General features: G+C 43.8%; 3 protein-coding genes and 1 long non-coding RNA gene across 4 annotated transcripts; 2 read left to right on the forward strand and 2 right to left on the reverse strand.

Annotated features, from left to right (window-relative positions):
- Positions 1–11727: 11727 nt before the first annotated feature.
- Positions 11728–13098, reverse strand: LOC120108118. The gene has a single exon (XM_039121678.1). It carries the CDS (start codon positions 13096–13098, stop codon positions 11728–11730), a length of 1371 nt encoding a protein of 456 aa, XP_038977606.1.
- A 17897-nt stretch (positions 13099–30995) lies between these two features.
- LOC113462108 (receptor-like protein 19) lies at positions 30996–33512 on the forward strand. The gene has a single exon (XM_026802029.2). It carries the CDS (start codon positions 30996–30998, stop codon positions 33510–33512), a length of 2517 nt encoding a protein of 838 aa, XP_026657830.2.
- A 244-nt stretch (positions 33513–33756) lies between these two features.
- Positions 33757–34584, reverse strand: LOC103714803 (2-keto-3-deoxy-L-rhamnonate aldolase-like). Its single transcript, XM_039121679.1, has one exon. The coding sequence runs from the start codon at positions 34582–34584 to the stop codon at positions 33757–33759; it is 828 nt and encodes a 275-aa protein (XP_038977607.1).
- Positions 34585–41442: 6858 nt separating this feature from the next.
- On the forward strand, positions 41443–43654 carry LOC120108120. The gene is made up of 2 exons (XR_005509600.1): positions 41443–41841; positions 42559–43654. It is a non-coding gene; the product is annotated as an uncharacterized LOC120108120 (long non-coding RNA).
- Positions 43655–72089: the final 28435 nt, after the last annotated feature.

Genomic DNA, 72089 nt, shown 5'->3' on the forward strand with positions numbered 1-72089 from the left:
GACCGGACATTAGTTTCCCCAAAAAAAAATTCATTCTGTATCATATTGATACAGTGCTAATGTGGCACCGGCACAGAATCCGGTATCAAAACGGCAGACCTTAAAATAGAGTAAGACAAACTACATGAACCGTGCAATTTATTCCTCCCTTTTGAGGATCAGAGAGGAACAACCCAAATACACATGTATAAAGTTATGACAAGCAACACAAAAAAGTTCTATCTATTGTAGATTTGACCTTCATGAAAGCGAAAATGCAGAAAGGATCATAGGCCAGCCCTCCTATGAAAGCTCCAACATAAATAACACAAAATTCAAAAAGCTTTATTGCTTACTACCTGTCATAATACGGGAAAAGAAACATTGGTCCCAGAAAATATATCACTTGGAGATAGAAAAACCTTCAGATATAACACTAAACAATTACAGATGCAGCAGAAATATACCAAGTTCCGTCAGCATCGTGCCATGTGTTTTGACATTTCTGGGTCATGAATAGGAATTTGATCATGAATAAATTAACTATATTATCATTATAAAAAAATTTGCCAATAAATCACAATTGGATGGTTTCACACACAAAAAACTACTAAGGGTGGGCATGTCGTATATAAGCACCGTTCTAATAGTTACTTGTCAAATATTGGGTGTATAGTGCCTTCTAAAGGTATAATGTACTATCACATGAACTTGTTAATATTTGGAAACTTTAGTATGTTCTGTCATTCATATCAAATAAACCTAGATATTTTTTGGCTGGGCCAGGTTCATTTCAGGTCATAGTGCAAGGTCAAGAGCCAAATAGTTGGCAGGAGCCTAAACTAGCTGACCTTGCACCTACTTTAATATAACCCAAATCCAGCCTGATTATTAAATAGTTAAACCATAGGCCTAAGGTAGGATGAGCCCTGCATGGCCTAACCCTAGTTTCAACACTCAAAGGCAACCTTCATTTCATGGCTGCCTTGAGAGAAATACGGGGGTTGAGGAGGGGGAGGGGCTAGGCCTATATGGGTAGAGGTGATGTTTGGGAAAGAGAAAGGGGGAAGGTTGGGGTTGTGGTTTAGTTTTGGGAAAGAGAGGAGTCATGGATCAACGATTAGGTACTGGATGGTGTAGTTGAGAGTGGTGTCGGGGAGTGGAGAGGAGAGCCATGAGATGGAGATTAAGGGATTAAGATGATAGAGAGGGGACACATCATACCTTAGGTGCAATGGTAGCCACTGACAAGTGGTGCGTCTATGGTGGCAGAGGAGGGAAGGGATGAAGGGATAGAGGAAAGAAAGGGAAAGCTGCCAAAGTGGGAGGAGAGGGGAAGTGGGTGAAGGAATAAAGGAAACAATTTTAGGGTTGAAACTAAGGACAATATTAGGAATTATTGATACATTTATCATATATAAACTGTTTGGGTAGGCAAGCCAAGCGAAAGATAAACTTATATCCAGCTCGTGCCTGACCCTGACCCAAAATCAACTCAGGCCTGAAATTTTGAGGCCAATAAAACTTGGCAGGCCGATATTCCTTGCGCAGACCTGCCGAAAATCTGGCCAGGTGGGTTGGACAAAAAATGCTAGATAAGTTAGATTATGCTCGGTAGATGTATTATTTGCGATTAGTTAATTAGATTTGATAAATGTATTATTTGTAGTTTTGAGAGCAAAATTATAAAATATTTAATGCAAGGGAGGCATTCTTGATTACAAAAGTCATAATGAGGTCAGGCCTTCCCTTTGAGTCCCAATTAAATGAATGCTAGATGCAATTAACTAAAATGAATACTGAAAGTACTTGATAAGTAACTAAACAACTGCAAGAAAGCAATTTGTTGAAACTGATGGCTTGAATATGATCATCATTTTTGGGAATATGAGATCAGATACTTTTTTATGCCTTGTAGCCATTTACATGTGTGAGCTTAGAGAGTTCTGTACTTTTAATGAGAAATTATTATCTAGGCTCCTGGAACTCTTGGAAGGTACAATGGGGTTGTCCATGCGCTTCAAGAAATAGCTAGGGAAGAAGGTATGCAAGGTCTTTACAGGTGAGTGTAATTTCATCATGTCTCTATCACGTAGTTACTTTAAATGAATCCATGTTTTTCCCCCAAAAAATCCATGCAATCATTCTTCCTCTGTTGACAATTGAACAGCCGATTCACTTATTCTCTAAGCCTGTAATTATGCTTGTAATCTTCAGTATTGAGATTACTTCACCTAAATTTTGCTATAAGCTGATATTTTCTCTTTGTCCGTGTTTAGGGGCTTGACTCCGAGGTTGGCTATGTATGTTTCTCAAGGAGCCATCTTTTTTGCATCATATGAGTTTCTCAAAGCAATTTTTGCTTTGGAAGTTCCACAACCACCTTCCGAAGTCACCGAGATCAAACAAAAGGCAGATGATCTTGCACCATCAAGAATGCACAAACTGCATTCATAATTGCAGTTTGAGCACATATTTGAAAGTTCATATGAAGTTTTTTCAATGAAAGAAAGTCAGATATACCAAGTTAAGAAAGAATCTACAGGAGAGCTGTCGGTTGGAAGAACAAAGCTCAAGTTAGATTCTGCAATTCTATTTATTTCCAACCAACATATTTTAATTTTCTTTGAAGTTTTTGAGGTTTTGTTCTGCTAATACTCCTTTTGTTTCTCTAGAATTCCTTTCATCACAAACTAAATATCTTGTTGACAATTCAGAGTTACAATCACACACTACAGGAAAAAGGACCTATCCCGACGCTTTTTTGGACCTTTAGCGACGCTTTTTAGCGTCGGCTAAAGTACCCCCGACGCATACAGAAGCGTCACCAAAGCGTCGACCATACCGGAGTGGAAAAAGTTTTTTCCGACGCTCTTGAGAAGCGTTGTAAAAGGTTGATTTTTAGCGACGCTTTTTAGGGACGCTTAAAAGCGTCGCTAAAAACCCCGAAGCTTGCCATCGAGGACGCTGCAGAAGACATGGGGAGGCACATCGTAACGGAGGAGCCCAACGCCGCCGCCGTCTCCAAGCTGCTCGAGATGCCCCTGCGGCAAGTACACCACCACTCTCCCCTTCCTCGGCAAGGATATCAGCGGCCCCGCGCAGGCATGCTAGAGCTCCAAGCACACCGGCAACTACTCCGCCCGACGCCGCAGCCGGCGGCGGAGGATGAGGGGGCTGCCGCCGGTGGTGGTGGTGGGTTTGCGGTGGCTGGAGTGAGGTCGGGTGCTCCGCCGCCTCCTCCTCCTCCTCCTCGATCATGTTTAGATCGATCCCCATCCTCTCCCTCCCAACACCCCATGCCAAAGAGTAGCAGAAAGAAGAACGGAGAAGCCCAAAGGTGCAGTAGATAAAGAAAAGGGGAGAACGGGTGGGGTCTCCGGTGTGGGATTAAAAGAAGAACTTCGGCGGATGGAGCGGCTGGGTGAAAAAGGAGGGATCGGGGGAGCGGCTGGGTGAAGAAGGAGGGATCGGGGGAGTTGGGCCCCTTTTTGGCCTCCGACGTCGCTTTAAAGCGTCGTCGTCTCTAAGATCGGGGGAGCGGCTGGGTGAAGAAGGAGGGATCGGGGGAGTTGGGCCCCTTTTGGCCTCCGACGACGCTTTAAAGCGTCGTCGTCTCTAAATTTCACCCGACACTATCAAAAAGCGTCGTCGAGTTTCGACCCCCGCTCGAAATTCGCCGACGCTTTTTGATAGCGTCGGCGGGGAAGAGTCGGCAAAACCATATTTTTTTGTAGTGACACTTCCACTGGATAAAGGCAGGATACTAGCCATCCCACCCCCCACAATAAAAAAAAATCCGGAAAGGGAAAACATTACATTCTCTTAGGGAAGATGAACAATTTTCTCCATTAATTTGGATTCTTGTATGTCCTCTTGTTTCTGTTTGTTTCTTCATGCTGAATGAACGCTACATGGGTATACTTCTGCAACCATGGATGCAAAACTGCCTCAAGCATCAGATCCAACAGCATTTCAAGCAGCATTCTAAACATCATGGAGCTTTCCATTCTTCCAAGATTTCAAGATTCTTATCAAGCAACAGAAAATGTCATCTGGATGTTATCTTTACATGATTGTATGTTTGCTTGATCTCCTTGTTAATTACCTTTTGGTTTTTTGCATACGTTACCAATACAGGTACCAGTTTATGTGTGCTTAGACATCTCAATAAAAACGGAATGTTGCATCTCCCTCCCTCCCTGAGCCAAGAAATATTTTCAATTAACACTATTCAAATGAAAAGTGGAAAGAATAGTTTGAATGGCTGGTGGCATATCTGAAGCTGCTTGGTCTTGTAATCGCAGCATCTTTTGGTCAGTATCAGATAACACAGACATGCAATGCAGGAGGAGAAGATTCTTGTTCTCTACAAGGCACTTTTTTTTAAAAAAAAAGAAGGAAAAAAAAGAAGGGAGAGGTTTCGGATAGCTTGACATTTTGGAGGCAGAGAAACAATCTCAGTGGTCGACGGTGGCGACGGCCAGGGAGGAGGATAGAGAGAGAGGAGCCCGAGTCTGCGGCGGTGGGATTGCTTTGGAGTGATGAAGGGGGTGGGGGACGGCTCTCGACGGAACTAACGGATTCCGTTGGTTCCCGTCCCCTCCCTCGCAACTGTGCGCTAGAAAATGTGAATGGGCTTACGCGGCGTGTTCCAGATCTTAACCCTTTTTTTTATAAAAAAAAGCAATTAGCTACTAAGTACTAAGATTATTTTAGTATTTTATTTTTTGTTTTCTAATGGAGATATGAGCAGCGAGAGACCATCGTAATGCAGACAACTATCAACGTCTTCCATGTATTTCGCATGATAATAAAAAGCCAGCATTCACAATATTCAAATATGTTTCATCCACAAGTATGGCGAACATGGATTATTTTAAACTTCAATTATTGAATTTAATTATTTTAAACATTTTTTAGTTATCAAACATCTCCTTACATGAATTGACACGGCTCCCTGAAAGCTATAGAATGCTAAATTGCCTAACCAGCATATGTAGGCCTAAAATGCAATAACATGTGTCTCAAAGCACATCCAAAAGATCATAGATGTACAATGCAAACTAAGTTTTGATATGTTAAGATTTATAACACATTAGTTATTTATACATCTCAAAAGTAAAACTTTCTTTGCAATTCTTGAATAAATGTAAGAGTTCGGAGATGGATCAAAGGTAGCGGCAGCTTAATTTGGAAATGCATGTATCTACATGTTCACCTAAAGAAAAGCCCTTCAACTAAGAGGTGTATAGGGGTCAGCTCTAGATGGCAAAGTTTCAGGCTACAATGTTGCATGCTTGATGTTATCGTAATTTTTTGAGAAGAAAAATAGGACAGACATGGTGAGAGTGAAATGGTTACAAAAATTATATGGCTGGTGATGAAACTGAATACCAGTTCAACAATTAGATGTTTAGTAATTAGCTTCTGTCACGCCTCGAATCCGGATCATGACACGGCCGTGCTATTGCAATCTTATGCACACAATAACACGAAGCCACTTAAAATTTCATAACAAAAATAAATAGTTTCATTTACTAATGTCATAATATTATTCATGAAGTTGGAACAGTACAGAGCTTCTAAAATTTGATTATTACATAACATTTTCAGTTACCCCAACCCTGAATAACACCAAGCTCCCTGCTCCTAGTAGTCTTATTCATCTGTAGGAAAAAAAATAGGAAAAAGATATGAGCTACACAGCTCAGTAAGTAACCAAGTACTATCTTATTGGATCAAGTACAATTATGCCAATGCAGTGATTAAAAAGCCAACAGTTGTAGCAAAAATAAAATATTTTATAGATGATAAACACAAATCAGGTCACTATAATCTCGTGACAGGGCCTGTTAATCTTAGTCGACTAATTCTGTTATTCGTTACTAACTTTAACCCGTTGGCAGAGGGCCTGTTATTCTTTGGATGCTAGCTCCAGGGTGTCGACTGGCCCCTATTTCTAGAGGTGGTCATAGCTATCTGAGAGTTCATAAATCATATTCTTTTTCTTTTATAAATCATAATCATCATAAATAGGTTGGAAAATGATAAATGGCATCATATAATTTAAAATGCATAAACATGTCTCAAATATCATTTTTCATGCAGTCTAACATAATCATAATTTCATAACTCCTACACCATCAAATATTCATGAAGAATGCTTTTTAATCAAATTCATGAATCACATGCAATCATATACTTGATCCTAATTTTGAGAAAAATATATCATAACCAATACATTTTCATAATTGTAAATAAACAGTAATTTAAAAACTTTAAGATCAGTACCAAGGTTACTTACAACAATTTGCTTTCCAATTTCTTACGTCCGGATGATGAATTCTTGATCACCTAAATTAATCACATAGGGATCACATTATTCTCTATTTATTTCATAATTTTTCTAATTTATCATAATATGAATTTACTTGCTTGAATCTCAAGTCCAATTTACTTAATTTAGAGCCCTTGGCCTCGATTTAGAACCAGATTGGGTTCACGTAGGTCAATTGGGTCTTTAATTAAAGAATTGGGCTCGGTTCCTGATTGGGTCTAGCCCTATCGGGTCAATTTGGTCTTCTGATTAGGTTATTGGGCTCAATTTCAAGTCCAGTTAGGTTTAATTTTGGTCCAGGGTCAATGTGGCTCATTTAAGCTTAAGTCAGGGTCAGCCCGAAGTCAATTTGGTCTCAATTTAGTTAAACTGGTTTTGAATTGGGCTTGATTCATATTCAATTTGGGTCTGTTGAGACTAACTCAGCTTAATTGGTTTGGGACCCAACTCAATTAGGCTTAATTTGATTCGGATCTAACCCAATTTATAGTTTGGGTTCGTCCGAACTTAGTCCAATCTGATTGGGCTGGGTTTTAGTTAAATTTGGCTAAACCTATTTTTCTTTTCTTTTATTTGGCCTAACAGGTTCGGACTCGAACTCGGATCCGACCCGTTAGGTCGGACCCGTTAAGGGTCTCTCTCTTTTTTTCTTTTTTTCTTTTTTTTCCTTTTCTTTTCTTTTTCTTTTCTTTTTCTTTTCTTTTTTTCTTTTTCTTTTCTTCCTTCTTCCTTCCCGAACGTTCTTCTCCCTTTCTTTCTTTTTTTTTTCTTTTCTTCTCTTCCTCTTCTCTTCTTCCGACTCCTCCTTCCCCCTTTCTTCTCATTTCTTCTCCTGTGGAGGGAGGAGGGTGAGCTCGGTGTCACGCCCCCGCCTGCGCGGAGCACGTGAGGCACCCAGTGCCCACGTGGGGGCCACATGAGGGGGACCGCGGGGCTCCCCTGCCAGATATTATCCGGTTCCGGGGCTTCACGCAAGCGTCCTTCACCCCTCTCCGGTTTTGTTTTCCTCCCAAAACGCGTCTGCAGGATTAGGAGACACCCGCCTCATATGCCCAGGCTCTGGAACGAGTCTTTCCGATGTGGGACTATTGGGCCTCACACCCTTCCCACCATCGGACAAGAGCCGTCCTCAGCTCTGATACCAAATGTCACGCCCCCGCCTGCGCGGAGCACGTGAGGCACCCAGTGCCCACATGGGGGCCACATGAGGAGGGACCGCGGGGCTCCCCTGCCAGATATTGTCCGGTTCCGGGGCTTCACGCAAGCGTCCTTCACCCCTCCCCGGTTTTGTTTTCCTCCCAAAACGCGTCTGCAGGATTAGGAGACACCCGCCTCATATGCCCAGGCTCTGGAACGAGTCTTTCCGATGTGGGACTGTTGGGCCTCACACTCGGGAGGAACGGGCAACGGCCGACGGCGCTCGGCGGCCGGCCTGCGGTGCCCATGGTCGCGCCCGCGGCCGTGCCTGCGGTCGTGCCCGTGGTCGTGCCTAAGGCCGCTTCGGTGACCCGCGTCCCGCTGCTGGCGACCTACGTCCCGCTGCCGGCGACCCGCGGCCCACGGCCGAGGCCGGCGCCCGCGGTTGCGGCTGCGGATCAACCACCGGTATGTTTTTTTTTTTCTATTCTTCCTCTTCCTCTCTTATTCTTTTTCTTCCTCCCCTTCTTTCTTCTCCCGTGGAGTGGAGATTGGACTCGGGGAGGGCCTGAGCCACAGCCGGCGGCGCTCCCCGGCTGGTCAGCGACATCGGCCGCGCCTGCGGCCACAACTGGTGCTCGCGGCCAACGGCCTGCGGCCGCTGTGGCCTATGGCCGACGCTGCTCGGCCACCCCGACCGACGCCCGCCTTTTCTTTTCTTTTGTTTTTTTTAATCTCTAAGCTAGATCTACAAAAATAAATTATGAAGAAGGGCTTTACCTGCTTTGAAGGGTCGTTCGTCTCCTACTCCGGCGATGCAGCCCTCTGCTCCGGCGACGTGGGACTAACACCGGGTCCTGCCAATCGGAGAGGATTGTGAGAGAGAGACAGTGGAGGAGGAGGAGAAAAGGGTGGTGAAATTGTCTAGCCGATCAGGGCTTCTTGTAGCCCCCGATCGCTAAGGGAGGCGGACGGTTGTCACCATCCCCTACCAGGCGTTACAAACGCCTGTACAGTGATGTAATGGCCTCCTTCCATTTCTTCTGAAACGGGGCGGTTATCACATTCTCCCCTCCTTAAAAGAATTTCGTCGTCGAAATTTATATACCTATATTCTCAAAGAGTTGCGGATGTCTTGCTCGCATATCCTCCTCAAGTTCCCATATGGCCTCTCTCTCCGAATGGTTGCTCCACTGAACTTTCACATAGGGGATGATACATCGCCTCAGGACCTGCTCCTTATGATCAATGATGCGTAAAGGATACTCTTCATAAATTAGGTCTCTATCAATCTGTAGGAGCTCGTGCTGTACTATATGGCTGGGATCAGGAATGTATCTCCGTAGAAGAGAAACGTGAAAGACATTATGCATATTGGATAACTCTGGTGGCAAAGCCAGTTTGTGAGCAACCTCCCCTACTCTGACAAGAATCTCAAAGGGTCCAATGTAGCGAGGATTCAGTTTACTATGTCTTCCAAATCTTGTAACACCTTTCGAGGGTGAAACTTTTAAGAATACAAAGTCCCCCTCCTGAAATTTCACTTCTCTTCTTTTCTTATCTGCCCAGCTTTTCTGTCTATCTTGAGCTACCTTGAGCCTTTTCCTGATCAGTAGAATCTTCTCCCTAGCACTCTGAACTAATTCAGGGCCCAACAACTTCTTCTCTCCAACATCATCCCAATGTAGAGGAGACCGACATTTTCTTCCATACAAGGCTTCATAAGGTGCCATCTGAATGCTAGAATGATAACTATTATTGTAAGCAAACTCCACTAGTGATATATGATCATCCCAGCAACCTTCCAGATCAACAATACTAGTCCGCAGCATATCCTCCAGGGTCTGGATCGTCCTCTCTGACTGACCATCAGTCTGAGGGTGATAAGCAGTGCTGAGTCTCAGATCAGTGCCCATAGCAGTCTGGAAGCTTCTCCAAAATCCAGATACAAAGCGGGGGTCCTGATCAGATACAATGCTTACTGGTACCCCATGTAAGCGCACAATATCATCAATATACCTCTGAGCCAGCCTATCAAGTGAAGTGCCAAACCAAAAGGGTAAAAAGTGAGCTGACTTCGTGAGGCGATCAACAATCACCCACACTGCATCATTCCTCCTTATTGTCATCGGAAGCCCAGTAACAAAATCCATAGTAATGTGCTCCCATTTCCACTCTGGAATCTCTAGTGGTTCTAGCAAACCAGCCGGCCTCTGATGCTCAGCCTTTACCTGCTGACATACCAAGCACCGAGCTACAAATCCTGCTATCTCTCTCTTCATGCCGTGCCACCAGAAATGTTCCCGTAAATCTCTATACATTTTAGAGCTGTCGGGATGAATAGAGAAACGAGACTGATGAGCTTCCTCCAGAATCTCTCTTTTTAGATCAGCATTCTTGGGCACACATAATCTACTGCCCAAACGCAGAGTACTATCCGGATGGATTCGGAGTTCGGGTTGTAACCCTCTCTCCACATCATTTCTAAGCTGACACAAATATGCATCTGTCTATTGAGCAGCCTTTATTCTTTCTATCAAGGTAGGTTGCACCAACAAACTAGTCAACATACTCCCAGCACCCTTGGTAATCACCTCGATCTGCATCATATCAAAATCTTTCAAAATCTGCTTCTGAGTGGTAAGCAAAGATATGGAGCCCACTGCTGACTTCCTACTGAGAGCATCTGCCACAACATTAGCCTTTCCCGGATGATATTTGATGCTTAGATCATAATCTTTTAGTAGCTCAAGCCATCTTCTTTGCCCTATGTTTAATTCCTTCTGAGTAAATATATACTTTAGGTTTTTGTGATCAGTAAAAAACCTCACAAGGCTCACCATATAGATAATGTCGCCAAATCTTCAGAGCAAAGACCACTGCTGCCAACTCCAAATCATGTGTCGAATAGTTCTGCTCATATGGCTTCAGCTGTCTAGAGGTATAGGCTACTACTTTATCATTCTGTATTAGTACACAGCCTAATCCTTTCTTGGAGGCATCACTATAGATGATGAAACCTCCAGTACTGGTTGGCAAAGTAAGAATAGGAGCATATACCAGCCTTTGCTTTAGCTCTTGAAAACTTTGCTCACAATCTTCACTCCATACAAACTTTGCTCGTTTCTGGGTCAAACAAGTCAAAGGAGTAGCGATCCGAGAGAATCCTTCCACAAATCTTCTATAATAACCAGCCAAACCCAAGAAGCTTCTGATTTCAGTGACATTAGTAGGACGAGGCCAATCCACCACTGCTTCTATTTTCTTTGGGTCCACTGATACCCCTTCTTTAGAGATTACATGACCAAGAAATGCAATACTATCCAGCTAGAAATCACATTTGCTCAGTTTGGCATATAATCTATTCTCCTGAAGAATCTGTAATACCACTCTCAAGTAATCTTCATGTTCTTTGCTCTTAGAATAGATCAGTATATCATCAATGAAAATAATAACAAACTGATCCAAATACTACTTAAAGACCCTGTTTATCAGATCCATAAAAGCAGCTGGCGCATTGGTTAGTCCAAATGGCATAACTAAAAATTCATAGTGCCCATACCTGGTTCGAAATGCAGTCTTCGGCACATCATCTGCTAGGATTTTCAATTGAGGATACCCAGATCGCAGATCTATCTTGGAGAAGACTTGGGCACCTTGTAGCTGATCAAATAAATCATCAATCTGGGGCAGAGGGTATTTGTTCTTCACTGTAACCTTGTTCAACTCCCGGTAATCAATACACAGCCGCATACTTCCATCCTTCTTCTTGACAAATAGTACAGGAGCTCCCCATGGTGAAACACTCGGGCGGATGAATTTCTTCTCTAGAAGTTTCTGTAGCTGAACCTTCAACTCTCTCAGCTCTGCCGGGGCCATCCGATAAGGAGCCTTCGAGATAGGCCCAACACCCGGTAAGAGATCGATCGGAAAATCAATCTCCCGATCAAGAGGTAATCCAGGTAGATCATCAGGGAATACTTCTAGATACTCTCTCACAACAGGGATATCCTCTAGTCTTGTTTCTTTTGTAGTGTCTACCACACAAGCTAGGTAGGCCTGACACCCCTTTCTGAGGGCCTTCCTTGCACTCATTGCAGAGATAATGTGCAAAGAGGGACTCATAGTGGGTGCATCACCCTGATAGAAAATTTCTTGTTCACCAGGTATATGAAACACTACCCTCTTGCCAAAGCAATCAATGTGAGCATGATATTCAGACAGCCAATTCATACCAAGGATGACATCAAAATCATACATGTCTAACAGTACTAAGTCAGCCATAATTTTCTGTCCTCTATCTGAATTATGCAGTTTTTATGAACAGAATCCACCACCACTGTCTTCTTGAGAGGGGTAGCAACAAGTAAAGGCTCATCTAACTTATCAGGCATAAGATGCAACGACGCAGAGAACTTGGAGGATATAAAGGAATGTGTAGCGCCAGAATCAAATAGTACTGAAGCATCAACAGAGTTGATGGGAATCATACCTGCCACAACTCTGTCACTGGTACTAGCATCCTGTCGTGTCAGTGCGTACACCCATGCAGCTCCTCTCTGCATCTGATCAGTTGGTCTAGAAGGTTCAGATTCCACCTTCTTTTTGTTCGGGCAATCTCTGGCTATGTGTCCTGGCTGCCCACATATAAAACAGGCTCCCATCCTCTTCAAGCAAGGACCAGAATGCATTTTGTCACAGTAATAACAAGCCTTAAATTTCTTCTTCTTGTTAGGAGGGCCTTCAAAGTTTCTTGGTCGGTTCATCAGATTCCTTGACGTCTCGGGCCTTTTCTGCTCACCTCTTTCCTTTCCTGATTTCTTCAGATCTGCTTCTACCTTCAGTGCTCTCTCCAGGGCCTCTCCGTAGCTGGTAAAAATCAGAACTAACAATCGGGGTCGAATTTCGTCCCTCAAGCCTTGCTCAAATCTATTAGCCTTGCTTCTCTCAATCTCTATCATTTGAGGGCAGAACCGACCTAGCTCAGTAAATTTGTTGGCATATTCTAGCACAGTCATATCATCTGTCTGCCTCAGAGATAAAAATTCATTTTCTTTAGATATTCTGACTGACTCAGGAAAATACTGGTCATAAAACATCTTCTTGAATTCTTCCCATGTCGGTAGCTCGTCCTCACCCTCGAGTGCAGCTTCAATGGCCGTCCACCAGAACTCTGCATTCCCTTTCAGCATAGGGATAGCCGATCTGACCTTCACTTCTTTGGGATATTGCAAGGCTTTGAACATCTTCTCTACCTCCCGAATCCAGGTCTCAGCAACTAGAGGGTCAGCTCCACCATCAAACATAGGTGGGTTGAGCCTATGGAATCGCTCATAGTAGGACTCAATGGACTGTGCAGGTCGGGCAGTAGTCTGCACCTGCTGCTGCATCTGCATCTGTATCTGCTGCTGCACCTGCTGCTGCATCTGCATCTGCTGCTGTATCTGCTGCTGCATCTGTTGTTGCATCTCCTGCTGCATCTGAAGGAGCTGAGTCATCATCTGACTTGCTCCGGCAAAATCTGCCTGGGTGGCAGCTGGGTTAGGAGTTTGCTCAGCTAGCTGCCTGGCAAGTCCTCTCCCTCTTGCTCCTCTCCTCCGAGCTGCAATATTTGCCGAGACTTCCTCCTCTCTGTTCCTCATTTTCACCTATCAAAAATATTAGCATAATTCAATTAACTAATTTTCTTTCTTTTGAATATGCCGAATTTAATTGAACGAGGATTAACTACCCATTTTTCTTACTATCTTTTTTTTTTACTCTTGATTAAACCTATTGCTCTGATACCACTAAATGTCACGCCCCGAATCCGGATCATGACACGGCCATGCTATTGCAATCTTATGCACATAAAAACACGAAGCCACTTAAAATTTCATAACAAAAATAAATAGTTTCATTTACTAATGTCATAACATTATTCATGAAGTTGGAACAGTACAGATCTTCTAAAATTTGATTATTACATAACATTTTCAGTTACCCCAACCCTGAATAACACCAATCTCCCTGCTCCTAGTAGTCTTATTCATCTGTAGAAAAAAAAAATAGGAAAAAGATATGAGCTATACAGCTCAGTAAGTAACCAAGTACTATCTTATTGGATCAAATACAATTATGCCAATGCAGTGATTAAAAAGCCAACAGTTGTAGCAAAAATAAAATATTTTATAGATGATATACACAAATCAGGTCATAAAGCAATGCATGTTTCATCCATGAAAGTTCATAATCATGATAATGCAAGTCATATAGAAATATTGCCATTTATCCATACTTTATAAAACATACTCTCAGACGGATGTGCTGCTATGGTCACTATAATCCCGTGACAGGGCCTGTTAATCTTAGTCGACTAATTCTGTTATTCGTTACCAACATTAACCCGTTGGCAGAGGGCCTGTTATTCTTTGGATGCTAGCTCCAGGGTGTCGACTAGCCTCTATTTTTAGAGGTGGTCATAGCTATCTGAGAGTTCATAAATCATATTCTTTTTCTTTTATAAATCATAATCATCATAAATAGGTTGGAAAATGATAAATGGCATCATATAATTTAAAATACATAAACATGTCTCAAATATCATTTTTCATGCAGTCTAACATAATCATAATTTCATAACTCCTACACCATCAAATATTCATGAAGAATGCTCTTTAATCAAATTCATGAATCACATGCAATCATATACTTGATCCTAATTTTGAGAAAAATATATCATAACCAATACATTTTCATAATTGTAAATAAACAGTAATTTAAAAACTTTAAGATCAGTGCCAAGATTACTTACTGCAATTTGCTTTCCAATTTCTTACGTCTAGATGATGAATCCTTGATCACCTAAATTAATCACATAGGGATCTCATTATTCTCTATTTATTTCATAATTTTTCTAATTTATCATAACATGAATTTACTTGCTTGGATCTCAAGTCCAATTTACTTAATTTAGAGCCCTTGCCTCGATTTAGAACCAGATTGGGTTCACGTAGGTCAATTGGGTCTTTAATTAAAGAATTGGGCTCGGTTTCTGATTGGGTCTAGCCCTATCGAGTCAATTTGGTCTTCTGATTAGGTTATTGGGCTCAATTTCAAGTCCAATTAGGTTTAATTTTGGTCCAGGATCAATGTGGCTCATTTAGGCTTGAGTCAGGGTCAGCCCAAAGTCAATTTGGTCTCAATTTAGTTAAATTGGTTTTGAATTGGGCTTGATTCATATTCAATTTGGGTCTGCTGAGACTAACTCAGCTTAATTGGTTTGGAACCCAACTCAATTGGGCTTAATTTGATTCGGATCTAACCCAATTTATAGTTTGGGTTCGTCCGAACTTAGTCCAATCTATTGGGCTGGGTTTTAGTTAAATTTGGCTAAACCCATTTTTCTTTTCTTTTATTTGGCCTAACAGGTTCGGACCCGAACTTGGATCCGACCCGTTAGGTCGGACCCGTTAAGGGTCTCTCTCTTTTTTTTCTTTTTTTCTTTTTTTTTTCTTTTTCTTTTCTTCGTTCTTCCTTCCCGAACGTTCTTCTCCCTTTCTTTCTTTTTTTTCTTTTCTTCTCTTCCTCTTCTCTTCTCCCGACTCCTCCTTCCCCCTTTCTTCTCATTTCTTCTCCCGTGGAGGGAGGAGGGTGAGCTCGGGAGGAACGGGCAACGGTCGACGGCGCCCGACGGTCGGCCTGCGGTGCCCACAGTCGCGCCCGCGGCCGTGCCTGCGGTCATGCCCGTGGCCGTGCCCAAGGCTGCTTCGGCGACCCGCGTCCCGCTGCCAGCGACCTGCATCCCCCGGCCGACGACCCGGGGCCCACGGCCGAGGCCAGCGCCCGCGGTTGCGGCTGCGGATCAACCACCGGTATGTTTTTTTTTTCTATTCATCCTCTTCCTCTCTTATTCTTTTTCTTCCTCCCCTTCTTTCTTCTCCTGTGGAGTGGAGATTGGACTCGGGGAGGGCCTGAGCCACAGCCGGCGGCGCTCCCCGGCCGGTCAGCGACACCGGCCGCGCCTGCGGCCACAACTGGTGCTCGCGGCCGACGGCCTGCGGCCGCCGTGGCCTGTGGCCGACGCTGCTCGGCCACCCCGACCGACGCCTGCCTTTTCTTTTTTTCTTTTTTTTTTTAATCTCTAAGCTAGATCTACAAAAATAAATTATGAAGAAGGGCTTTACCTGCTTTGAAAGGGATCGTTCGTCTCCTACTCCGGCGATGCAGCCCTCTGCTCCGGCGACATGCGACTAACACCGGGTCCTGCCAATCGGAGAGGATTGTGAGAGAGAGACAGTGGAGGAGGAGGAAAGGGTGGTGAAATTGTCTAGCCGATCAGGGCTTCTTGTAGCCCCCGATCGCTGAGGGAGGCGGACGGTTGTAACCGTCCCCTACCAGGCGTTACAAACGCCTGTACAGTGGTGTAATGGCCTCCTTCCATTTCTTCTGAAACGGGGCGGTTATCACAGCTTCATTCTATCCAACTATACAAAGCAAGGTTTTAGATATGAATACCGAATCTCATATTATTTTTCCATTAGAATGGTATGATATCAATACGGTACCTACATACCAAAACTAATATATTCCCAAAAATTGAACATTAGTACTACTACAATACTACCGATATGGATTAGTATGGACCGGTATGGTTGGTATGTACCATTACAATTGTTGCGTCATCTAGCATTCACACCGAGTTTCATGCCAGAATGATACGGTACTTGCCGTACCATTCCATTTCAATAGTTTTTGAAACCATGATATCAAGTCCTAGTCATTTACGATTACAAACATAGGAATGCTCCCTTCAATTTGCTCACCAACAAGCTGTATTGGAAACAATCGAATGCACTGGCCCAAAGTCCTCAAGTTTAAGCAGCAGTACCAGAAGAAAGAGGTGTTCCATGTGAGTAAAAGACAAACATAGGCAAAGTGAACAATTATAAAATGATGCCAATCCAATACCCAGATCATAAATTTAAGAAAGGGATGTTCCACAATTCATGCTCAATGCTTTGATGGGGAAAGATGAGGCAGCAAAGTTGCATGTTTTATGTAATTACCTTCACCTATGGGTAACATGAGCTTCCCTTAATGTAAAACTACACAATGCATGTTCCACATTTCACATAGTTTCATGATTTATGCCCCATCCAGCCTCTGGGATGAGCAAGGGTGTACATCTGTCTCAGCAGCGAACTGAACAATTAAGTGAAGAATCATTGTTCTACTTTCGAGCGCTTTGGATGTCTTAGTGCGTCATAAAGCTAAACCAAAACCAAGTATTAATAATTACTGATCCAGTGAGACTACTCTGTGCGGTGTTCCTTTTAGATCCTTTTACAAAAGTAGAAGCTGGGTTCCTTTTAGATCCATGAATTTAGCTGCTGTGAGATGGAGTAGATGAATCTCGTTATATTTATCTGAAGCAGATTCCATTGCCGTCCATGACCCGCCAATAAATTGACCTCTGAATATTCTATCTTGGAAAGTTAGTGGAAGCTTCCCAACAAGATCAAGCCGGCAATGCAGTCAAAAAGTCCGTGGGATACTTTCGAAGACTTCTTTCCACACCACGCATGACTTCTGAGTGCTTGTCTGGTGGTCCAAAAGTTGACGAGTCGTCAAAAAGTTTGTGAGATAACTATGAAGACTTCTTTACACACCATGCATGACTTCTGAGTGCTTGTCTGGTGGTCCAAAAGTTGACGGTAGTCAAAAAGTTTAGATATCTATGAAGAGTTCTTTCCACACCAAACGACTTCTTGTCGAGTGGTCTAAAACTTGACAAGTCGTACCAAAACCAGACTATTAAGGCCCTGTTTGGGGGAGCTTTTGGAGGGCCAGAAAGCACTTTCTGGCCCTCCAAAAGTACTTTTAGATGAAAAACTGTGTCTGGTAAATTTTTCAAAAAGCTGTTTCAGCTTTTGCGGGAAGCTGAAAATAGCTTTTGGGAGGAAGCTCCAATTTGGAGCTTTTGGGAGGAAGTTGTTTCAGCTTTTTCGGAAAGCTGTATTTTTGACAAAAATGCCCATATTAAAATATAATAATTACATAACTTGTCCCTTTATAAACCTAAAAATCTGCTTGAGCCAAGAACGTAGCCGTCAGACTCCCTTCCATCAGAAAGGTATTTTTCTTTTCAATTTTTGTATGCATCTCTTGAACCACATTTTAGAAGAAAAAAATTTTAATCCTTTTCCGTACCTTCCAAAATCAATTTTCTGTTTTTCTTTTTTTTTATTATCAACCTCGCGGCCCACGCTGAGGTCCTCCTCGATCGTGGACCACGAAGAAGAGCCCCTGGACCGCGGCATCGCGGTCCAGGCTGTAGCCGCGACACCGTGGACCGCACCACCGCGGTCCACGGTGCCTCCCCTTACTGATCTCGCGGTCCCCGGGTGACCGCGAGATCTCCCTCTGTTACAGAGAGAGAGAGGATCTCTCTCTATAACACAGAGAGATCCTCTCTCTATACGCTTAATGATCTCGCGGTCCACGGTGGACCGCGAGATCCTCTCTCTGTTGCACGGAGGGAGTTCGGGTGGACGGCGAGATCTTCTCCCTCTCTGTTACAGAGGGAGAGAGAGAGAGAGAACAGAGAGAGAAATCTCTGTTACAGAGAGAGAGATTTCCCTCTGTGGTTCGGGTGGACCAAATTTTTCCTCTCTCTAATTCGGGTGGACCAAGTTTTTCCTCTCTCTGTTACAGAGAGAGAGAGATAGATTTGTATTTAGAATTCTAATGGAGTTTGGTAATATTATTGTTGCCTTCTAACTTAAGATTGTTTTCTGTCAGGTACTGTCACCTAGTGGCTCAGAAATTTGCAATCTCCATTGCACTTTGAAGTTTTAAGAAGTAAGAATACTCCTTTTATCCTTAATTAGCCAAAATTTTTTATGCTTATACTTTTGACTTAAAGATCCAAATTACTACTTACATTGTCATTCTTCAACAAAATTCACTGCTAGTGATTCCAAGAATGGACATTTGATGAATATTGAAGCATGTTTTAATTAAAAGATCTTACACCTTATTTTCATTTTAGTGGCGCATACTATTGTTACTAGTACTTCCAATATTGCCGAGAAGATATTGGGTACTCAACATCGTATTTGGCTAATATTGGAAACTTGACAATGTAATATGTTTTGGGTTTTTATACAGCAGCCCAACATAGAAAAGTTCTGGCTGGTTTTATATAACATGTACATGGCTTGGGTTGGTCATATTGTACCCATCAAACATGCAATGCATTCATAAAGATTTGTTTATTATAAATTGGCTGAATAGTGTGGGGTAGATTATGAATCTTATGTTTTTTCATATTATTAAAATTCTCATGATGTGGGCACCTCAAAATCCTCTTAGAATACAAACTTACTTTATAACGGCTCTTTAGAGTGAGAAACTCTGAGGAGAGAGAAAGGATTGCTATGCTAACGGTCTCCTTCGCCGGCGTTGAGCGGTGGTGGGGGAGCTCTGCTATGTCCGGGCCATCCCGTGAACCCAGTTCCTTTGTTCTGCAGGGTGCCAACGGGATCCGATGAAGGGGAAGATGCCGATGGAGGGGTCGGCGGGCTCAGTCGGGGAGCCGGGGTCGGGGGCGACGGCGGAAGCTGCCTCGACGAAGCAGACTGCGGCATCGTCGTTGACGAGGTCTTGGGCGGAGGTGGTAGCTCAAGGACCAGGTACGTCTAAGGGTAAGGGGGGAAAAGGGGACCGACCAGTTGGTTGGACGCGGCCCGGGCCCTGGGTCACCCATCGACTGACGGAGGAGGAGGTGGCTCGCTTGAGCCTTCACTTCCCGTCGGTCTTCGAGCTCCCGGAGGAGCCCATTGAGGCTGCCCGCCGGGAGTGGGAGGGGCTAGCACTTGTCGGCCGGAGCCTCGGCCGGCGGGTGCCGGTCGAGTGGGTGGCCAAGGACGTGGCTGCCCGGCTGAAGAAAACATGGGAGGTGGTGGCGGTGACCCTTGCCGAAGACCACTTCGCTCTGCGATTCCGATCGCCGGAGGTCCGGGATCGCGCCCTAGCGGAGGGGCCCTGGGTGGTGGCAGGGCAACTGCTTGCCTTGGAGCCGTGGGTGCCGGACTTCCTACCTAGGGAGACTCCGGTCAAGACCGTAGTGGTTTGGCTCCGGCTACCTGGGCTCCCCCCGGAATATTGGTCGACTTCGACCATTCTAGAGATTGCGGCCAAGGCAGGAAGGCCAATGGCGGTGGACGGTGTCACCGAGGGCCGACGAGCTATGGGCTTCGCTCGTGTCAAGGTGGCCATCGACGCATCCGCGCCTCTTCTCCCAGGGATACGGATACTCGGGAGGACGAAGGCTTTTTGGCAGCCTTTCGTCTTCGAGAGCATCCCGGACCTCTGCGTTCGGTGTGGAAGAATCGGGCATCTCGGGCCCGTGTGCCGGTTTGGGGCTCCGGCTCCGACCGGCGTTAGTTCACCTGAAGAGGAGGTCCCTGGCCCGATCTATGGCCCGTGGTTGGTGACCTCCCGTGCCAGACAGCCGCGGGGAAAAGGGCCGCCGGAGCTAGGGAAGACGACCGAGCCCTCCGCTGGGTTGCCCCTTTCTCAGCCGGATCCGCCGATTGCTTCGCCTAGCCCTCCGGTGTCCCCACCGGATCTCGAGGGCTGGCAAAAGCCCGTCAAGGTGGCCCGTCACCACTCCCCGCCGGGGGTGGCGGTCCTGGCCTCCGACGGGCGCGTGGAGGGTTCCCGAGTCGACACGGCCCCGCCCGTGGGACGCGTCGACCCGGTGCCTGTGGCTGACGAGTCCGGGCCGTCTGAGTCCCGGGCTGACTCGTCGGATCAGGGCGGGCCGCCTGGAGCGGCGGGCTAGGCCACTGTCAAGCCTAAGAAGCGGCCCAGAAATACTGGGCTGCTAACGGAACTGGGCCGCTCCCTGGGCCGGGGGCGGGCGGGCCACAGGGGTGGCTCGGCCGGGACAGCGGCACGCGGGGCACGCGTGCCCCGCGTGTTTCGTACGGTGAACCGCGCGACGGTCCCCCAGGCCCGTCGCGCGGAGCTTGGTGCGTGGCCCAAATCGGCTGGGCCACGCACGGGATTCCCTGGGAAGGCCCCTGTGGGTGGGGGCCTTCCACTGTTCACGGCCCAACTGGGCCATATAGGGCCTGAGACCAGGCTTGATCCACTGGCCCAGTTCACAGGGCCCAGCGACTTCCAGTTTGGGGCCCAGACCCTGGGAGTGGATCCGCCAGCTGTGATGCTCTCCACTCTAGGCCCTCTAGAGGGGGATGTGGGGCAGGGGGATGGTGTCTCGGGCAGGCCTGATCCGGTCGATGTACCTAGGACTAGTGGGGTTTCTGCCTGCGCTGTCTACCCTATGAGTGATTTCTTGGCGGAGCGGGATATGCCTGCACCTATGGAGCTAGGGGTAGGTGACTCGAGTGGCCCCGAGGGGGCTGCTTGCAGGTCCGCGGATCACTCGACGGTCGTACAACGGGTGAAGGCGGCAGTGTTGCGAGTTGTCTCTGGGGTGAGTGCGGATGAGGGTCAGCGGATTGACCCCATCCATGAGGTGGTGTTGGACCCTATGGCCCAGAGGGTTGATGTTCCTGTGGCCGACCTCTCGGACTTTTCCCCATAAGGATTCTTGCGTGGAATTGTAGGGGGGCGGCTAAGCCGGCATTCATGTCATCATTTAGGAGGTTGGTCCAGATCCATAGTCCAGAGATCTGCCTACTCTATGAAACTCGCCTTTCTGGTCGAGGTCTTGGTCGTGCTATACGACGGTTTGAGGTTGACTGGGAGTCATATGCTGTGGATTCCCAGAGGTTGTCCGGGGGCATCGTGGCTCTATGGAAGCGGGGTGTGGCTACAGTCGACGTATTCCATAACTGCTCCCAACAGGTCCTCATGATCATTTCCGAACCTAATGCTGCTCCGTGGGTTTTGAGCGGTGTGTACGCTAGTACCGACTATCGGACTAGGAGAGTTCTGTGGGATGAGCTCACCCACTTAATTGCTCAGGGTCTTCCAACTGCAATGGTGGGGGATTTCAATTGTATTTTGGCGGGTAGTGAGAAACGAGGGGGTAGGGCCTTCACAGACACTGCAGATAGGAGGGAGTTCCGCGATTTCCTCTCGCGTAATGGCCTAGTCGATCTGGGCTTTTCCGGTCCGCAGTTCACTTGGTGTAACAACCAGTCCGGCCAAGCTAGGGTGTGGGAGCGACTGGATAGGGCTGTTGCTTCCACCGACTGGCTTATCAGATTTTCCTCCTATAGGGTCAGTCATCTTCTCCGGATTGCTTCGGATCATTGTCCTTTGCTGATTTCGACGGTATCGGGCTCGAGTCACCAAAGCCCATTCCGTTTCGAGAAGGTCTGGCTGTCTTTCCCTCAATCCTGGGACATTGTCCGAGGAGCTTGGGGTATGCCGGTTCGCGGTGACGCCATGCAAAGGGTTTTACGTAAATTGGAGTTGACTAAGCGATGGCTACGCCGTTGGAATCATGAGGTAGTGGGCAACATCTTCCGGAAGCTGGAGGAAGTGGAGGTCGCGATTGTTGACCTCCAAAGAAGAGAAGATCAGGTGGGCGCACTTCCTGAGGCCGATATGGTGTGCCTCCGGGGTCTTCTCGCCACCCACCACTCGATCCTGCGGCAACATGAGATATTCTGAAGACAGAAATCTAGAATTCAGTGGATCAGAGAGGGTGATCGGAACACTAGTTTCTTTCACCGATCCACGGTTATCAGAAGACAGAGGAACATGATTCGTTCCTTACGGGATGAGCTAGGCCACAGGACTGAGGATGATTCGGCGATCAGCCATATCCTATTCAACTTCTTTCGCTCTCGTTGGACGGAGGATGGTGGGCCCGCCGCAGTTGGCCAGCTCCCGCGAGCTGATTCCCAAATCGGGCCGGCCGAGAATGCCCTGTTGGTCCGACCAGTGACGGAGGGGGAGGTGCGAGCGGCGATCTGGGCTCTGGGCGAGGATAGGGCCCCGGGTCCAGATGGATTCCCTCCTTTCTTTTTTCGGAGATACTGGGGTATTGTCCGGACTGCTGTGGTGGAAGCAGCTTTGTGTTTCTTCAGTCGAGCGGGGATGCCTGACGACTGGAAGGCCACATTTGTCACGCTGATACCAAAGCGCCAGGACGCGTCCGAGCCGAGTCACTTTAGACCGATAGTTTGTGCACTACTTTATACAAAGTTGTGGCAAGAATCCTGATGGATCGCATGAAGCCTTTGCTCCCGGGCATTATCTGTCATGAGCAAGGTGCTTTTGTGGGAGGCAGGAGTATTTCTGATAATGTTATGGTGGCCCAAGAGATGATGTGGGATCTCCGACGGGCTTCGAAGCGACGGAGCCTGATGGCTATCAAACTGGATATGGAGCGAGCGTATGATAGAATCAGGTGGAGTTTTCTCAGGCTAGCCTTGGCGAGTCTGGGCTTCCATGACATCTGGATTGGTTGGATTATGGGGTGTGTCCGGGGTCCGAGGTTTGCTATCTTGGTCAACGGCTCACCATCCCCTTTCTTTAGATCTACTATGGGGCTTCGGCAGGGATGCCCGTTATCCCCGTACCTGTTCATCATCTGTTCTGATGTCCTGTCTCGGTCACTGCGGGCTGCGTGCACTGCCAGAGAGCTGGGGGCTTACGTCCCAGCTCCAGGGGCCCAGCCGATATCACATTTACTCTTTGCCGATGACTGCCTCCTCCTGACGCGGGCTTGCATAGCGGATGCTCAGGCTATCAGGCTGATTTTGGCCACCTATTGCCATGCATCGGGTCAAAGAGTGAACGCCCAGAAATCCACCATCTCCTTCAGCCCGAGTACGCCACCCGGGATTCGACGGGGGGTTCGGAGGATTCTGGAGATGCCCGAGCAGGATGGGACCTGGAACTATCTGGGTGTTCCGATCACAGGTAGGAGACTGCGTGTATCCGAGTGCACCGGGATGGTGCAACGGGTCCAGAGTAGGCTAGAGGGTTGGAGGGCAGCGTCCCTATCTATGATGGGTAGAGTAACGCTGATTAGGTCTGTTCTGGGCTCTATGCCCATCTATCTCATGGCGAACACGGTGGTGCCAAGATCAGTTCTTCTGAAGATTGAGCGTCTTCTTCGGGGCTTCCTATGGGGCTCGCTTGGCGGGGGTCGTGGGGTGCATCTAGTGGCATGGGAGAGTATCTGCCGCCCTCTTAGGGAGGGTGGCTAGGGGTGTTGTCTCTCCTGGAGAGTCGTGAGCTGCTCCTCGCCCGGCATGCCTCCCGTTTCGTCCTGGAGCCGCATGGGTTTTGGAGCCGGATCATGATTGCCCGTTATGGGAGGGCAGGCCCGGAGGGCTGGGCCCGAGGAGGGCGGAGTTGCTCCTTTCTATGGCGTGAGATAGCGAGGTATGTACCCATGGTGTCGGATCATACCCGATGGTTGATAGGCGACGGGCGCAGTATCGATGTGACCGGTGACCCATGGGTTGACGGCCTTCCCCTGCGCCTTTGGCCAACTACAGTTAGTGTCGATGCTGAGGAGGGTCTACATGTCTGTGATCTCATGTCCCCCGGGGTGGCCGGTTGGGATGAGATTCGATTGGCCCGCCTCTTCGGGGAGCATCTGGCGGAGAGGGTCCGTTCTCTCTCCTTACCTCGGAGTGGTGGACCAGATGTGCGAGTGTGGGGTTCCTCGACCAGTCCTAGAGTCCGGATGAGTGATCTTTCTCGCTTTCTTAGGCAGGAGTATGAGCCTGGTCTTGATTGCGCCTGGATTTGGCGATTGGGCCTCCTCCCGAGGGTCGCGCTGTTTCTCTGGAAGGTGGTTTGGGACCGGCTCCCTACGAGAGCTGTACTTGGTGGACGAGGATTGAGGATCCCATTGGAGTGTGGGGTGTGCGGTGTGGTCGAGACGGTAGACCATGCCCTGTTTCGGTGCACATGGGCGAGGGATACTTGGCGCCTGGCAGGGGTCCCACAGTTGGTTTGGAGCTGCAGGGACCAGTTCTTACAGTCCATGCGTCAGGGCTCGGAGTCCCCGACGCTTAGTCAGGTGGTGGTTCGAGCGAGTTGTACTGCCTACCAGATCTGGTTGGACAGGAACGCTCGTACATTCGGCGAGCGACATATGTCGCCGAGATTTGTGGTCGAGAGTGCCCGCTGTCAGGCGGCAGAGTTGTGTCACATCACCCCCGTTGGAGGGACCTTGATAGCTCGGGACATCTGGAGCTCCCACTCTGCTTCGGCAGCTTCCCGCACGGTGTTTTTCACCTGGGAGCCCCCACCCCCGAGTTTCCTCAAGGTCAACTTTGATGGGTCAGTCTTGGACGGTGGCACTAGGGGAGGCGCGGGTTTCGTTATTCGGGACCCGTCTGTGAGGGTCGTGGCTGCCGGGGGTAGTCAGTTATTTGATACCTCGGTACCGAGTGCGGAGCTGATAGCTGCCTGGGCGGGCCTTTGCCATGCCCGGTGCGTGTTACAGGCCAGGTCTATCATCCTGGAGGGTGATTCTGCCACCGTTATAAGTTGGATCCAGGGGGGACCTCGGGGTGGCGGTAGCGACCATCCCTTGCTCCGAGACATTTGGGCTATGGTGAGAGATGGAGGGGCCGTTCAGGCCAAGCACATTTATCGTGAAGCCAATGGTGCGGCAGATTGGGTGGCTGCGTATGTAGCTAGTCATTCCGGAGGCACTTTGTGGTCTGGAGATGGGGAGCTGCCTTTGGCACTCCGAGGTATCCTATTTTTTAACTTTATTGGGTGTATCCGTACCCGCCGGGTATAATTCATCCGTATTAGCAAAAAAAAAAAGAAAAAAAAAAAAACCTCCTTGCAGTACAGGAGGTACTGCATTTAAATCCCCCACTGGTTCCCTAGAGATCCAATGAAGAATAATGTTGGTGGCTAGTTCTTGTTGGCCTGAGCTTAGTTAGTGCAAGCAACAAAGTGCAGTTAGAAATAATCAATTTTTAAGAGAAATCTCGGTGCGCTATTGCTTTTATTCCTTTAGAAATAATCAATTTTCATATTTATTACAGAATCATATGAGCATGTTCTGAGAGCTAAAAGGAAAGAACCTGTAGGTGCTAATGGATTTACAAAATAAAATCGAGATACTGGAGATAAATAAGGTAATAAATGTTCCTATTAATCTGATCTTATTTCCAATAGAAAGAGAGAGTCCTACAAGATCTGGAAGTTGAAATTTAAAAAGAAAGGAGATCATGGTACGTAGGCAAATTTTTCCTGAGAACTCATCCACCAATTATAGAAGAGTTTAAAAGAAAGGGTCATGTGTAAGGCAGCAATACAGGAAACCACTAGTGGTTTTAAACCATTTCATGTAAGCTAGAGATCACAAGATTAACGGACACAGATAACCATCGAATTGCACCATCAGAAGCAAGCTGGGGCTCAGATATATCAAACTCCGAGGAAGGGGGGCCATGGGGTGCTCCATTAAGAGAAATCTCCTACTCATATGTAAGTTCCTAGGCTGGTCTAACACCAAAAGGTATGACCACTGAGCTAATGCTCAGGTTATACATACATGTTTATCAAAAAAAAGAGTAGCTATAATGGTATAAAGATGAATATGACTTCAAGATGGAATAGATAGACATACACCCCCTTCACAATTACAAGGTAGATAATGAGGAAAATGAACAAAATGCAGCAGCCACAAGAGGATGCATGGGCCATGGCAAAAATGCTGCTACCTAGTTAGGAATGGGAAGAGTAAGTTTATGCATGGTAATGGCAATTTCTTTATTTAGTATCATAATAGCCATCCATCAAATCCTTGATTCTATATTTAGTTTACCTTTTGTCCTTTTATGTCCTAAGGCTTTTGTCGAAGGAATGATGATTGATTCATTAGGCATTTGTTCCATATGACAAGCTTTATTAACTCACATAATATAAATTCATCAGAAGTTTAATGGACAATTTTGAACCAGTGGACTGAGAGGTGAAGGGTAAACAATTACAAGAGAACCACCAGATGTACATAATGTCCAACCATGTATAGAAACTTTGCCTCTTATTGCATGCCTTGTCTAATATCTCATTGTTTTTCTAATATGCTTTACAAAGTGTTTTATTCATATGGATGAAATCAAGACTTATGATTGACAAAATGTTTCATGTCTTTGTTGTTGCATTGTAAGAAAAACAAATGTCTAAGAAGAGCCAACATATCCTTGCTGGTCCATCAACCCAAGATGAGAAGAAGAGGAAGGCCATTTGGAATGAAAAATTGATAGAGGAGTTTATCGATATATGTATTGGTGAAGTTGAAGCTGGTAATATGTTTTCTACAGGTATGGGCAGCATTGACAATAGTTCTGAGGAGAATTATTCCAGTGAAGATGAGATAGTTGATGATGATAATTATAATATTCTACTAACTGCAACTGTTGGTATTGTTACTGAATATTACACAAAATATATTGAAAAGGAGCCTTGTAGGACCTCTTATCAAACTGGATACAAGTTTGTATCAGAAATTTTACATGGCAATCCATATAGATGCCAACAACAATTTCGAATGGAAAAACATGTATTTATTAATCTGTGCATGGAATTGAAAATCAAATATGGTTTAAAGGCTTCTAGATATATTCCTGTTGAGGAGCTGTTATGTTTTATTATGTTCTGTTGTATAATACTATGCAATGTCCTTTATGGTAATTTTGTCATACAAAAGTACTTTATCAGTTTGTTTACCAAACACAAAACAAAGTACCACAGCACTTTACGAATGTAGTTACCAAACAGGAAACAGCTTTTTATAAAAGCTCTACTTCAGACGGTTCTACTTCCAACGGCTCTACTTCCAACAGCTCTGCTGCCAACAGCTCCCCCAAACAGGGCCTAAGTCATGGAAGGGCTGGAGTAGATGTAGTGCTTCCACATCTAATGAGAGGAACCATGTCGGTTTGGTGCAAGGCTGTGTAGGTGGCAAAGATGAAGTCAAATCGGTGTGATAATGCAACGTTGCATTTGAAGGAGAGATGGGGGAGAGAAAAAAAAAATAAAGAGAGAGACCAAGTAGGAGCAAGTTTTATTTAGACTTCTTTATTATCTTTGGTATGAAAATTAAAATAAAAAAAGAAATAATAGAAATTTTCTTATATTTAGTATAATCAAAAAAATTGAACGTAATAGCTGATTATGTTAACTTGACTTCTTGTCTATTTATTATATTCTTTAAGATGGTTAATTTCTTTAGAGGAAAATCTTTGATGTGTTGCAATAAATTTTTATCGTTGTTTTCCTTTTTTAATTTTTTATTGAATTCTTATATTTACTGAACAATGATACAAAATCCTTACTAGTATACTTCTTTTTTTTAATTTTTTCCCAAATATTCTAAGCCATGAAGCAGAGCTTCAAAATTTAGACTTCATTCGAGTTGAACCCAGTTCTGTCGGACAACTGGATTCCATTCCCATGCTTCCAGGTGGGCTCCTTTCCTGGAAGATTAGATTTCAATTTTTCTGCACCCAATATATACAACATAAAATAGTCAAATTATTGGACTTTTCTTGTAAAGTTGAGATCCCAACCAAACATGCAATGAACTTGACTGCACCTCAAACTAAGCCAGCATCCAACGCCAGTACACACCCCACCCCCGGTATATACAAGTGTACATGTCTATACAAACTGCTAGGAATTTATCTGAAGAGAGATCTTGGTACTCATGCATGACTTCTGTGTACTTGGTTACTGGTTCGAAACTTGACAAATGGTACTGAAGCCAATTTAAGTCATGAAAGGGCTAAAATAGCTATAGTGCTTCCACATCTAACAAGAGGATCCATGTAGCCATATTTAATCCTTAATCAGTTATAGATTGAAGACATCTTGGTGCTTACATAGGGTAAAGAAACTTAAAGAACATTTTTCAAAATGCTTGATGCTTAGCTCAAAGAGATTCAGCTCTTCAGGTGAAGCAAAGGAGCTATGTCATCCTGAACACCACCTCATATATGTTTGAGTCCCCACTTTCATCTATTTGTAAATGCCCAACAATAAAGCTGGTCTGTTATTGCCAGAGTTGATGCCTCCTCTGAAACCAAAAAGGGCATTCTTCTTCTAGGGATTAAAAGGGAAAATTTAAAAGTGTTTTGTTTCACTGATATGTAAGGATTGGATAGCAATAGTGGCAAAAGATTTTTTTTTTTTTTTTGATGGAAAGGGAAGTAGAGAGACTGCCACTTGGCTTTTATTTAACAAAGAGAGAACAGAAAATAAAAGGAAGGACGGTGCTACAAAAGGATCAAAGCTAGTAGAGATTCCAGCCATCTATATATGAAAGCGCAGGTGGAATGAAACGGCAAAGGAAATAGTCAGAAGCAGCAGAGAAGTGGAATGAAACGGAGAGCTTAATCACAAATTCAATCATCAAGAAGCCGCCTCAACCAAAGACAACAACCGTACAAAGGTCAAATAAATACTGATCCAGTGATAACAACAAAAAAAAAAAATTCTCCATTATGGTGAATAGTGATTGGCATCAGCACCTGCAATACCTCCTAGTTATTAATAATTAATAATATATCATTATCTATATAACTACCTAGGCGGTTTTAACAAACAATATAACAGCTAATAAGGATTTCATTGAAGTCCATTATAACGAATAATAGCATTTTCAGAACTTTTGCGTATTTTTAAACAATAAAGTTGCGCATTATCTTAATGGCGAGACTGTGCTTCACAGACTTTATCATTATATTTTCAAGACCAAGTAGCATAATTCAAAACCCCTTTCATTTTAAAAAAGACGCAAATATCATAAAAGCAAAGCAGACCCGACCCACTAACTATCGCGTTTTAGCTGGATAGGGTCCGGCTCAGAAATAGTGCGGCTTGAGTTTCTAAATTACCTTGAAAGGATCGATACTATTTGGCAGGGTAAATTTTAGAGCTATAGCTCATTATATGATAATATTTGAGTACTTTAATTTGGATCAGGGATATGAACCTGACCGATGGATCAAATTTCGGAATCTAAATGTGGTATATGTTGAAATGTTGCTATTGGGAACTGGCATCAAAGCTTGCATGACCTAAACCAAGTCCTGGAATAAATGTTCCATCGAATATGGCAAAGATATTGGGTCCTAGGTTAGGTCATTCCAAAGTAGTTTTTTTTTTTTCATTAAAAAAGGGGGAAGAAATTCTTAAACCGTCTTTAGGGGACTGTATATAAGAAAGTCCTATACAATTAATTTAATCGGTTTGCAGTAATGAAGCCAACTCTGAATGTACTTCCAAAGTGGCTGTTAGCGACCTAAACGCAATAGCATTTGGTTGGCAATATTGAATTTGGAGCTCAAACCAACCCACCCACTGGAGGAATTCTTTTTCACTGTTGTTTGATTGGACCATGAGTTAACCTAGCCTTTTTTTCAGCAGCAGGACTTGTGGTCGGACCTCCCACAAGTGGGGTTTGGTGTCGAGCGGGGAAATAGCCCCAAACACCCCCACAAATAACCGTGGTTGTTGACATCTGCCATGCTGGCATGGCCTAGCCATATGGGCAACTTAATTAAAAATAAAAAATTTTCCTTCCTCCCTCTTGTCCTCTACCAACCATATCTCGTAGACTTCCTTGGCAACCGATGTTCATCACCGGCCACACCGCTCCATCTCCTCAAATTAGCTTATCCAATAGTGGTAGCAGCAGTCAAGTGGCGAGGGTTGCAGCTATTGAAAGGCAATTATGGCGGCCATGATAGTTTTATATTGGTAGCAACAATCACAGCAGCTGGGGATTCTCGAGTTATCATGTGTGGTCGAGATTAAAATTAGCAGAGGGTCGCTCCCTCCCATGCTTGATGAAACATATCTCGCTATGGCCTAATCGCTTTAGAGAGATGTGAATTAAAAATTAGATTAAGAATAGCAAAAATATAACTAAATAATTTTTTTAAAAAAATAAATCTTAAATATAAAGGAAACATCAATTAATAAATATAGAAAATTAAAAACAAAAAATGTAGGAAAATTATAAATCATAATAATAATAATAAAATGAAATTAAAATAAAAAACAAAATAAAATTAAATAAAATAAAAACTATGAATTATATATATATGTTCACGTATGTATGTATGTATGTATTCCCATTCTATATCCAATTCTTGTTCTAATTTTTCATTCCTAAAATCCAAACATAGTGTTAAAGATTAGCCAGGTGATCATACTTCTTTTTTTTTTTATACCACAGTTGGCAAGAGATGCGCGTGCCATCCCACAAATCACCATCCCTGCATCTGAACTGAGACATTCTAGGTGGTGCCAACCCATATGGAGAAGACTCTCAAGTTTGGATGGCCAAAAATAGCTTAGTCATCCACTTTTCCTTGTGGAGTCAAGCATAGCAATTAAAGTTTTATCTGCTCATGGTGTTGTAATCTTCACGTAGCCGATAGATTTAATAGCCTGTGCACGATCTTTTGTGCTTATTGTCAAGGAAATTCTTCATACAGCTTATTTCTTATATATAATTTGACAAGATCAACTTGTCCAAAATCTTTTGTGATACTCGACTGTCAAGGAGACAGATCTTGACATGAGTAATGTCGACCTCTCAAAAGCATCCAACTGGATTCATCTGATCAATATGATCCCTTCTCTTTCTGTCTTGCGTCTGTCTGATGCTGCTCTTCCTAGCCTTCCCTCTACACTACCCCATGTTAATTTCACTTCTCTTACTACACTTGATCTCTCTGGGAACAACTTTGCATCAAGCATTCCTGGTTGGCTGTTTAATCTTAGCAGCCTTGAACTTCTCGATCTTGGGAACAATAATTTCTATGGCAATATACCACTTGCCATCGGGAATCTCAAGAAGCTTCAAGTCTTAGATCTCTCAGGGAACAACTTTAGTGGAGACATCCCAGAAACGGTATGGAGTCTCAAGAGCTTGCGGTCAATATATTTCGTTCACAACAGTATCAGTGGGCGGATACCAGAAACTGTAAGAAATCTAAAAAGCTTGGTGTCCTTAAACCTCAGCTCTAACTGCATCAGTGGGCGTATACCAGAAACTATGGGGAAACTCAAAAGCTTGAAGTACTTGGACCTCGGCACAAACAATATCAGTGGGCATATACCAGAAACTATGGAAAATCTCAAAAGCTTGGTGTCTTTGGACCTCAGCGATAACAGTATCAGTGGGCGTATACCAGAAACTGTGGGGAATCTCAAAAGCTTGGTGTCCTTGGACCTCAGCGATAATAGAATCAGTGGGCGGATACCAGAAACTATTGGAAATCTCAAAAGCTTGGTGTCCTTGGCCCTCAGCAGAAACAATATCAGTGGGCGTATATCAGAAACTGTGGGGAATCTCAAAAGCTTGGTGTCTTTGGACCTCAGCTATAACAGAATCAGTGGGCAGATACCAGAAACTGTTGGAAATCTCAAAAGCTTGGTGTCCTTGGCCCTCAGCAGAAACAATATTAGTGGTGAAATACCAAAGACCATTGGGCGGCTTACAAAGCTGCAGAATTTATGGTTGGATCGCAATCAAATTAGTGGGGAGATTCCGGAAACCATAGGGAATCTTGGTGAGTTGATCAGTTTGGATTTATCCCGAAATTTTATCAACGAGCAGATACCTAGAACAGTGGGTAACCTCCGCAACTTGAGCGACTTTGATGCTTCTGAAAACAATCTTAGTGGTCCTTTGCCCAGTCAGATAGGAGAACTCCAAAGTTTGAAAAGTCTTGATCTTGGTTTTAATTCGTTGCACGGTTCAATTCCTGCATCATTGGGGAAGTTATCTGCCCTATTTAATCTGATTCTCACAGCAAATTCCTTGGTAGGTGCACTGACTGAAGCCCACTTTGCCAACCTCACAAGCTTATCATATTTGGATCTGTCTTATAACTCATTGACAGTAAATGTGAGTCAAGATTGGCTTCCTCCATTTAAACTAGACGACATCATCATGACGTCTTGTCCACTGGGGCCCAAATTCCCTCCATGGCTTCGAAACCAGACTAATTTGTTTGTACTGGACCTATCTGGTGCAGGAATATCAGAAAATTTTCCTGATTGGTTTTGGGACATGCGTCCATCCATGGTCGTTCTTAATGTTTCTCATAATAATATGAAAGGAAAGCTACCTAGCTTTGAACCTCTACCCCCCATTCTGAGTCCCGATCAAGGAATATTAATAGATTTATCCAACAATTTATCCTCTGGACCTATCCCCCCAAGCTCGGGTAGTGATGTCAACCCTATCGGCTTTTTGCTTCTTGCACATAACAGGTTCAATGGCAGCATTCCATCAGCATTTTGTGAGGCAAATTATCTAAAAGTTCTCAATCTTGCCGATAATGATTTATCAGGAGTTCTCCCTAACTGCTGGAACAATTCATCTCTTTTGATAGTCATTGATTTCTCAGACAACAAATTGTCAGGAGGCATTCCTAGCTCAATGGGATCTCTCAGTCAACTTATGTCACTGCATTTGAGAGACAACAACTTCTCTGGTAAAATTCCTTTGTCCTTGCAACAGTGCAAACAGCTGACTACTATTGACCTTGGCAATAATAAGTTGTCAGGTAGCATACCTGAATGGATTGGAGAGAGCCTCTTATTATTAAGGGTTCTCCGTCTGCGATCAAATATGTTGGATGGTAATATTCCTAAGCAACTGTCACTCCTTGCTTCTCTTCAAGTGTTGGATCTTGCTGACAACAAGCTTTCTGGAACTTTGCCACCATCATTTGGTAATTTCACAGCCATGATTATGAAACCAAATGGGAGCGAACCTGTTCTTTCAGAAGATTTGGCCTCCTATTACATTGAGAATATCCAGATAACCATGAAAGATTTGCAACTCACATTCACTAGTGTGCTCTCACTTGTGACAAGCTTAGACCTCTCAGACAACAATATTTTTGGAGAGATTCCTGAGGAGTTTACAAACCTTCATGGGCTTAGTTCCTTGAACTTATCAGGGAATCATTTGACAGGAAGGATTCCGAGAAATATTGGTGCCATGGGGCAGTTGGAGTCACTTGATCTATCGATGAACAACCTAACTACAACAAAAACAAGATTTGGCGACGCTTTTTAAGGCCTTTACCGACGCTTATAAGCGTCGGTCTGTTTCCTTTTGACGCTTTTAAAAGCGTCGCCAAAGGGTCGGCTATGTCAGAGTGGAAAAAAGAATTACCGACGCTTCTAGAAAGCGTTGCTAAGGTTGATTTTAGCGACGTTTTTTAGCGACGCTTTTAAGCGTCGCTATAAATCCCGTTAGCGACGCTTTAAAGCGTCGTTATAAATATTTTTTTAAAAAAAAATTTAAAAATTATTTTGAATCAGGGCCTCGCCTTCCGGTTCCTAGGATTTTTCCCCAGCACCTTCCTCTCCGCCTCCTTCATCGCATCCCTCACCTTCCGGTTCCTAGGATCCCACAGATATCCCATGCTCGCGCTCAGATCCAGCGGCTCCATCTGCACCACGTCGACCCCCTCGACGCCGGCGATCACCTCGATCTCCGCCACCCCCGCCGCCGTCTCCACCTGGCACATCACCAGCAGCTCCTCGTCAACCCGCGCCAGGTAGCCGTCGTCGATGCCGTAGGCAGAGGCGCGCACCACTGTGTGGGTGGACCCACGGACGCCGTGCGGCGGGAAACGGCAGAATGAGACGGCAAGCTCGGCGGCGCCGGGGGACTCGATCATGGGGAACATGAGGCCCTGGGGGCCGAGATCGAGGGCCTTCTTGGCGCAGGCGGCGGAGAGCTCCGGAAGGCGGAGGATGGCCGGGGTGCGGGCGGCGGCGAGGGCGCGGAGGCAGGGGAGGGCCTCGGCGATGCCGCCAGAGCCGTGCTCCATGTCGACGACCACGTAGTCGTAGCCGGCGAGGGTCGGGGAGGAGCGCAGGAGGAAGAGGCCGTAGAGGGTCTCGTCGGCGACGAGGCGGGACTTGAGGATCCGCGGTTCGGGGGAGAGGGGGGCGGAGTCGGGATCCAAGGAGGCGGCGAAGAGGCGGGCGAAGACATCATCGCCAGAGCCGTTCTGCTTCTTGAATCTGGAGGGGGTTAGGGAGGGGGGGCGATGATGATGAGAAGGTACCTTTGACGACCTTGTTGGTGCCTTTAATGGTGTAGGAATCGAGATCCTTCTTGCCATCGCCGGAGCCATCGCCTACCTTCCTCTCTGTACCTCTATCTCTATGAATGGGTTTGGTCTTGGCCATCGCCTCCATCCCCTACCTTCTTACCGATGTTTCTGGAGAGAGAGAGAGAAGACGAGGAATGGGCGAGAGAGATGTGGGCGAGAGAGATGCTTGCACGTTTTCTCTTCGATCTCTGGAATGGGTTGAGGGAGGAGGGATGAGAGTGAGGAGGGCGGTGGTCAAGAGAAGGCTCGTTGGGATTTAGCCTGATGCTGATAATCACCAGCTCGTTGGCTTCCGACGACGCTTTTTAGCGTCGTCTTAGGCCGGGGACTACACCGACACCTTTTACAAGCGTCGGCAACTTTTGACGCTAGACCAAAAATTGCCGACGCTTGTAATAAGCGTCGGCAAAAAGGCGTCGGTAAAACCGACTTTTCCTGTAGTGCTATCAAGCACAATTCCTACAAGCATCGCAGATTTGAATTTTTTGGAGCGCCTGAACTTGTCCCACAACAATCTATCAGGAAGGATTCCATCTGGGAACCAACTCCAAACCTTGAATGATCCATCCATCTACATTGGCAATCAGTATCTTTGTGGACAACCACTGCTAGAAAAATGCCCCGGCGATGAACCTGCAGAAGGTCCAATAGAAGAAAAACAGGATGAAAATGGTTCAGAAATGATATGGCTTTATGTTGGCTTAAGTCCGGGATTTGTGGTTGGCTTTTGGGGATTTCTTGGCGCAGTGACGCTCAAAAAGAGCACAAGGTATGCTTATATCCGATTCATTGACAGGATATGTGATTGGATTTATATGACTGTAACAATAAATTCTGCTAGGCCAAAGTCCAAGAAAAACCGAGGACGCAAAGGAGGCAGGTAAACTGTTGCAAAGTTGTAATGCTTCCCCCTGTGTATGGTTCAGGTTGTTTCTGTGATGTATCATGCATGAAATATGAGTAGAAATATGGACTATTAGAATAAATAGAAATGCTTGGAAACCATTTAAATGGTTTAGTTATTGTGGACATAAAAGCTGTAATTGAGTGAATTATTTAAGCAAAATACTCCTAAAAGCCTCTCTACATTTGCTATAAGTTGTAAGTTTTCTTTTGATACTTTTATCAATGGAAGTGACAAGTGTAGCATCCTCACTATTTTGCTTAGAAAAAATATTTGGATGCTTTATGTGCAATGATATGAAATTGGAAAATATAAACATACATATTTTTGCATATTTCTTTTTATTATTTTCTTTTAAATTCTTAGGAAAAAGGGATAAAGCCCCTAAGAACATTTTTCCAAACCTCACTCCCACAACATCAACCATTACTAATTGATTACCTTCTTGGCAGATCTTGACTGCCAAAAAGTACGCCTAACACCATTTTGGGCTCTTGACAGACACACACATGCACACACAGAGCAATGCTCGTATCTATAGGGGCATATAGCATTGTCAGGATTGTATCACTTCTTGTTCCAATTTTAGATATCCGATCCATTTAGTTCAGGTTTGGATCAAAGGGATTAGAAAAGTATGAGTTGAGAAAGATGTTGTGATATGTGTCTTAGATTTGTGTTGAGTTTATTGTTTAAGTTGAGGAGAGAAGTGGAGAGGAAGGATAGAGATGATGTGGTGCTTGAAGAGGGATTTGAAAATTTGATTATTGATAAAGAAAGCCTTGGATCAAGCAAATCTATTAGAATTATTACAAGAGGATGGGCTTCAATCTTACAGGCGTAGGAGACTATAACCAGACTTCTTTCTGGATCCATTTTGGATGGTCTTGCTTTTAATCTCTCCTTGATCTCCTCAATTTTGCACACCCACATCCCAGCTGTAGCATGCCAAGATGTAAGTTAAAATCTTTATGGGGCTTGCTTTAAAGCTGAATACAAGAGAAATTCTATCAAAAGGTTGGAGCTAAGGATCCAATTGCATCCCTTTGGGGATCCATTATTCTCAATTGCACCTTTGAGTCAAGGACGACACCCTTTACTCAAGGATATGAAGGAAATGCTTGAAACGAGTTAACCGAGGACCTCACCAGAAAAGGAATGTGTTATTACACTCTTCTTGTTTATACTCTAATATCCTTGCCATGTTAAAGGTTTAAATCCAATCAAATCCAATTAGATCCAATTACAAATACCATGACCTATAATTTCTCCACCCATGCTACAGTATCTTCTAGTCCACGTGGATGATACACCAGATATGCTCTAATACCACTTCTAAAGATGCAAAACCTACCTTAACTAAGCAAAACTAAATAAAATAAATTTGCTATGGAAGCCTGCAACCTTGACATTCCAAATAATTTTGTTCTAATATATGCATGGGGGCCTCTATTTACTCTTTAGCATCAGAGAGAACAACCCATACGGATGGTATATCGCACGGCATAGTCATTCATTTGGTTGTTGTGTTTCTAAAGTTCCACAGTTATGCCCGATGGATATGCCATTCTAGCAACGGGCAAGCACGAAGGTAGGATTCCAGCAATTGCGACAACCTCGACCTCATTGGTGAACACTCCAGCCTTTTTTTTTTTGACAGTTCAATGAAAGTTATTTCTAGTTTCACAGAGTCCTGGACCATCCTAATTGCTGGGTAGTTGCTAGTTGTCAGCAATTAGGTCAAAGGAGTAAATAACCAATATAGTGAAAATTGGGTCTCTCAATTTATGCAATGAGTTAATTTTTTGAATTGTATGTCTCTATTTTGTCCCTTTTTTTTCTTTATATACAGACATTTGATTGCTGAATCCAAATAATTTAGATAAGGGCAGATGGTTATAATTATGGTCACAATTCTCCTAATTGTCACAAAGAAGTACACTATAGTGCTGTAACCAAATCATGTGCAGAAGAAGCAGCCTAATGAAACTATGCTTTCAAGTTGCTATTAGACATTTGGTGCGAAGTTGCTTAAGAAGACTTCATTTAGCGAAGCATGGAGTGAAATAATCAGACCTAATTCAAGAAATTAAAGAAAATGAATATAAATGGAGAGGGACAACATTTAATTCAGGTGACATGATCCGATCTTATCAGCCTTCCATATTCATGAGAAGAAATTCTAGAGTCCATCACTCGGATATTTGATTCCAACTGAGCAAGAATTAAGAGCCGTGCACAATGAAAAGTTGAGATTGATTCAACATCCACCTGTTAAATGACTTAAATATATTTTCTTACAATCACATGCCAATCTTAGATGAATTAAAGACCGGGTTCCTAGTAAAACTAAGATAGAAAAAACTAAATATTTGAAGGTTAGGTGACATTCAGGTGCAAGGCCTCCAACCCAGGATGCCTGGTAGATCAAAACTTGGTTCACTAAAATTAACGCAAGGTTGTGCCAAAATGAAGCTGGATTATTACTCTCCATCAATGCGAACTCATGGCTATCTCCCTCGCTTCATCCTCAATGTAATAGGCTTTTGCAGCAGTCCAAATTCCTAGGCAACTATGCTTTCCATGTGAGGTAATTACAACTATATATATATATGTCCCTTCAAACAAAATATGCAAAAATATAAGTATATTAAATAGTAAAAACTTATAGATCACTCATGAGCGGATCTGTACAAGAAAAATTTTAAGTACTTATACGGGATTAAGAAACTCAAAATAATACCTTTCAGCTCACTTTTTTTTTGTAAAATCGTGGATTATTACAAAATGATATTAGACTAGATCTAACTCATGGTCTATATGGATTAAGAAACACTGCAACATGGTTCCTTTTGGAACCATGGACCGATCATAGTATTGTGATTGAATTTAAACCTAGAAAAACGTTAGAGCTTAAATGGAAGAGTATGTAAGGATCCATACAGGCGTATGCTTAATTCACATCGATTATGCGCTGGGAAGAACATGGATAATGATACCAGGACTAAGGAATATAAAAAATACATGCTAGCTAGCCTATGTGGGTAAGGTCCTAGGTTGTCAAAATCTGCTTCCGATCATTATTTAATTCACCGGGGATGTGAAAGTCTGTAACTAATAGAGCACATAGAAGACCTGATTGATATCTAGGTGAATTGAGCGATGATTACTAATGAGTGATTGGAACGAATACTCATTTAAGTAACAACAAGTCCTTCCAAAACTATCCTAGAAAAATGGGTTAATTTATCAAAATTTCTTCCTCAAAGAGAACGCACCATCGAAGGCATAAGAAATTTGCTATATACAAAATTGCTTGTCTACTTATAGAGAATTGGCGTTTACAAAGTTGTTTTTATGTTGCTTGTCTGCTTATCTTATATACACGAAAAATTCCTCTAATCAAAAGGCATAAAAATTGGTATGGCTCAAGAGAATCGGTGTGATACACACAAAGTGATTGAGGACAACCTTGCCTAGCTAGTAGTGAGTGGGCTTGGAAAAACTTTTCATATGCACTAGTGGGCACCCTAAAGTATTTTCCTTTATTTTGAGCTGCTATTATGTAGTTGCATTGGTAAGGTCCTAGGTTTAATTCGCATCGATCATGCGTTGGGAAGAACTTGGATAATGATACCAGGACTAAGGATTATAAAAGAATACATGCTGGCTAGCCTATGTGGGTAAGGTCCTAGGTTATCAAAATCCACTTCTAATCATCATTTAATTCACTGGGGATGTGAAAGTGTGTAACTGATAGAGCGCATACAAGACCCGATTGATATCTAGGTGAATGAGCGATGATTACTAATGAGTGATTGGAACCAATACTCATTTAAGTAACAACAAGTCCTTTCAAAACTATCCTAGAAAAGTGGGTTAATTTATCAAAAATTTCTTCCTCAAAGAGAACCCACTTTTGAAGGCATAAAAAATTTGGTATATACAAAATTGTTTGTCTACTTAAAGAGAATTGGCATTTACAAAGTTGTTTTTAGGTTCTTTGTCTACTTATCTTATATATACGAAAAATTCTTCCAATCAAAAGGTATAAAAAATTGGTATGGCTTAAGAGAATCGGTGTGATACACACAAAGTAATTGAGTACAAACTTGTCTAGTAAGTATCGAGTGGGCTTGGAAAAACTTTTCATGTGTACTGATAGGCACTCTGAAGTATTTTCCTTTATTTTGAGCTTATATTATGTAGCTGCATTAGTAAGTCACATATACCAAAAATATAGGTAAACTAATTTTACCAAAGACGGGCATCCATGTTAGTATTTTGAAAACTAACTTTGATGCTAACTCATTAGTGTTTGGGTCATGAGTGAACAATTCAGCTGTGGGTGAAACATGGGTAAATCCATTGACCTATGGAATCATTTGTACTATATAATAATGAATATTTAGAAGTAACAAAATTTAAAAATTATAAAAAAGGAATAAATATAAAAGTTATGACAATCATAATTTAATTAGTTATTACATATGTAATATCCATGATCCACATCAAAAATAATAAAATATCCATACCATAAAAATGATAGATTATTGCAATTTATTTTATATAAAAATAAATAAAAAGATATCTATTAGTATCTTTTACTAAATATATCTCTCACTGGATTCAGACTTAGCATACCAAAGACCAACTTGGCTAAGGATTTGGGTTGCCAACTTGGCCATCACTCGGATTGGATTTGCATTATAAATATATTTTAAAATATCTATATTTTATAATTTTATATTTCGATTTTACTTTTTAAATCACATTGATCGACATTCTATGCTACTCTTTGATGATAGCATAAACAGAAAATAATCATGAATTATTTAATTTTAAAACCTATGAAATTATTTATATTATGGGAAACGATATTTGAAACTTATTGATTTTGTAATACTACAATGTTAAGATTTGAAAATACTCAAAAAATAAAATAAGTATGCATTGTATGTTTCATTCTCCTCCAAAAGATTGAAATGATTATATTTTTTATACAAATTATTTGATTATGAAATATCATAACCTATTTAAAATAATTTCACGTAATGACATTGAATAAGTATAAAAAAAATCAAAATGACACAACAACAAGTTATTGTGCAGTGGTTTGGCGATTGTATACCATGTGAAATATCAGCAATCCGTATCCCAGTTTAAAGTATAGGTTTTTATTTACTTATTCTAGCAACTATCTTTCTTCTCGACAACTCACATACTTCGGAAAGGTAATCAAATGGCTGATTGTTTAGCTAATATGGGATGTGAGCTTGATGAACCCTTGATATGGGTTACAACATTTCAAGTAGCTGATTGGATTAGCTAATATAGGATGTGAGATTGATGAACCGTCACTCTAGGTTGCAGCAATCCCTGCAGCTGTTAGTTTTGCATCATGATGTTTTCGGTTGTTAGTTTGCTTCTCTCTAGTGATGCATATTAATGCTCTTTTGTAAGAGTTCAAGGGGTTGCCTCCAATTCCTAATTTGAAAAAAAAGACTTCAGGTTTTTTTTCCTAAAAACTGGCTAATTTTTTGAAAGATCCGAATGCATTTCCAAATCCTTTAAGAAACCGGATAGGCCAAAGGTTGGTTTGCTGGTTTTTCAGCTGGTCCGATGTGGCAAGAATAAACATGGGACTTAGACAAGCTCTCGGTGTAGCTAAGATCAAAAACTCTTCAGCTCTGTTTCAATAATACTATAAAATTGAGTTGAAAATTCTGTAGAATTCGATAATTAGGTCGTCCATCTAAGCATGACTCTGTATCCACTAAGTACCAACCAGTCTAAATTCTGTGGGAAGAAAAAAAAATCTATATATCTTTTTCTTCTCACAGACTACGAATTAGGTTTGGATTTGGATTTGGATAAATTTTTAGAAAATACAAGCTAAATATACTAAAAGCGCTGAATCCTTAAAAATTGTTAGTTTAATTCTATAAAAATATCCTAATAAGCTCTGCATTTGTACAAGTTTAGGAAAAATTTCGACAGAGATAAAATATTTTTTTTCTTGTAAAAAAAAGCAGTCGTGGCAACTTCTATCCATCATTCGTTTTCAAAAAAGAAAACACTCGCTAAAAAAACGTTTGCACAAAGTAGCCGAGGCTGTGTTCTCTCCACGAAGAAAATGTTCCAGATTTCGGTTGAGATCGACCGCAGCTGAAGAGAGTTAGATTGGATAGTGAAAACAATGATTTTTGGAGAGTTTTGGAACCGGGAACGATGCTCGCTCGAGAGAATCTCCTCTTCGAACGATATATAAGAGGAGGCAGATGGAAGACCTCGAAGAGCACCCAAGCCCGCAGTAGAGAAGCCCTTGTCCTACTCCGTTTGGAGCAGGCTCCTCTCCTTCGAATCCCTTTGAGGTATAAATCCCATCGATCTAGAGCTAGGGTTTGTGATTTCTTGGAAAAGGTAATTGTCTTGAATGTGAATTGATGAATATCCTTTGAAGAAATCTGTGCTTCATTTTACACCGATAATTGCACTTTCTACTATGTCGGATCTGCAGTTAAATTTCAAAAGATGAACTTATGATCGGATGATATGTTGTGTTTGAGTTAGTGGTGTCGGGGAATTTCGATGCTAGGTTATGCAGAATTCCTGTTTGATGCAAGAGCTCCGAGAGGAACAGTGTTTTTTATTTAATCTCGCCTTTTCTGGTTTATCTGGAGTTGCGTGCTTGTTAGGTTTCATTGGAATTTGTGAGCTTGCGTACTGATTTGACCTGGGCAATTTGCTTCCTATATTCAAGTCTGCTAGAAATAAAACCTCCAGTTAATTAGTTCTATCATTCAACTTTTTTGGAATCACCTCTGCGGTACTCTTCATTACACTGTGCTAGTTGTGATGTAATTACTTAGTAAAATAATAAAATTTTCTTATACCTTTTTCAGACATTATGATCGCCATTTTGTATGCGTTTATTGATATTGGTATTAGCTATGCAGGCTTTTTACTCTGATATCAAGAGTTATATTAGAATGCATGCTCCATGTTATCGTGCTGTAACTATTTCTTTGCTACTAAATATTAACTCTTGTGCTTTTCTGAGTTGTTGAAGTGTTTGTTATTCTTTTCAGTGTAGATATTGCTACTCTTTAGCAGTCAAGGACACTTCTATATAGGGTTTCTGAAAATGGCTTCCCAGTGCCGGCCTTCAAAAAGCAATAGATCTTCAACCAGATATTGGTGGGTTCCAATGGAAGTGCAATCCTTTGAGCCAAATACATTTTTTCCTCAAGGAGGATGTCTCTATTTCTCGTGCAAAAAGCAATGCACAATCTGAAACCAAAGCTCCTAGCAACAGAGTAAGTACAGCGAAGTTTATATCAGCAGTTGCAGGGATCTGGGATTATGTTGGTCAGCCAGCAATTTTTCATACCAATGGAAGCTTGAAATACCACGACATTTGTCAGAAGGATAATCATATATGCTATTCTGATGGCCAAACAAAGCATAAATCTAAATCTGCCAATGGAGAAAATTTTTGCAATAATCTCACATCCAGTAGCTGTTTCTCATCATCTGCAAAGTCAAACTTTGAAGTTCTGAAAACAATCAAGAAAAGGTTATTGTTTGCTTCATGCAATAGGAATGTCATTAATTCTTTCATCTGTAAAAATGTCCAGGTCGGTGATTCTCATTTGCCTGTAGACTCTTATGGAATCGATAAGGTGGCAAGCCAAGAGGTTCCAATGATCTGGCACACGCATATGAAAGTACAATTAGGGAGAAATTTCTGACCAAACCCACTAGCAATGGATCGGATGGAACAGATGATAACTGCACCATTGCAGAAAGAAATTCTTTGGCTGACTTATCTGCTAATCAGAGTGAAGGAGGTATTGTCGCAACTGAATGTGAAGATGTTTCTAGTGGTAATGTTGTGAATTTAGTAGAAAAAGTTCTACAAACTCATGGTTCTCATTATTCAACTTATACATTTCAACCATTGAAAACTTCGAAAGAGGCAATCATTGTTTTAAGAAATCCAAGTTCTGGTCTTCACTTCGACTGTAACATGGATCTTTTAAGTTCAACTGATTGCACACTTGGACGGTGCCAACAAGAAACAGACTCCTTATGTGCAGTCATTGAATCCTCAGGCGAAATTTCTGCTTCCGAGGATTGTAATGTTCATGATAATAGTACAAAATTACATGACAAGCTTGTTCATGAGCAAGAGCCTTCTCTAAAGCATTGGTTATACAGTGTATGCTAGATCTCATATCCAAGAGACTGTTGATGTTATAAACCGTCCACTTTTATTCCTGAACCTGCTTTTCGTTTTGACATCTGGAATCCGTAACTTGAATGCACCGCGGACGAAGAAAACAGGGAAGGCTGTGCGTTGGTTTTTGTTAGCCTTCCTCCCATCTACCTTTTTTCTGCCTTCTGTGGTGCGACATTAGGTTGCCAAGTTAGCGATAGCACGACACGTGATGATGGAGCTTGGTACTAGGGTTGGGCCACAAAGCATTTACGTTAGCTACACAAACTACCTATGATCTGCAGTTATATGGAACAAAGCATAATTTGCCGTACCAACCCGAATTGAACAGTACAGAGCATACTATATTGTTTTAGTTTGGTACCAATATCTGATACGGAAAATGTACGATACTCCCTACGTAAAAAAAAAAATTCATTCTGTATTATATTGATACAGTGCTAATGTGGCACCGGTATAGAATCCGGTATCAAAACGGCAGACCTTAAAATAGAGTTTGACAAACTACATCAACCGTGCAATTTATTCCTCCCTTTTGAGGATCAGAGAGGAACAACCCAAATACACATGTATGAAGTTATGACAAGCAACACAAAAAAGTTCTATCTATTGTAGATTTGACCTTCATGAAAGCGAAAATGCAGAAAGGATCCATAGGCCAGCCCTCCTATGAAAGCTCCAACATAAATAACACAAAATTCAAAAAGCTTTATTGCTTACTACCTGTCACAATACGGGAAAAGAAACATTGGTCCCAGAAAATATATCACTTGGAGATAGAAAAACCTTCATATATAACACTAAACAATTACAGATGCAGCAGAAATATACCAAGTTCCGTCAGCATCGTGCCATGTGTTTTGACATTTCTAGGTCATGAATAGGAATTTGATCATGAATAAATTAACTATATTATCATTATAAAATTTTTTGCCAATAAATCACAACTGGATGGTTTCACACACAAAAAACTGCTAAGGGCATATCGTATATAAGCATCGTTCTAATAGTTACTTGTCAAATATTGGGTGTATAGTGCCTTCTAAAGGTATAATGTACTATCACATGAACTTGTTAATATTTGGAAACTCTAGTATGTTCTGTCATTCATATCAAATAAACCTAGATATTTTTTAGCTGGGCCAGGTTCATTTCAGGTCACAGTGCAAGGTCAAGAGCCAAATAGTTGGCAGGAGCCTAAACTAGCTGACTTTGCACCTACTTTAATATAGCCCAAATCTAGCCTGATTATTAAACAGTTAAACCATAGGCCTGAGGTAGGATGAGCCCTTCATGGCCTAACCCTAGGTTCAACACTCAAAGGCAACCTTCATTTCATGGCTGCTTTGAGAGAAATACGGGGGTTGAGGAGGGGGAGGGGCTAGGCCTATATGGGTAGAGGTGATGTTCGGGAAAGGGAGGGGGAAGGTTGGGGTTGTGGTTTAGTTTTGGGAAAAAGAGGAGTCATGGATCAACAATTAGGTACTGGAGGGTGTAGTTGAGAGTGGTGTCGGGGAGTGGAGAGGAGAGCCATGAAATGGAGATTAAAGGATTAAGATGATAGAGAGGGGACGCATCATACCTTGGGTGCAATGGTAGTCACTGACAAGTGGTGCGTCTATGGTGGCAGAGGAGGAAAGGGATGAAGGGATATAAGAAAGAGAGGGAAAGCTGCCAAAGTGGGAGGAGAGGGGAAGAGGGTGAAGGAATAAGGGAAGCAATTTTAGGGTTGAAACTAAGGACAATATTAGGAATTATTGATACATTTATCATATATAAACTGTTTGGGCAGGCAAGGCAAGCCAAGGCAAGATAAACTTATATCCAGCTCATGCCTGACCCTGACCCAAAATCAACTCAGGCCTAAAATTTTGAGGTCAATATAAAACTTGGCAGGCCAATATTCCTTGTGCAAACCTGCCGAGAATTTGGCCAGGTGGATTGGACAAAAAATGCTAGATAAGTTAGATTATATTCGGTAGATGTATTATTTGCAATTAGTTAATTAGATTTGATAAATGTACTATTTGTAGTTTTGAGAACAAAATCATAAAATATTTAATGCAAATGAGGCATTCTTGATTACAAAAGTCATAATGAGGTCAGGCCTTCCCTTTGAGTCCCAATTAAATGAATGCTAGATGCAATTAACAAAAATGAATATTGAAAGTACTTGATAAGTAACTAAACAACTGCAAGAAAGCAATTTGTTGAAGCTGATGGCTTGAATATGATCATCATTTTTGGGAATATGAGATCAGATACTTTTTTATGCCTTGTAGCCATTTACATGTGTGAGCTTAGAGAGTTCTGTGTTTTTAATGAGAAATTATTATCTAGGCTCCTGGCACTCTTGGAAGGTACGATGGGGTTCTTCATGCGCTTCAAGAAATAGCTAGGGAAGAAGGTATGCAAGGTCTTTACAGGTGAGTGTAATTTTATCATGTCTCTATCACGTAGTTACTTTAAATGAATCCATGTTTTTCCCCCAAAAAATCCATGCAATCATTCTTCCTCTGTTGACAATTGAACAACCGATTCACTTATTCTCTAAGCATGTAATTATGCTTGTAATCTTCAGTATTGAGATTACTTCACCTAAATTTTGCTATAAGCTGATATTTTCTCTTTTTCCGTGTTCAAGGGCTTGACTCCGAGGTTGGCTATGTATGTTTCTCAAGGAGCCATCTATTAGCAATATATCACCTAAACAAGCAAATAAATCTATAATCACAATTAATAGAAATTCTTAAAAGAAATAATATATTTTTTTTCGGCATCAAAATAAATCATTTTATCACAAAAGAAGTCTATTCTAGCACAAAATAAATCTATTAATTTAATATATTTAAATCATAAAGTTGCAAATCCTACGGATCTACTAATATTAAATTTAAAATAAGAGTAAAGAAAATAGCCTAATTGAAGGCAGGTCGAAGTGCGTAGACGCTGTTCCAAAGAAGTGTTTGCCCCCACGTATAGATCTTCCGACAATCCTCCTCTGAGATACGACGACCCTACAAATTCTTCTTCGGTACGTCTCGGAAGAAGTCAAAACGAATCCGATCGGACTTACAGATCCAGCGAAAAACAAAAAAAAAGAATAAAATAGAATATGATAGAGCAAAAATAAAAATCAGAAGTGGCTAAGAGGAGGAAGAAATTTTATTTCAGAATTTCTCCAATATTTTTTCCTATTTTTTTGTATATCGAAAGAGATGAAATCAACGGATATTTATAGAGTTTTGAGCAGAGACTTTTTGATCTTTTTGTGGACGCATCCGCGCCTTCCGCGGATGCGCCTGCGGTGATTTCGCGGAGGCCAAAGGGAGTTGGTACATTACCATATAATGATTTGACTCTAAGGTTGGTCATTATCCTTTGAGCGATTAGCACACTACCATGATAAGTGTATGAGATCTATTTTATTTCAAGTTCTATCCCAAACACAACTAATTTTAATAATTCCTGTTGTGAATTGATCCTAATCCGATCTCGAGTGAATGTGCATCAAGATAATAATTTCATTCTGAGATTTTAGTCAGTCGCTTATCTAGTGTTAATCTTGCAAGTTTTATGAAATTTTTGATAGTTGATCCAAAGTTATCTATTACACTGATTTTGATCAAGGAGAATGAGATCTTGGATTTATATTACTCAATGGGCTGAGCATCTTTAAATTAGAAAGGCTTAGATCTCTCAAATTTCGATGACGAAATTTTCTTAAGGGGCAGAGAATGTGAGATACTGGGCTGAAGCCGGCAGCCCCAGCCGACTTCAGCCCAACGCCCCTTTGGGAAGGGGCAGAGTAGGGGATCGCAATCGCGATCCCCTCCGACTTTTCCGAGCATAGGGGCAACGCGAGCACTCTGCGGCTGCACTGCAGCTATCCCGCGTCCACTCCGCGGCCACTCTGCGGCCGCCGATTTCGCCAAACCGCCGCAAGAATCGCGACGGTAAGCCATGCAAAATAATTCTATAAAACCCTCTTTCTTCTTCCTCCTAAGACCACCTCTGAGCCCTCTCTTTCTTTTCCTCTCCTCCCTCTCCTTCCTCTGCTCTTGCCTCCCAAGTGGCTGGCGTGCCGCCCTGTCACGACCCCCGCCCCGTTCCCGGCGGGCCGCCGCGACGGTCCTAGGGTGCGGGTAGGCATAAGGCCACCAGCCACCGCGTAGAACCCTACTACCTATCAATCATCAATAAATCTTGAAAAATTTGGCATGATGCATGCACAAAATGATCACTTTTCCTATAGTGACCTGTCAGGATTATCTCAATACATACAACACACTACCTGTCAGAGCAGCAATCACATAATCTGTCACATAATAAACCTGGACAATATATAGCAATACATCATCTCAGGCATATAACTCATCTGCACACATATATATATACCTGCTTCCTAATCCATCCATGGTCAAACCCATATCCACAACAGGATCTATGACTGTAACTATGCACTATATACAATAGAAGGTTTATAATACACCAAAAGGTATAAACCTCTATCTACATTATACTATACTATGGAGCGGCACAGCTAGCAGGCAACCACTAATCCTGCTCCTCTCTATACAATACCTGCCCTGCAATCAAAAATATCAAACTGGGGAGTGAGTATATAAATACTCAGTGAGTGGAGTAGAGAGTACTATGCACATGAGACAGAATATAATCATGGCTCGAGATGAAATCTCAAGATCAATAACAACATGAACATGAACTCAACATAGAGAATATAGAGTAAATCATCAATATCACCACAATCAATATCAACTCATCTAAAGCATATATGGAATAATCAAGTAAACATATATGCTACTCATGAATATGCTCAACAGATCATAATGCTGGAACATACAAATCAGGTGTCAATATGCTGAAATCATCACTAGACAGCTGTCGGGAGGTGGGTTTTACGCCCCAAGCGAACCAGCAACAACTCCCCACTGTCACATGCATATGCAGGATAAAATACCACACTGATCATGTAAATGCTGGCCAGTATCCAGAACAGAAATCCATCTCACATCTACATACTAAACGGCACCTCGCGGGAATTCTACATCCGCGGAAAGCCATACTGCACCTCGCGGGGTCTTACTATGCCCGGCGGCAAGCAGAATATAAGTCGTAGGACCGGCCGATCCTACGCCTAGGGCCGTGTCCCCCCCTAGGAAGGGACTGGGCTCCGCCCACCCAGAAGGCTACTATGTGCACAAAGGCCGATGTTCAACCCCATCGACTATAGGTGTCCTGCAGATACTGCCAAGCCATGCATAAATGCCATAATGCACCCTCCCAATACTCTACTAAAAAGGAGTATATCAAGACTACCACTCACTCGATCATGACCCAATCATAAACTAACATCAGGGTTAGGAGTGAGGGTCAAGGAAGTGCAATACAACTCAATATACCACTAAAAAGGCTCTACAAATCTTTGAAATAGAGAAAATGAAATCAATTTACAAAAGAAATCATTTCATAATTCGGAATCAATTTGATTACTCATCAACCTCTCGTAATTCCTCTCAATGTTCCCTCAAATGCATATACAGAATAATCAAGCATGGAGAATCAAGATTATAGAGGAATCTACTACAATATCAGTCAATATGCACAAGTGGAATCAATTCACACTTGGCGACATTCATGAAAATGAATTAAGAATGCTCATGGTGCAAAGTACATGACTCCCACTCACCTGTCAATCTGGCACAGCCCTGATACGCCTCCAAAAATCTACAGCTGGCAGTGGGGAACTTCTTTCTCTTGTTTCCTAGCTTCTTGCCCAACTGTGACATGCATTTACAATACATTTAGTCTTGTATCAAGGGCCATAATCTACGTGCCAATTATAATATAGGGAACTTTAATTGATTCAACTCCCCCGTTCCCTAAATCTTTTCTTTTCTTTCTCTTTTTCTTTTTCTATTAATTAACTCATCATTTATGTGTATTAGGGACTCCCTTGCACGAGTACAAGGTCTCCCTTAGCTTAATCTGGGCTTAATACCCTATTATGGCATGAAATCTCCTATTTTCCCACTCGGATGAACAGTAACCCGAACTGACAGTGGGTTACTTCATCCCGGTTTTGATCCACTTTCAGGACTCCAAATTTGATGAAATTTTTACCTAACATTCTACACTCACAGAGGATTCCAAAGAGATAACATGCATCATCATCGGAGGCCGTTTGACCCTCTAAATAATTTGCCGAAGTTGGAACTTCGACACAGTTTTTCCGTAGTGCCGGAAAAATTTGTCAAAATCCGATTCTTCTTCTTTTAACCACCTCTACAACCCTTATCCGACCCCTCTAGACTATATCCACCCTTTGTATAGCCTAATGTCATCAAAAGACTAGATAGGGATGGATATTTACCTTTTTCTTTTTGGAAATCGAGGTCCTTGCGTAGAGGGGAAGGAGATCTACGTTTTTCCCTTCAGCTGGAAGTGCAACCGGGATTTCTTTCCCTTTCTTTTTCTTCTTTTTCTTCCTCTTCCTTTCTTCCTTTTCTTTCCTCTTCTTCTTTTTTCTTCCTCTCTGTCGCCTGAGAACTCCCTCTCCTCTCTGTTTCACGTCTGAGCCACCAAACCCTCCTAATTAAGTCACATCACACACCAAAAATTCCCATTTTGCCCCTAACACTTCAACATATCTACCGTTATGCCATTAACTTTTGATTCCTTCCAATTTTACCCTTACCACTTCAATGCATCTACAACTATACCATTATCTTTTGATTCCTTCCAATTTTACCCCTTATATCAATTTTAAAGGACTATTCTATCCCTTTTTATATATAAAAAAAAAAAATTGGGGTTATTACATCCTCCCCCCCTTATATAAAATTCGTCCTCGAATTTAAAAGAGTAAATTACCTGTCATAGCTGCATTCGATGTCTGTGCCTCCTGTGGATTTACCGTGAACACCCTTCCTTGCCCTCTGCCTACTGGAGCTGACAGTTGAGATGGTCCAGCACTCTGCTGTGATGTTTGTGCTTGACCTCTACCTCTGCCTACAGGCTCCCTACTACTAGGCCTGTCCATCTGCACAGAAGGATAGGATGCCAAAGGCACAAACTGCTGGGTGGCACCCTGCGGGCATTCTCTGACAAAATGACCCGGCTGTCCACATCTGTAGCACACTCCCTGACCCATTCTGCATCTGCCAGGGTGCTGCTTCCCACATATGCCACATACTGGCCATGATTGGAACCTAGATTCAGTTCTGGCCATAGTGACTGGAGGACGAGGTACTGATGGTAGAAAAGTATCTTGTGATTGACCTCTTTTCCCTCCATTTCCTCTTACGTGGGGCAGGTGGAGCTGAGCGTACAGACTGCTCCATCGGGCCCTCCGAGAGATCTACTCCCTCAGATCTATCTCTACTGCTTTGCCCTTTCCCCATACTCATTTTCCTCTGTTCTCTTTCAGCTCTTTCCTCTTTGTTTCTGGTCTCCCACTGTTTTGCTTTATCAATCTAGATAAGGTGGGGACCTCTACTGCCAGTACTGCATTATAAAGCGGGGAAATCAGACCTCGTCTGAACCTTTCTATCCTGGCAGCTTCAGTGGGGATGATGTAAGGAGCATACTTCCCCAATCTAGTGAACTCACGAGCGTACTCAGATACGCTCATTCCGGGCATCTGCTTCAGCCTCTCAAACTGAAGAGCCCGATTTTGCCTCTCAGCCGGAGACAAAAACTCATCCATCACTGCTTGCCTGAACTCTTCCCAGGTTGGAGGATTCCTACTGTACAATCTGTCCTCCACGTGCCTCTGGTACCAGCCCCAGGCATCTTCTTTCATTGTAAGCCCTACAAGTTCTATAGCTCTTGCATCAGAACAGGGCAGTCTCCGTATCATCTTTTCAGTCTCCTCCAGAAATCTCTGAGGATCTTCACCTTCTTCCCCCTTAAACTCCGAGGTTCTAAGCCTCAGAAATTCTTGTACAGTAATCCCCTCATCATTTAAAGCCCGCCTGGCCAAACTTCTTGGCACAGGTACAGGAGGTGGGATGGATACTACTGACGGGGCAGGAGATTTTTCCCGAGCAATCTGCTCCCTCAGAGCCTGATTCTCCGCCAGTAACTGTTCCATCAATGCATCTCTACTTCCTACATCTCCTTGATCATTAACCCTCCGTCTATCAGCAGGAGGAGATTTTTCTCTTTGGGGCTCGACATGTGCAGAACCCGCATCCAATACTATATCTGGCTCCATCCTCCTTCCAGGACGAGCAGGTCCTCTCCTTGGAGGTATTCTTTATATCTCTCTAAAAAGTCAAAAAGAGAGGATGGTCGTTACACACTGAGTCATGATATATTTTACTGAGTTGTAAATGACTCATAAAATAACATACAGAAAAATCCTATGCTCCATAGTATAATCCTATACTTAATCCTGACTCATCCTATTGCTCTGACAGGACTCTTGTTTAACCTTTGCTCTGATACCAAGCTTTGTCACGACCCCCGCCCCGTTCCCGGCGGGCCGCCGCGACGGTCCTAGGGTGCGGGTAGGCATAAGGCCACCAGCCACCGCGTAGAACCCTACTACCTATCAATCATCAATAAATCTTGAAAAATTTGGCATGATGCATGCACAAAATGATCACTTTTCCTATAGTGACCTGTCAGGATTATCTCAATACATACAACACACTACCTGTCAGAGCAGCAATCACATAATCTGTCACATAATAAACCTGGACAATATATAGCAATACATCATCTCAGGCATATAACTCATCTGCACACATATATATATACCTGCTTCCTAATCCATCCATGGTCAAACCCATATCCACAACAGGATCTATGACTGTAACTATGCACTATATACAATAGAAGGTTTATAATACACCAAAAGGTATAAACCTCTATCTACATTATACTATACTATGGAGCGGCACAGCTAGCAGGCAACCACTAATCCTGCTCCTCTCTATACAATACCTGCCCTGCAATCAAAAATATCAAACTGGGGAGTGAGTATATAAATACTCAGTGAGTGGAGTAGAGAGTACTATGCACATGAGACAGAATATAATCATGGCTCGAGATGAAATCTCAAGATCAATAACAACATGAACATGAACTCAACATAGAGAATATAGAGTAAATCATCAATATCACCACAATCAATATCAACTCATCTAAAGCATATATGGAATAATCAAGTAAACATATATGCTACTCATGAATATGCTCAACAGATCATAATGCTGGAACATACAAATCAGGTGTCAATATGCTGAAATCATCACTAGACAGCTGTCGGGAGGTGGGTTTTACGCCCCAAGCGAACCAGCAACAACTCCCCACTGTCACATGCATATGCAGGATAAAATACCACACTGATCATGTAAATGCTGGCCAGTATCCAGAACAGAAATCCATCTCACATCTACATACTAAACGGCACCTCGCGGGAATTCTACATCCGCGGAAAGCCATACTGCACCTCGCGGGGTCTTACTATGCCCGGCGGCAAGCAGAATATAAGTCGTAGGACCGGCCGATCCTACGCCTAGGGCCGTGTCCCCCCCTAGGAAGGGACTGGGCTCCGCCCACCCAGAAGGCTACTATGTGCACAAAGGCCGATGTTCAACCCCATCGACTATAGGTGTCCTGCAGATACTGCCAAGCCATGCATAAATGCCATAATGCACCCTCCCAATACTCTACTAAAAAGGAGTATATCAAGACTACCACTCACTCGATCATGACCCAATCATAAACTAACATCAGGGTTAGGAGTGAGGGTCAAGGAAGTGCAATACAACTCAATATACCACTAAAAAGGCTCTACAAATCTTTGAAATAGAGAAAATGAAATCAATTTACAAAAGAAATCATTTCATAATTCGGAATCAATTTGATTACTCATCAACCTCTCGTAATTCCTCTCAATGTTCCCTCAAATGCATATACAGAATAATCAAGCATGGAGAATCAAGATTATAGAGGAATCTACTACAATATCAGTCAATATGCACAAGTGGAATCAATTCACACTTGGCGACATTCATGAAAATGAATTAAGAATGCTCATGGTGCAAAGTACATGACTCCCACTCACCTGTCAATCTGGCACAGCCCTGATACGCCTCCAAAAATCTACAGCTGGCAGTGGGGAACTTCTTTCTCTTGTTTCCTAGCTTCTTGCCCAACTGTGACATGCATTTACAATACATTTAGTCTTGTATCAAGGGCCATAATCTACGTGCCAATTATAATATAGGGAACTTTAATTGATTCAACTCCCCCGTTCCCTAAATCTTTTCTTTTCTTTCTCTTTTTCTTTTTCTATTAATTAACTCATCATTTATGTGTATTAGGGACTCCCTTGCACGAGTACAAGGTCTCCCTTAGCTTAATCTGGGCTTAATACCCTATTATGGCATGAAATCTCCTATTTTCCCACTCGGATGAACAGTAACCCGAACTGACAGTGGGTTACTTCATCCCGGTTTTGATCCACTTTCAGGACTCCAAATTTGATGAAATTTTTACCTAACATTCTACACTCACAGAGGATTCCAAAGAGATAACATGCATCATCATCGGAGGCCGTTTGACCCTCTAAATAATTTGCCGAAGTTGGAACTTCGACACAGTTTTTCCGTAGTGCCGGAAAAATTTGTCAAAATCCGATTCTTCTTCTTTTAACCACCTCTACAACCCTTATCCGACCCCTCTAGACTATATCCACCCTTTGTATAGCCTAATGTCATCAAAAGACTAGATAGGGATGGATATTTACCTTTTTCTTTTTGGAAATCGAGGTCCTTGCGTAGAGGGGAAGGAGATCTACGTTTTTCCCTTCAGCTGGAAGTGCAACCGGGATTTCTTTCCCTTTCTTTTTCTTCTTTTTCTTCCTCTTCCTTTCTTCCTTTTCTTTCCTCTTCTTCTTTTTTCTTCCTCTCTGTCGCCTGAGAACTCCCTCTCCTCTCTGTTTCACGTCTGAGCCACCAAACCCTCCTAATTAAGTCACATCACACACCAAAAATTCCCATTTTGCCCCTAACACTTCAACATATCTACCGTTATGCCATTAACTTTTGATTCCTTCCAATTTTACCCTTACCACTTCAATGCATCTACAACTATACCATTATCTTTTGATTCCTTCCAATTTTACCCCTTATATCAATTTTAAAGGACTATTCTATCCCTTTTTATATATAAAAAAAAAAAATTGGGGTTATTACACGCCCGATCAACCACCATCACCAACCACACCTTCCCCTATTTTGAGATCCACTTCCCCTTTGGAAAGCACTGCCGCCGTTAGCCGCCGGACCGAGCCGCTCCTCTGCTGAGATCCCTCCTCTCCACTGCCTCCGTTGCCCGCCGGTGAGTCTCCCTTCTCCTTGTCTTCATTCTATTGCCAAATAACTTGATTTCTTTCCCTGTTCGACCCCAAAATCGAGACCACTTTTGGTCTCTTCTTCACGCCTGTCGTCGCAGAAGCCACCGGCCGCCACTGCGGCAGGCTGGCCGTCGACCGGGCAATGGTCCCCGGCCGCCTAGGCCAGCCACCCAGCCAGCCCTTTCCTCCTCCTCCCGGCTCCCTTCTTCTCTGTTTGGGGAAAGGCTTAGGAAGGAGGAGAAGCCCATCGTGGGCTGAACCGGGCCAACATTGGGCCCTGTCCATTGCGGGCCCAACTTGGGCCCAGTCTAGCCGAGTTGGGCAGTACCCTTTGTAGGCCCAACTTGGGCCCATTTCAGACCCGAAACCCTAAACCCAGTTCAGACCCAAAACCCGAAACCCAGAACCCAGTTCAGACCCAAAATTCGAAACCCGAAATTTGAAACCCAAAACTTGAATTTGTTTGGCCAATAAAAAAAAAAAGAATTTTGCAGTTAAGCCTTTGACAGTATATTATTTCACAAAAAGGATCTTCTGTAATTAATGTTTGATCTCTGTAAGAAAGTTTTATTACATAAAGGTCCTCAAATATATAATTAAGATTCATGGCAATATTTTTTTTTTCTTTTTAAAACAATTTCTTGAGGATATTTGATTAATCTCTAACCAACCGGAGCTAGTAAGCAGAACTATTTTTTCTAAAAAAATAAACAAGGGAAAGAAATAAAGCTTTTGCAATTAAAATAAGGACTCCAAAATGCATAAAATAAATTGCAGAAATTAAACTGAAACTTAAACATGGATTGCATAAAAGAAAAATGATAGATTGCATAAAAAGAAAAATGTTTACAAAAGTAAAAAGAAAAAAAAAATGAAAACAAGGGAACAAGCTAACCCCTCTCGATGGAACACTCTCCTTTTTTTTTTTCAAGAACAAAGCATCCTCTGTTTTTGACATGAGCTCTCCCCCTTCTTTCCCCGTTCTCCCTTTCCAGCCGGGAGCCTCCACTTCTTATAGTCGCGGGGTGCTAAGGATCGGAACGGACGCGGAGGGGGCGATGATGCGCAATAATCATCCCGGCTGACCACGGGATCATTGCTGGGAGGATTTTTGAAATGGGGAAAGAGGCGGATGCGGGCATTGATCACGGGAAGGCTGAGACGTTGGATGTTGAATCACGGCTTGGATGCTGAATCTTCCTTGTGACTCGCCTTGCCTCCCCGGCAACGGCGCCAAAATTGTTGTCGGCTTTCTTTTGGTAGACCTAAGGATGACTTAAAAAAGATGTCGTTGTCAAAGTCTTAAGCAACAAACAAATATTTTTATACTACTCTTACCATCCTCTACTCGATGAATAGTGGTTGTAGGAGGTCGATCCACAGGGAGGCGATTGGAGCACACAAATAAAGAATGGAAACTCCATTAAGATTCATGGCAATATATATATATATATATATTTAAAATAATTTCTTGAGGATATTTGACTAATCTCTAACCAACCGGAGCTAGTAAGCAGAACTATTTTTTCTAAAAAAATAAGCAAGGGAAAGAAAGAAAGCTTTTGCAATTAAAATAAGAACTCCAAAATGCATAAAAATAAATTGCAGAAATTAAACTGAAACTTAAACACAGATTGCATAAAAGAAAAATGATAAATTGCATAAAAAGAAAAATGCTTACAAAAGTAAAAAGAAAAAAAAAAGAAAACAAGGAAACAAGTAACCCCTCTCGGTGGAACACTCTCCTTTTTTTTTCTTTCTTTATTTTTCTCTTCAAGAACAGAACATCCTCTGTTTTTGAAATGAGCTCTCCCCCTCTTTTCCCCGTTCTCCCTTTCCAGCCGAGAGCCTCCACTTCTTATAGTCGCGGGGTGCTGAGGATCGGAACAGACGCGGAGGGGGCGATGATGCGCAATAACCATCCTGATTGGCCGCGGGATCTTTGCTGGGAGGATTTGTGAAATGGGAAAAGAGGCGGATGCGGGCATTGATCGCGGGAAGGCTGAGACGTTGGATGCTGAATCACGGCTTGGGATTGGACGGAAAAAGCTGGGGATGGTAACGGATGAGCACGTGAGGCTGGGATTTGGATGATTTCGAATCCGGAAGAGGAGGACGCGGCTGGGATGGATCGCGGACGCTGGAATCTGGGGGATGCTGGAACTCGGACATGGGGGATGCGCGGAAGGTTGGGGATGCGGTGTCTGGGATCACGCCTTGCTGAGATGTTGAAGGCTGGATGCTGAGATCACGCGTGATCTCTTGGGATCGCTGGGATGGGGAGCTGTTGCTGCATCGCGGAGGAGACGGACGCTGAATCTTTGGATGCATCACGGGCGGAAGAAATGGAAGCAGGGGATGCGGGAGAACTCCGGAAGAGAGCTGGGATCATGGGATGCTGATTCGGGAAGGGAGCTGGGACGTTGAAGATGGAAGCTGCCGCGGGATCCTTGCTAGGATGCGGACGGAACGGGCGCTTGATGCGGCTTTGAACGTTGGAAAAAATTCTGGGAGCACGTTGGGATTGAAGGTTGAAGAAGAAGTTGCTGATTTGGAAGGTGATCCGACGGACGGCATGGATGCTGGGAGACTTGGACGCTGCTGGCTTCACGAACGGCAGGGCCGCGGACGATGGGACCGTTGCTCTCCCCTGTTTTCGCACGAGATGGATGCAGGAGGCTGAAGAAGAATAGTGAAAATGAACAGTATTTTTCCGTAACACTGTTCATATGAACAGTGAACAGTGTTTTCACGTAACACTGTTCATATGAACAATTTCATCTCAAACACTGTTCATATGAATAGTGTTTTCATCTCGAACACTGTTCATATGAACAGTGTTTTCAACCTAATGTCAGCTATTGTTCACTAATTTCAGCCATTGTTCAGTGGATTGGATGCTAAAAGAATCTTCTATTTTGTGATGAAGTGAGAGTGGTGCAAAGAGAAGGGATCCATGGCTGAAATGTGCCTGATTGCAATTAGTTAAGATGAACTTCTGTTCATAATAATAGGGATGAATCGTGATGATGCAGTGGAAAGATAGGGAGTGACTTAGGTTTTAGGTGGGCTCGGTCCGGAAGGACCTTTAATTACAATAAGAAAACCAAAATAAAGAAATACATCTTTTTAAGAGTTATATGCAGGAGAACTTTAGAAAATTAGGTCCAAAAGAGTGCTAAAATGTGCACTTAACAAAATTAATTAAATTTAAACAAGTGAACCTGATCCGCCTACCTGAAGTAGGAGTTAAGCGAGAAGAGGTAAGTAACTTAATACATCAATTGTGATTTTCAAATTATTTGATAAATTGATTAAATTTTGACATATGTTTTGTATTCAGTAAAATGGGTCAGGCATGTTAAATTTTATTTGAAAATTATGTTATATGCTCTAAAATCCGTAAAATATGATTGGACAATTTATGAAATCTATTTTTGTATATATATGCATTCTCGGCATGGCTATGACCTGTTCTGTTCTGTTCTGGCCCCGCCAATGGGGATTATACGTTCGACCTGTCGACTTGTAATCTGTAAGAAATCGGTTTCGACACCGTACCACCGATTATTAGAATAGTGGTATTTGGACACCGTACCATCGGTGATTAGAATAGTGGTGTTTGGATACTGTACCATCGATGCTTAATAATAATGGTGTTTGGCACTTTGTGCAACCCATGCCACTGGGTTACGTGGCCATAGCCTATTTGTGTTGGGATTCTGGTATCAGAGTTTTTGTAAAAACGATTATAAGTTTTGAAAAGAAATGCTTATTTGTGATTTAATTTTCAGTCATTATTTGTGGTCTGATTAATCATCAGATATGTTTTGACTCTACTCTGGGGTATTATGTTACTTACTGGGCTAGTATAGCTCATTATTATATTTTATCTGTTTTTGATATCCAGAGGCTTGACCGCATGGGATTGGGGAGTGCGTTAGATTTTTCGATGATTCCTTCAGTTATTAACATTTTAGTTAGATTAGCTTGAATATTTGAATTATGCTGGCATATGCTATTTTGAAATTTTGTAAGACTGCTTTTGAATAACTTAAATATTTATGTCAATTTTAAGCATTTGTATTTGCTTTGATATGATCTGCTGCCTTGCACGCCTGTGCGGCTCGCCGTGCGGGCGTGCAGCGTCTACCGTACTCCGGGCTCGGTGCGTGACACGCGGCGTGTTCCAGATCTTAACCCATTTTTTTTTAAAAAAAAGCAATTAACTACTAAGTACTAAGATTATTTTAGTATTTTATTTTTTGTTTTCTAGTGGAGATATGAGCAGCGAGAGATCATCGTAATGCAGACAACTATCAACGTCTTCCATGTATTTCACATGATAATAAAAAGCCAGCATTCGCAGTATTCAAATATGTTTCATCCACAAGTATGGCGAACATGGATTAGTTTAAACTTCAATTATTGAATTTAATTATTTTAAGCATTTTTTAGTTATCAAACATCTCCTTACATGAATTGACCCGGCTCCCTGAAAGCTATGGAATGCTAAATTGCCTAACAAGCATACGTAGGCCTAAAATGCAATAACATGTGTCTCAAAGGACATCCAAAAGATCATAGATGTACTATGCAAAATAAGTTTTGTTATGTTAAGATTTATAACACAAATTAGTTATTTGTACATCTCAAAAGTAAAACTTTCTTTGCAATTCCTACATAAATGTAAGAGTTTGGAGATGGATCGAAGGTAGTGGCAGCTTAATTTGGAAATGCATGTATCCACATGTTCACCTAAAGAAAAACCCTTCAACTAAGAGGTATATAGGGGTCAGTTCTAGATGGCAAGGTTTCAGGCTACAATGTTGCATGCTTGATGTTATCATAATTTTTTGTGAAGAAAAATAGGACAGAGCTCCATGGAACAATATGCTACTGCTGAAACATGGAACATGGTGAGAGTAAAATGGTTACAAAAATTATATGGCTGGTGATGAAATTGAATACCATTTCAACAGTTAGATGTCTGGTAATTAGCTTCATTCTATCCAACTATACCAAGCAAGGTTTTAGATATGGATATTGAATCTCATATTATTTTTCCATCAGAATGGTATGATATCAATACGGTATCTACATACCAAAACTAATATATGCCAAAAATTGAACATCAGTACTGGTATAATACTACCGATACGGATTAGTATGGACTGGTATGGTTGGTATGTACCATTACAATTGTTGCAGTATCTAGCATCCACATCGGTGTAGGTTTTATACCAGAACGATATGGTACTTGTCGTACCATTCCGTTTCAATAGTTTTTGAAACCATGATATCAAGTCCTAGTCCTTTACGATTACAAACATAGGAATTCTCCCTTCAATTTGCGCACCAAGAAGTTGTATTGGAAACAATCGAATGCTGTTTTACTGGCCGAAAGTCCTCTGAGTTTAAGCAGTAGTACCAGAAGAATGGGGTGTTCCATGTGAGTAAAAGACAGACATAGGCAAAGTGAACAATTATAAAATTTAAGAAAGGGATGTTCCACAATTCATGCTCAATGCTTTGATGGGGAAAGATGAGGCAGCAAAGTTGCATGTTTTATGTAATTACCTTAACCTATGGGTAACATGAGCTTCCCTTAATGTAAAACTACACAATTTGCATTTTCCACATTTCACATAGTTTCATGATTTATGCCCCATCCAGCCTCTGAGATGGGCAAGGGTGTACATCTGTCTCAGCAGTGAACTGAACAATTAAGTGAAGAATCATTGTTCTACTTTCCAGCGCTTTGGATGTCTTAGTGAGTCATAAAGCTAAACCAAAACCAAGTATTAATAATTATTGATCCAGTGAGACCACTCTGTGCGGTGTTCCTTTTAGATCCTTTTACAAAAGTAGAAACTGGGTTCCTTTTAGATCCATGAATTGAACTGCTGTGAGATGGAGTAGATGCATCTCGTTATATTTATCTGAAGCAGATTCCATTGCCGTCCATGACCCGCCAATAAATTGACCTCTGAATTCTATCTGGGAAAGTTAGCGGAAGCTTCCCAAATCCCAACAAGATCAAGTCACCAACGCAGTCAAAAAGCCTGTAGGATATTTATGAAGACTTCTTTCCCCACCATACATGGCTTCTGATTGCTCGTCTAGCGGTCCAAAACTTGGCAGGTAGTCGAAAAGTTTGTGGGATATCTATTAAGACTTCTTTCCACACCACACATGACATTGAGTGCTTGTCTAGTGGTCCAAAACTTGACAAGTCGTACCAAAACCAGACTATGAAGTCATGGAAGGGCTCGAGTAGATTTAGTGCTTCCACATCCAATGAGAGGAACCGTGTCGGTTTGGTGCAAGGCTGTGTAGGTGGCAAAGACGAGGTCATATCGGTGTGATAATGCAATGTTGCATTTGAATGAGAGATGGGGGAGAGGGGAAAAAAAAGAAGAGAGAGAACAAGTAGAAGCAGGTTTTATTTAGGCTTCTTTATTATATTTGGTATGAAAATTAAAATAAAAAAAGAAATAATAGAAATTTTCTTATATTTAGTAAATCAAAAAAAATGAACGTAATAGCTGATTATGTTAACTTGACTCCATTATGGTGAATAGTGATTGGCATCAGCACCTGCAATACCTCCTAATTATTAATAATTAATAATATATCATTATCTATATCACTACCTAGGCGGTTTTAACAAACAATATAACAGCTAATAAGGATTTCACTGAAGTCCATTATAACGAATAATAGCATTTTCAGAACTTTTGCATATTTTTAAACAATAAAGTTGCGCATTATCTTAATGACGAGACTGTGATTCACAGACTTTATCATGATATTTTCAAGACCAAGTAGCGTAATTCAAAACCCCTTTCATTTTAAAAAAGACGCAAATATCATAAAAGCAAAGCAGACCCGACCCACTAACTATCATGTTCTAGCTGGATAGGGTCCGGCTCGGGAATAGTGCGGCTTGAGTTTCTAATTTACCTTGAAAGGATCGATACTATTTGGCAGGGTAAATTTTAGAGCTATAGCTCATTATATGATAATATTTGAGTAGTCTAATTTGGATCAGGGATATGAACCTGACCGATGGATCAAATTTCGGAATCCAAATGTTGTATATGTTGAAATGTTGCTATTGGGAACTGGCATCAAAGCTTGCATGACCTAAACCAAGTCCTGGAATAAATGTTCCATCGAATATGGCAAAGATATTGGGTCCTAGGTTAGGTCATTCCAAAGTAGTTTTTTTTTTTTCGTTAAAAAAGGGGGAAGAAATTCTTAAACCGTCTTTAGGGGACTGTATATAAGAAAGTCCTATACAATTAATTTAATCGGTTTGCAGTAATGAAGCCAACTCTGAATGTACTTCCAAAGTGGCTGTTGGCGACCTAAATGCAACAGCATTTGGTTGGCAATATAGAATTTGGAGCCCAAACCAACCCACCCACTGGAGGAATTCTTTTTCACTGTTGTTTGATTGGACCATGAGTTAACCTAGCCTTCTTTTCAATAGTGGGACTTGTGGTCGGACCTCCCACAGTTGGGTGAGTAATGGGTCAAGCCCACTCGTACCACAATTGGGGTTTGGTGTCGAGTGGGGAAATAGTCCCACACACCCCCACAAATAACCGTGGTTGTTGACATCTTATATGCTGCCATGGCCTAGCCATATGGGCAACTTAATTAAAAATAAAAAATTTCCATTGGGCCGCCCCTGACCATAAAAAAAATTCATCATTAAAAAAAAACAAAAAAAAATACCTTTCTTTCGGAGTCCGCCTTAGGACTCCAAATAAATTGGGGCCATCTCTGACCATATCTCGTAGACTTCCTTGGCAACCGATGTTGGTCTCGGCCTCTTCTTTGCCATCATCACCGGCGACACCGCTTCATCTCTTCGAGTTAGCTTATCCAGTAGTGGTAGCAGCGGTCAAGTGACGAGGGGTGCAGCCATTGAAAGACAATTATGACGACCATGGCAGTTTTATATTGGTAGCAGCAATCACAGCAACTGAAGATTCTTGAAATATCATGTGTGGTGGACAGTAAAATTAGCAGAGGATTGCTTCCTCCCATGCTTGATGAAACATATCTGGCTATGGCCTTGTCACCTTAGAAAGATGTGAATTAAAAATTAGATTAAGATTAACAAAAATATAACTAAATAAAATTTAAAAAATTAAATCTTAAATACAAAGGAAACATCAATTAATAAATATACAAAATTAAAACAAATAATGTAGGAAAATTATAAATCATAATAATCAAAGAAAAATATAAAATTAAAATAAAAACCAAAATATAATTAAAATAAAATTAAATAAAATAAAAACTATGAATTATATATATATATGTTCATGTATGTATGTATATATATACGTACGTATGTATTCCCATTCTATATCCAATTCTTGTTCTAATTTTTCATTCCTAAAATTCAAACGGAGTGTTAAAGATTAGCCAGGGGATCATACTTTTTTCTTTTTCGTACCACAGTCAGCAAGAGATGCGTGAGCCATCCCACAAATCATCAGAACTGAGACATTCTAGGTGGTGCCAACCCATATGGAGGGGTGAGCCCGAGCGGGGAGAGAGAGTGAGTGACTTGGGAGTTGTGCCCTAGGTGCGCAGATTTTCGTGCGGTGGGTGGGACTTTCTCCCAAATGCCTGGTGTGAGTGAAGGGGGGGGGGGGTTACGAGGCCTTGGGACATGCTTTAGAAATCGTGTAACCAGTGGCGCATTTTACCAAACAGGAGATAGTGTGTGGAGGATGGCAACGGTGGGGGCTGAGAAGTCGGAGAAGTGGGAGGCGAACTTGGGTGAGACAGGGGAGAAATCCCACCCAAAGGCGGCGGAGAAGAGCACGACGTGGGCGAATGTGGTCAAGGGGTCGTCGAGGAAGCCGGTATGGACCAACCACCAGATCACGACGGCGGAACTGGAAGCCCTGAAACGGCGCTTCACGGATGTGGTTGAGTTATCGCCGGAGAGGATGGAGGTGGCCAGGGCGGCGTGGCGTGATACTGCGGTGATCATGCGCAGCCTGGGTAGGCGTGTGCCGGCGGAATGGATCAGCCGGGAGTTGCGGGCTGCCGGAAAACTTGACTATGATGTTGAGGAGTTTGTGATGGCGGAGGAGACCTTTGCATTCCGCTTCCGGTGTGAGAAGGACCGGGAGGCGGCCATGGAAGGTGGACCTTGGCTGGTGGCTGGCCAGCTACTGGCCATGGAGCGCTGGCGGCCAAATTTTGTGCCGGGGACCAACCAGTTGGGTAGAACAGTGGTATGGCTCCGGTTGCCAAGTTTGCCGACGGAATACTGGTCGAAGGAGACGATCTGGGGTATTGCGGCGAAGGCTGGGCGACCACTGGCGCTGGACAAAGTCACCGACGAGGGTCGGAAACTTGGCTTCGCCCGTGTCAAGGTGGAGGTGGATGCGGGTGCGCCGTTCCGGCCGGGAACTTTCATCAAGGTGGGATCCGACCTACATTGGCAGGCTTTCCGCTACGAAAGCCTGCCTGGGTTCTGTTTAAAATGTGCCCGACTGGGGCACGAAGAGGGGACATGCCCCTTTCCTCCTACGGCTCCGGCGACGCCCGAAGATCTGGGAGATCTTCGCACCCAGCAAACCGAGGTGGAGAACCTCCCCCAGGAGTCGGTACCTGAGTTGAAGAAGGGAGATGACTCGGGGAGTCGGCTGCCTTTCGGCCCGTGGTTGACAACATCCAAGGTATGGCAGCCGAAGGCGAGTAAGCCTATGAAGAAGGCCAACGTGACGAAGGTTGGCCAGACTGTGCCGGTGCGAGATCACCCCCCTGAGTCAGAGCCGAGGTCTCCTACTGCTGCGCCGAACGTCCTGGTGTCACCCACGGATACAGACGGATGGCAAAAACCCACTAAACTGGCTAGGAGAAGATCGCCGGAGATGAAGACGAAGGGTGTTCCGGCGACGAAAGCCGAGATGACCCCACTCGGTGGGGTGCTAGGGTCCGACCTGGACTCTGTTAAAGGGTCGGGTTCAACCAGTTTCGTGGGACAACAGGGGGGAACGGAGCTGGGAACTATTCTGGGCCTGACCCACACTGGCGGTGACGGGCTGGACCTGGCGGAAAAGAGCCTGGCTACTGCGACTGGGCTGGCCCATGGACAGGGCAAAAGCCCGTTGAAACGAGTCAGAAGTCCGGCTAAAGGGAGCGGTGGATCGGGAGCGGGTAGGGCTAGGTTGACTCAGTTGGCCCGGTCGGCGTCTTCGACTTCTCTCGAAGACCCTCGACTACGCCGGAGGGAGGAAGGTCGGAGGCACTTCCGGAGTGCCTCCTTGCCGCCGGCGAGAGCCCCCAGCCGTCCGAAGACGGGCGGTGGCCCAGCCGTTCCGGATGCTGCGGGGACCCGACAAGCGGAGGAGGGCATACCTGTGGCGAGTGCGATGATGGCAGCAGGCGAGGTTCCACTCCCGGGTGCGGTCGTGGCTGACAACGGCGGCAGTGCTCCAGCTAAAGGGAAGGAGGTGGCGATGGACCTGCAACAGCGGAGGGAGTTGCTTCCGGTACCGGGGTCGCAAGGGAAGGCATCCTCTTTGAAGGGTCAGAGAGACAAGGGGAAGGGGAAGAAGGAAACAGTGGATGTGGAGGAATCCCTCAGCCCGCTTGCAGCTCCGGTAAGGCAATCCCCATCGTCTTCTGCGGGGGTGGTGATGAGGGGAATATTAGGGGGCATGGGACAGAGCACCACTTCTCCTATTCAAGAGCATGGGAAGATAGTGGACTTGCTACGTGCAGCAATTCAGGGAGAGGGAGATTTGGTGAAGCAGGATGGGACTGCACATGTTGTGGGAAGCCCGAGTAGACAGGGCCACACCTCATCCCACAGTGTTAAATGAAGATTTTAGCTTGGAATTGTAGGGGGGCGGCCAAGCCTTCATTCATGTCTACTTTCAAAAGGTTAGTGCAGCTTCACTCCCCAGAGATCTGCTTTCTTTGTGAAACGAGGGTGTCTGGAGAAGGGTTGCGTCGAGTGCAGCGACGCATAGAATTTGAGTGGGATTCCTTTGTAGTAGAGTCTCAGGGTATGTCTGGTGGTTTTTTGATGCTGTGGAGGCGAGGGGTAGCTTCTGTGGATGTCTTTCGTAATTGTGCTCAGCAGGTGGTGATGGTCATCTCAGAACCGAATGAGCTACCATGGGTCCTGTGTGGGGTGTACGCTAGTACTGATTACCGGTCGAGGAGAGTCCTTTGGGGTGAGCTGACCGGTTTGTTGACTCAGGGAGTCCCGACTGTGGTGGTGGGGGACTTTAATTGCATTCTTAGCCCTAATGAGAAACGGGGTGGTAGGGCCTACTCTGATTCAGTGGACAGGAGGGAGTTTCGGGAGTTTGTTGATGATGCCGGCCTTGTGGACCTTGGCTTCTCCGGGCCGCGATTTACTTGGTGTAACAACCAGCTTGGACGTGCGCGAGTATGGGAGCGGCTGGATAGGGCTCTTGCATCTTCGGACTGGATCCAGCGCTTCCCATCATACCAGGTTAGTCACCTTGCTCGGGTTGCCTTAGATCACTGTCCTCTTTTGATTTCTACAGATCCGTGCTCCAGCCACCATAGTCCATTCCGATTTGAGAAGCTATGGCTGTCGTACCCCCAATCTTGGGAAATAGTTAGGGGGGTCTGGGGCATGCCAGTGCATGGAGACGCCATGCAAAGGGTGTCGCGCAGATTGGAGCTTACTAAAAGACGCCTTCGCAGATGGAACCGGGAGGTTGTGGGCAACATCTTTCGGAGACTTGAGGAGGTGGAGGGGTTGATTACGAAACTTCAGGGAAGAGATGATCGAGATGGGGCGCTGGAGGAGGATGAGATGGCAGACCTACGGCGTCACTTGTCCTCTCATCACTCGTTACTGCATCAGCAGGAGATCTTCTGGAGGCAGAAGTCGAGGGCACAGTGGGTCAGGGAGGGAGATCGAAATACTAGCTTCTTTCATCGATCGACGATCATCAGGAGGCAAAGGAACATGATACGATCTCTGAGAGTTGGGGCGAGTCAGCGGGTGGAGGGGGACTCGGCAGTGAGGCAGGTGATGTTCGACTTCTTCAGGTCTAGATGGACGGAGGTGGGGGGGGGCACATATGCTTGGTGAGCTCCCTAGGCCGGCGGTTAGGATTGAGGAGGGTGATAATGAAGCATTGATTCAGCCAGTGTCAGCTAGAGAGGTGCAGGAGGTTGTATGGGCCTTAGCAGAGGACAAGGCTCCTGGACCGGATGGATTCCCACCTTTTTTCTTTCGGAGATATTGGAGCATCATCCGGTGGTCTGTGGTGGAGGCAGTGCAGCTATACTTTAGCAGGGCGGTGATGGCAGATGATTGGCAGGCTACTTATATTACTCTGGTTCCGAAGCGTCAGGATGCGTCGGAGCCGGGCCACTATCGGCCTATTAGTTTGTGTACTACTTTGTATAAGATAGTGGCAAGGATTATGGCAGGGAGGATGAAGGCCTTGATGCCTAGCATTATCAGTCCGGAGCAGGGTGCGTTTGTGGGAGGGAGGAGTATCTCAGATAACATCTTACTAGCTCAGGAGATGATGGGAGACTTACAGCGGGCCCCGAGGAGGCGATGTTTGATGGCAGTGAAGCTGGATATGGAGCGTGCTTATGACCGTGTTCGATGGGATTTTCTTAGATGGGCACTGGAGAGCTTTGGGTTCCATCAGACCTGGATTGACTGGATCTTTGGCTGCGTGCAGGGGTCTAGATTCTCCATCTTGGTCAATGGTACGCCATCGCCCTTCTTTCGAGCTTCTCTAGGGCTTCGTCAGGGGTGCCCTCTATCCCCTTACCTGTTCATCATATATTCTGATGCACTATCTCGAGCTTTACATGTAGCAAGCGAGAACCGGGAGTTGGCTGCTTATAGCCCAGCCCCGGGAGCTCGCCCTATTTCTCACCTCCTTTTTGCAGATGACTGCCTGCTACTAGTCAGGGCGAGGGTGAGGGATGCGCGAGCCCTCCGGAGGGTTTTGATGGAGTATTGTGCGGCATCTGGACAGAGGATCAATTGCCAAAAGTCTTCCATTCACTTCAGTCCGAGCACGGAGCGGAGAGTCAGACATGAGATCAGAGCGATATTGGAGATGCGGGAGCAGGAGGGGGCATTGGACTATCTGGGAGTTCCCATCACAGGGAGGAGGCTGCGGACGACTGAGTGTTCCTTTTTGGTGCAGAGGGTGCGGAGCAGACTCGAGGGCTGGAGAGCCTCGTCACTCTCCATGATGGGCAGGTTGACGTTGATCAGGTCTGTCTTATGCTCTATGCCTGTTTACATTATGGCCCATACTACTGTGCCGAAGACGGTGTTGGCAGGGATAGAGCGGAGTATGCGCAGCTTCCTGTGGGGCTCCTCTGGGAGGGGTCAGGGGGTACACCTGGTTGCCTGGGGGAGAGTTTGTCTGCCTCTGAGGGAGGGGGGCCTGGGGGTGCAGTCACTTTTGGCGAGGCGTGAGGCACTCCTGGCGCGACGAGCAGTGCAGGTTGTTCTGGAGCCACACGGGCTTTGGAGTCAGGCCATGATAGCGAGATATGGTCGGGCTGGCTCAGTAGGCCAGGTGGTGGGCGGCCGGAGGGCGTCTTTCATGTGGCGGGAGGTTGGGAGGTATATGCATATGGCTTTGACACATACTAGGTGGTTGATAGGCAACGGACGGAGCATTGATGTGATGGAGGACCCTTGGGTGGACGCACTCCCGCTGAGGCTGTGGCCGACGATGATCAGCGATGAGGAGACTGTTGGGCTCCGAGTGTACGATCTCTTCAGGCCTGGGGAGGCCGGGTGGGATGAGGACAGGCTGGGTCAGTTATTCGGGGAGCACTTAGCTGAGCGGGTACGGGCCCTCCCTGTCCCGGGATCAGCAGGTCCGGATGTTAGGGTATGGAGCACCACTTGTACAGCCAGTGTCAGGGTTGGTGATGTCTCTCGGGTTATTCAGCAGGAGTCGGAGCTGGGGAGGGACTGTGGCTGGGTTTGGAGATTTGGGCTACACCAGAGGGTTGCATTATTCCTCTGGAAGGTAGCCTGGGATCGACTGCCGACGAGCTTGGTGCTGAGCCGACGGGGAGTTAGCATTCCTCCTCTATGCCCGTCCTGTGAGACAGAGGAGTCGACGGACCATGTACTATTCCAGTGTGTCTGGGCGCAGTCGGCTTGGAGACTTTCTGGGCTTCCGGAGGCTGCATGGAGGCGGAGGGACTATTTTCTAGAGGAGGTCCGGGGGTGGTCCGGTTCCCACCAGATGCGTTCTGTGGCCATTAGGGCGTCCTGCATAGTCTATCAGATATGGTTGGCCAGGAACGCCCGAGTTTTTGGTGAGCCTAGCCTGTCCCCACGATTTGTGATGGAGCGGGCGCGGGCACAGGCAGCTGAGATTCTTCAGGCAGGTCCGGATCATAGACCTTTGACAGCTCAGGACATCTGGGGCTCCCATGCTGCTTTGGCAGCCTCTCATACGGTGTTTTTCACCTGGGAGCCCCCACCCCTAAGCTTCCTCAAGGTCAATTTTGATGGCTCGGTCCGGGATGGTGGCAGGAGGGGAGGAGCAGGGTTTGTTATCAGGGGGCCGAGTTCCAGCACAGTGGCAGCAGGGGGTTGTCAGATCTTTGACACCTCGGTCCCTGGGGCTGAGCTACGGGCGGCTTGGATGGGCTTACGATATGCACGACATGTACTTCGGGCGAGTTCCATTCTCTTGGAGGGTGACTCGACCACGGTGATTGGCTGGGTCCGACAGGGCCCCCACAGAGGTGGAGGGGCTCATCTTTTGCTCCGTGATATATGGTTGATGGTGAGGGAGGGGTGTACTTTTCAGGCTAGGCATATATACCGTGAGGCAAATGGGGCAGCTGATTGGGTGGCGTCGTATGTGGCGAACCACTCAGGAAGCACCCTATGGGTTGGGGTGGATGACTTGCCCGGTGCATTCCGGGACCTTTTGTTTGCAGATTCTGCTGGGTGTATTCGTACCCGTGTAGTATGATATGCCCGTTGCTAGCAAAAAAAAAAAAAAACCCATATGGAGAAGACTCTCAAGTTTGGGTGGCCAAAAATAGCTTAGTCATCCACTTTTCCTTGTGGCGTCAAGCATAGAAATTAAAGTTTTATCTGCTCATTGTGTTGTAATCTTGACGTAGCCGATAGATTTAATAGCCTGTGCACGATCTTTTGTGCTTATTGTCAAGGAAATTCTTCATACAGCTTATTTCTTATATATAATTTGACAAGATCAACTTGTCCAAAATCTTTTGTGGTATTCGACTGTCAAGGAGACAGATCTTTATTTTTGGCGTGCGAGGGAGGCAAATTAGCTTAAAAGTACCAAAATATGCTATTTGTTCTTGCGTGCCTCTGACGCGGCATGGTCAAGTCAACATAATAAATTTTGAGTCTTTGTAATAAAATTTAATTTTGAACTTATTAAATGGCTCTTTGAAACTCGCGGTTATAACTGCAGAAGAGCAATTAAATGACTCTTTGAAACTAAATTCGAGAAGACCAGCACGAGCATCTGGACTGTTAACTTCTTCCCTACGGCATAGGGAGCACTCTTGTCCACAAATACATTTCTAAAACAGGAACTCATCCTCTAGTAGTTGCATTGACTTGAGAATACTAGATGTTGGTCTATGTTTTTTGGCAGCTATATGGGAACAGGGATTCTTATCTTGAAAGCTCAGCTTCATTCGTAACCATTGGTGAACTATTCTTCGATGACCGAGTTTTTCATTCCACTGATAGGCGAGTCACTATTTACATGACCAAGAATCCCATTCCCGTCTCCCTCTGAACTCAGTTGTCTCAACCAACTTTCATCCCTTTGCTCCTTCGCATAGGGAGATCTCATGGCTTCAACCAATACTTCCATTCCTCTTGTTTATGCCATCTGGATCGCGTTCCTCCTTTTCTTTGGATCCGTGCAACTATGCCTCTGTTTCAGTGGAAATAGTTCCGGGTCAGGAGGCTGCATTGAGAGGGAAAGGAAGGCTCTTCTTAGCATACGGAAGGGCATCTATGATGCCCACAGATGGCTCTCTTGGAATGGAAAAGACTGCTGCAGATGGAGAGGAGTTCGATGCGACACCATCACCGGACATGTCGTAAAGCTTGACCTCCACTACCCTTACCCATATGATCTTTATGACCTTTATGGCGGACGTTGTCCTGATAAAAGTAAGGTAAGTCCTTCACTACTTCGCTTGAGACATTTGAATTATTTGGACTTGAGCATGAACAACTTTAGTGGTGCCCCGATCCCTGACTTCATTGGATCTCTTGCCAAGTTGGCGTATCTAAACCTCTCAAATGCTGGGTTTGGTGGAACAATCCCTCACCAACTCGGGAACCTCTCAAACTTACTCTATCTTGATCTCAGTTCATATTTTCTGTACTCTTTGGATGTTGACAATCTTGGCTGGTTACCTTCGATCCGCTTCCTGCAGAATCTTGACATGAGTAATGTCGACCTCTTAAAAGCATCCAACTGGATTCATGTGATCAATATGCTCCCTTCTCTTTCTGTCTTGCGTCTGTCTGGTGCTGCTCTTCCTAGCCTTCCCTCTACACTACCCCATGTTAATTTCACTTCTCTTACTACACTTGATCTCTCTTGGAACAACTTTGCTTCAAGCATACCCGGTTGGCTGTTTAATCTTAGCAGCCTTGAATATCTCGATCTTGGGGTCAATAATATCTATGGCAATATACCACTTGCCATCGGGAATCTCAAGAAGCTTCGAGTCTTAGATCTCTCAGCGAACAACTTCAGTGGAGACATCCTAGAAACGGTATGGAGTCTCAAGAGCTTGCAGTCAATGGATTTGACTCAGAGCAATATCAGTGGGGGTATACCAGAAACTATGGGGAATCTAAAAAGCTTGGAGACCTTGTACCTCGGCTTAAACAATATCAGTGGGCGTATACCAGAAACTGTGGGGAATCTCAAAAGCTTAATGTCCTTGGA

The sequence above is a fragment of the Phoenix dactylifera genome, unplaced genomic scaffold (assembly GCF_009389715.1).
Source record: "Phoenix dactylifera cultivar Barhee BC4 unplaced genomic scaffold, palm_55x_up_171113_PBpolish2nd_filt_p 001182F, whole genome shotgun sequence".
Lineage (NCBI taxonomy): Eukaryota > Viridiplantae > Streptophyta > Magnoliopsida > Arecales > Arecaceae > Phoenix > Phoenix dactylifera.

Excerpts from the sequence above, each read along its gene's own strand:
- LOC120108118 (XM_039121678.1), bottom strand. The coding sequence starts at position 13,098 with ATGAGGAACAGAGAGGAGGAAGTCTCGGCAAATATTGCAGCTCGGAGG.
- LOC103714803 (XM_039121679.1), bottom strand. The coding sequence starts at position 34,584 with ATGGCTCCGGCGATGGCAAGAAGGATCTCGATTCCTACACCATTAAAG.
- LOC113462108 (XM_026802029.2), top strand. The coding sequence starts at position 30,996 with ATGAGTAATGTCGACCTCTCAAAAGCATCCAACTGGATTCATCTGATC.